Here is a 71,794-nt window from a genome sequence, read left to right as displayed (position 1 = left end):
TCTACAATCCCCCACCAAACAGTAGAAGACCCAGGCAGGAGTATGATGACAACAACAAAGCATGTATAGATGAACTGCAGAAGGCAGCAACACTAGCCCACAGAATGAGAGCGAAGCTGCTGATCATGGGGGACCTAAATCATGGAGAGATAAATTGGGAATCAAAGAATCCCCATGGAGGGGACGAAACGTGGGGAGCAAAATTAGTAGATGTTATAGACAGGAATTTCCTGACACAACATGTGAAGGAAGACACAAGGGAAAGAGGAGGAGATGCACCGAGCCTATTAGACCTGATTTTCACCCAGAACGTAGAAGATATCGAGAATTTAGAGCATGAAATACCTCTAGGGGCCAGTGACCATTGTGTCCTAGTCTTTGACTACATGATGGAATTCAAACTTATGACCATGGGACAAGAGATCTGGGAAAGGAGAGCTGACTACAGGAAAGGGGACTATATGAGGATAAGGGACTATCTGGGTGAAGTGCAGTGGGAGGAAGAAATTAGAGGAAAAACAGTCCAAGATATGATGGACCTAGTCATACAGAAATGCCAGGAGGCCGAAGAGAGATTTATACCAACGGTAAAGGGAAAAAATAAGAAGGAATATAATAACCCATGGTTTAATAGACAGTGTCAGGAAGCAAAAATGGCCAGCAGGCGGGAGTGGAGGAAGTACAGAAGACAAAGAACAGAGGACAACAGAAGCAGATACAACAGAGCTAGGAACGATTACATTAACATAAGACGAACATCGGAAAGGGACTATGAGAACGATATTGCAATCAAAGCGAAAAAACAACCTAAGTTACTACACAGTCATATAAGAAGAAAATGTCGGTGAACGACCAAGTGACAAGACTAAGGAAGACAGAGGGGGCATATACTGAAAGTGACAAGGAAATCTGCGAAGCACTGAATGCCAGTTTCCATGGAGTGTTCACTACCGAGCCTGAGCAGCTCCCATTGTTGGAAGGGGTTACCCTAGATGAAAGACTATCAGATATAGAGGTGACAGCAGAGGAGGTAATGAAACAGTTGACAACTCTAGATGCAACTAAAGCAGTTGGACCAGACAAAGTATCACCGTGGATACTAAAAGAAGCAGCACAGGCCCTCAGCGTGCCTCTGGCAATGATCCTTAATGAGTCACTTATGTCAGGAGAATTGCCCAGTTGCTGGAAGAAGGCAAATGTCGTGCCGATCTTCAAGAAAGGAGATAGGGAGGAGGCACTTAACTACAGACCTGTATCACTGACAAGCATCCCCTGTAAAATACTGGAAAGAATAATTAGGCTACGACTGGTTGCACACCTGGAGAACATTAGGTTTGTGAACAAACATCAACATGGGTTCTGGACAGGGAAATCGTGCCTAACAAACCTTCTGGAATTCTATGATAAAATAACGAGGATAAGACAGGACAGAGATGGTTGGGCAGACTGCATATTTCTGGACTGCCAAAAAGCCTTTGATACAGTACCGCACATGAGACTGCTGTTCAAGCTCGAGAGGCAGGCGGGGGTGGGGGGAAAGGTCCTAGAATGGATAAGGAACTACCTAACAGGAAGGAGCCAAAGAGTTACGGTAAGGGGCGAGAAGTCGGACTGGCGAACAGTAACAAGTGGAGTACCACAAGGATCGGTGCTGGGACCAATTCTATTTCTTGTATATGTTAACGACATGTTTACAGGCGTAGAGTCCTACATGTCGATGTTTGCGGATGATGCAAAGTTGATGAGAAGAGTTGTGACAGATGAGGATTGCAGGATCCTCCAAGAGGACCTGAACAGATTGCAGAGATGGTCAGAGAAATGGCTACTAGAATTCAACACGAGCAAATGTAAAGTTATGGAAATGGGACTAGGAGATAGGAGACCAAAGGGACAGTACACAATGAAGGGGAACAGCCTACCTGTAACGACGCGTGAAAGAGACCTGGGGGTGGACGTAACACCTAATCTATCTCCTGAGGCACATATTAATAGGATAACGACAGCAGCGTACTCTACACTGGCAAAAGTTAGAACATCATTCAGAAACCTAAGTAAGGAGGCATTTAGGGCGCTTTACACTGCCTACGTAAGGCCAGTCTTAGAGTATGCCGCCTCATCATGGAGTCCCCATCTGAAGAAGCATATAATGAAACTGGAAAAGGTTCAGAGGTTTGCAACGAGACTCGTCCCAGAGCTACGAGGGATGGGGTATGAAGAGCGCCTGAGGGAACTGTGCCTTACGACACTAGAAAGAAGAAGGGAGAGGGGGGACATGATAGGAACGTTTAAGATACTCAGAGGAATTGACAGAGTGGACATAGACGAAATGTTCACACGGAATAGTAACAGAACGAGAGGACATGGATGGAAGCTTGAAACTCAGATGAGTCACAGAGATGTTAGGAAGTTTTCTTTTAGCGTGAGAGTAGTGGGGAAATGGAATGCACTTCAGGAACAGGTTGTGGAAGCAAATACTATTCATAATTTTAAAACCAGGTATGATAGGGAAATGGGACAGGAGTCATTGCTGTAAACAACCGATGCTCGAAAGGCGGGATCCAAGAGTCGATGCTCGATCCTGCAGACACAACTAGGTGAGTACAACTAGGTGAGTACACAGGGGGGGCGGGGGGGCCATGGGGGCGCCGGTGGCTGTGTGGATAGCACGCTGGTCACGTAATCCTGTGGCCCGGGTTCGATTCCCAGCGCCGGCGTGATTCAAAAAAAAAAAAAAAAAAAAAAAAAAAGAAGGATGGGCGAACTGCATTTTTTGGACTGTCGGAAAGCCTTTGACACAGTACCCCATAAAAGGTTGATGCATAAGCTGGAGAAACAGGCAGGAGTAACTGGTAGGGCGCTCCAGTGGATATGGGAGTACCTAAGCAATAGGAAGCAGAGAGTTACGGTGAGGGGTGAGACCTCAGATTGGCGTGACGTCACCAGTGGAGTCCCACAGGGCTCTGTACTCGTACCTATCCTGTTTCTGATATACGTAAATGATCTCCCAGAGGGTATAGACTCATTCCTCTCAATGTTTGCTGACGATGCCAAAATTATGAGAAGGATTAAGACAGAGGAGAACAGCTTGAGGCTTCAAGAAGACCTGGACAAGCTGCAGGAATGGTCGAACAAATGGCTGTTAGAGTTTAACCCAAGCAAATGTAATGTAATGAAGACAGGTGTAGGGAGCAGGACACCAGATACAAAGTGTAATTTGGGAGATGAAATACTTCAAGAGTCTGAGAGAGAGAAAGACCTGGGGGTTGATATCACGCCAGATCTGTCCCCTGATGCTCATATCATGAGGATAACATCAGCAGCATATGCCAGGTTGGCTAACATAAGAACGGCATTTAGAAACTTGTGTAAGAAATAATTCAGAGCTTTGTACACCACATATGTCAGACCAATCCTGGAGTATGCGGCTCCAGCATGGAGTCCATACCAAGTCAAGCATAAGACTAAACTGGGAAAGGTTCAAAGGTTTGCCATGAGACTAGTGCCCCAGCTGAGAGGTATGAGCTACGAGGAGAGACTACGGGAATTAAACCTCACGTCGCTGGAAGACAGAAGAATTAGGAGGGGCCTGATCACCACATACAAGCTTCTCAAAGGAACTGCTAGGGTAGATAAAGATAGACTATTGAACAAAAGGGGCACACGCACTAGGGGACACAGGTGGAAACTGAGTGCCCAAATGAGCCATAGAGGCATTATAATATTTTCTTCAGTGTCAGAGTAGACAAATGGAATGCATTAGGCAGTGATGTGGTGGAGGCTGACTCCATACACAGTTTCAAGTGTAGATATGATAGAGCCCAATAGGCTCAGGAACCTGTACACCAGTTGATTGTTGAGAGGCGGGACCAAAGAGCCAGAGCTCAACCACCGCAAGCACAACTAGATGAGTACACAGGGGACAAGCCACATACAGACATCACAGTAAACTTGTAGTGCCAATATTTAACACACAAAAACAAATTAACACAAGTACAATCACTGCTAACCTATCATCTCGTGACTAGTTACTCACCGGCCTATTGAGTTCAGAGTCCCGTCCACCTGAACCTCTAACATCATGAGTACTTACTCACCTGGATATTCAAGGATGAGTCAAGGGTGAGTCAAGGGTGAGTCAAGTTCAGGTTCACCAGGACACAAGAGGTGCAACACTCACCACTCAAGTCCACTACACACTGGGTGTGGGTGATCATCTTCAACCTTGTCTCAATCCTGGAGTGTGGAAATCTGTCCCCCTACCACCCTCCCTCCCCCACCTACCCATACCCATCCCATCTCTCCCCTTACCCATCCCATCTCTTCCCTACCCCTTTCCCTTTGCTGCCACCTCCCCTATCCCTGTTTCGTACCATCCAGTTCACATCCCTACCAACTTTTCTATCCTTTCCCTTCCTAATTCACAATTTTTCCCAGATCCTGCCTCTACTACCTTCTCTTCCATATACTTTCCACCGCTTTTCTTACCTCTTTCCCTTCCTTTCCATCTCCCCAGAAGTCAGAAGACGGTGGAACAGGAGGAACCAATAATTCCACTTGAATCCAGATCATTCAGGATACATTTCGCGGTGGTTGACCGCTTCTCAGTGAACAAGCATGAACACAGTGTACCAATTACTCGACCAAAGTCGTTTCGCAAGAGCAGGACGATTGGTTATTTCACACGAGGTGTCGGAGTGTCCCGTTGTTGGCCCTGATTGGCCGAGTGTCCTTCTGTTGGCCCTGATTGGCCGAGTGTCCTTCTGTTGGCCCTGATTGGCCGAGTGTCCCTCTGCTGGCCCTGATTGGCCGAGTGTCCCGTTGTTGGCCCTAACTGGCCGAGTGTTCCTCTGTTGGCCCTGACTGGCCGAGTGTCCCTCTGCTGGCCCTGACTGGCCGAGTGTCCCGTTGTTGGCCCTGATTGGCCGAGTGTCCCGTTGTTGGCCCTGATTGGCCGAGTGACCCGTTGTTGGCCCTGACTGGCCGAGTGTTCCTCTGCTGGCCCTGACTGGCCGAGTGTCCCTCTGCTGGCCCTGATTGGCCGAGTGTCCCGTTGTTGGCCCTGATTGGCCGAGTGTCCCGTTGTTGGCCCTGATTGGCCGAGTGACCCGTTGTTGGCCCTGACTGGCCGAGTGTTCCTCTGCTGGCCCTGACTGGCCGAGTGTCCCTCTGCTGGCCCTGATTGGCCGAGTGTCCCGTTGTTGGCCCTGATTGGCCGAGTGTCCCGTTGTTGGCCCTGATTGGCCGACTGACCCGTTGTTGGCCCTGATTGACCGAGTGTCCCGTTGTTGGCCCTGACTGGCCGAGTGTCCCTCTGCTGACCCTGACTGGCCGAGTGACCCTCTGCTGGCCCTGACTGGCCGAGTGACCCTCTGCTGGCCCTGACTGGCCGAGTGACCCTCTGCTGGCCCTGACTGGCCGAGTGACCCTCTGCTGGCCCTGACTGCCCCGAGTGACCCTCTGCTGGCCCTGACTGGCCGAGTGACCCTCTGTTGGCCCTGACTGGCCGAGTGACCCTCTGCTGGCCCTGACTGCCCCGAGTGACCCTCTGCTGGCCCTGACTGGCCGAGTGACCCTCTGCTGGCCCTGACTGGCCGAGTGACCCTCTGCTGGCCCTGACTGGCCGAGTGACCCTCTGCTGGCCCTGACTGGCCGAGTGACCCTCTGCTGGCCCTGACTGGCCGAGTGATCCTCTGCTGGCCCTGACTGGCCGAGTGACCCTCTGCTGGCCCTGACTGGCCGAGTGACCCTCTGCTGGCCCTAACTGGCCGAGTGCCCCTCTGCTGGCCCTAACTGGCCGAGTGCCCCTCTGCTGGCCCTGACTGGCCGAGTGCCCCTCTGCTGGCCCTGACTGGCCGAGTGTCCCTCTGCTGGCTCTGACTGGCTAAGTGTCCCTCTGCTGGCCCTAACTGGCCGAGTGCCCCTCTGCTGGCCCTAACTGGCCGAGTGACTCTCTGCTGGCCCTGACTGGCCGAGTGTCCCTCTGCTGGCCCTGACTGGCTAAGTGTCCCTCTGCTGGCCCTAACTGGCCGAGTGTCCCTCTGCTGGCCCTGACTGGCCGAGTGCCCCTCTGCTGGCCCTGATTGGCCGAGTGCCCCTCTGCTGGCCCTGACTGGCTAAGTGTCCCTCTGCTGGCCCTAACTGGCCGAGTGTCCCTCTGCTGGCCCTGACTGGCCGAGTGTCCCTCTGCTGGCCCTAACTGGCCGAGTGACCCTCTGCTGGCCCTGACTGGCTAAGTGTCCCTCTGCTGACCTTAACTGGCCGAGTGCCCCTCTGCTGGCCCTGACTGGCCGAGTGTCCCTCTGCTGGCCCTGACTGGCCGAGTGACCCTCTGCTGGCCCTGACTGCCCCGAGTGACCCTCTGCTGGCCCTGACTGGCCGAGTGACCCTCTGCTGGCCCTGACTGGCCGAGTGACCCTCTGCTGGCCCTGACTGGCCGAGTGTCCCTCTGCTGGCCCTGACTGGCCGAGTGTCCCTCTGCTGGCCCTGACTGGCTAAGTGTCCCTCTGCTGGCCCTAACTGGCCGAGTGCCCCTCTGCTGGCCCTGACTGCCCCGAGTGACCCTCTGCTGGCCCTGACTGGCCGAGTGTCCCTCTGCTGGCCCTGACTGGCCGAGTGTCCCTCTGCTGTCCCTGACTGGCCGAGTGTCCCTCTGCTGGTCCTGACTGGCCGAGTGTCCCTCTGTTGGCCCTGACTGGCCGAGTGACCCTCTGCTGGCCCTGACTGGCCGAGTGGCCCTCTGCTGGCCCTGACTGGCCGAGTGGCCCTCTGCTGGCCCTGACTGGCCGAGTGACCCTCTGCTGGCCCTGACTGGCCCTGACTGGCCGAGTGACCCTCTGCTGGCCCTGACTGGCCGAGTGACCCTCTGCTGGCCCTGACTGGCCGAGTGACCCTCTGCTGGCCCTGTCTGGCCGAGTGACCCTCTGCTGGCCCTGACTGGCCGAGTGGCCCTCTGCTGGCCCTGACTGGCCGAGTGGCCCTCTGCTGGCCCTGACTGGCCGAGTGACCCTCTGCTGGCCCTGACTGGCCCTGACTGGCCGAGTGACCCTCTGCTGGCCCTGACTGGCCGAGTGACCCTCTGCTGGCCCTGACTGGCCGAGTGTCCCTCTGCTGGCCCTGACTGGCCGAGTGTCCCTCTGCTGGCCCTGACTGGCCGAGTGTCCCTCTGCTGGCCCTGACTGGCCGAGTGGCCCTCTGCTGGCCCTGACTGGCCGAGTGGCCCGCTACTGGCCCTAACTACCTGTTCAATGGGAACAGGTTTCCAACGGCCCATAATATGTAAATTAAGATCCTGAGTGACATTATCGACAGAAAGTCGATCCTTTCAAGATAAACTTTTTTATTATCTTTATTTAATAAAATACAATATGCGAACAAGCCTGACTGGTCCCCAGGACTATATGCAACTGAAAACTCACACCCCAGAAGTGACTCGAACCTATACTGCCAGGAGCAACGCAACTGGTATGTACAGGACGCCTTAATCCGCTTGACCATCACGACCGGACATAAGGAAGTGATAGCCGAAGCTATTTGAACCACTTCCCCGCCGGCACTCGGATGGTAATCTTGGGCATAGCATTTTATCAAATCACCTCATTCTTTGGGGCACACGTGAGGAACACAAATGCGAACAAGCATTTACAATACACTAGAAAATACAATATACTAGAAAATACAGCTCGCTGTATAAGGCAAGATACGTGAAAATCGCCCAATTTGCTCGTTTGAATTCAGATGCCAAACAGAACGACAGGAAAGAGAGGAATGTCGTCAATGTCTTCATAGTGAGTGCTCGTTGATGAGTGCTCGTTGATGAGTGCTCGTTGATGAGCGCTCGGTGATGAGTGCTCGTTGGTGAGTGCTCGTTGGTGAGTGCTCGTTGATGAGTGCTCGTTGATGAGTGCTCGTTGATGAGTGCTCGTTGGTGAGTGCTCGTTGATGAGTGCTCGTTGATGAGTGCTCGTTGATGAGTGCTCGTTGATGAGTGCTCGTTGATGAGAGCTCGTTGATGAGTGCTCGTTGATGAGTCCTCGTTGATGAGTGCTCGTTGGTGAGTGCTCGTTGGTGAGTGCTCGTTGATGAGTGCTCGTTGATGAGAGCTCGTTGATGAATACTCGTTGATGAGCGCTCGGTGATGAGTGCTCGTTGATGAGTGCTCGTTGATGAGTCCTTGTTGATGAGTGCTCGTTGATGAGTGCTCGTTGATGAGTCCTTGTTGATGAGTGCTCGTTGATGAGTCCTTGTTGATGAGTGCTCGTTGATGAGTGCTCGTTGGTGAGTGCTCGTTGATGAGTGCTCGTTGATGAGTGCTCGTTGATGAGTGCTCGTTGATGAGTGCTCGTCGGTGAGTCCTCGTTGATGATTGCTCGTTGATGAGTGCTTGTTGATGATTGCTCGTTGATGAGTGCTCGTTGATGAGTGCTCGTTGATGAGTGCTCGTCGGTGAGTCTTCGTTGATGATTGCTCGTTGATGAGTGCTCGTTGATCATTGCTCGTTGATGAGTGCTCGTTGATGATTGGTAGTTGATGAGTGCTCGTTGATGATTGCTCGTTGATGAGTCCTCGTTGATGAGTCCTCGTTGATGAGTGCTCGTTGGTGAGTGCTCGTTGGTGAGTGCTAGTTGATGAGTGCTCGTTGATGAGTGCTTGTTGATGAGTGCTCGTTGATGAGTGCTCGTTGATGAGTGCTAGTTGATGATTGCTCGTTGATGATTGCTCGTTGATGATTGCTCGTTGATGATTGGTAGTTGATGATTGCTCGTCGATGATTGCTCGTTGATGATTGCTCGTTGATGAGTCCTTGTTGATGATCGCTCGTTGATGAGTGATCGTTGATGATTGCTCGTTGATGAGTGCTCGTTGATGAGTGCTCGTTGATGAGTGCTAGTTGATGACTTCTCGTTGATGATTTCTCGTTGATGATTGGTAGTTGATGATTGCTCGTCGATGATTGCTAGTTGATGAGTGCTCGTTGATGAGTGCTCGTTGATGAGTGCTCGTTGATGAGTGCTCGTTGATGAGCGCTCGGTGATGAGTGCTCGTTGGTGAGTGCTCGTTGGTGAGTGCTCGTTGATGAGTGCTCGTTGATGAGAGCTCGTTGATGAGTGCTCGTTGATGAGTGCTCGTTGATGAGTGCTCGTTGATGATTGTTCGTTGATGATTGTTCGTTGATGATTGTTCGTTGATGAGTGACAGTTGATGAGTGCTCGTTGATGAGTATTAGTTGATAATTGCTGGTTGATGAGTGCCAGTTGATGAGTGCTCGTTAATGAGTATTAGTTGACGATATATCGTTGATGATTGCTAGTTGATGATTGCTAGTTGATGAGTGCTCCCTTAAGTAGTTGCACTTGCAGTGACTGATGACAGGTGGTCAACGCCAGACTTCTGGCTGGTCACAGGTGATTCATCAACATTGACGTCGATGATAACCTTCAACAGTCATCGACGACGACAACATCATCTTCCTTCATCAACACCTCTGATGTCAAGAATGTCAACTACATAGGAACACGACTGTCAAGTTAATGTATTGACCGACTTGCCAGCAGGAATATTAGTCGTCATGACTTCGATATTCCCTCCCTAAGTCTTGTAAGCAAACTTGGGGGATTGAACCAGGTCTTGTGTTCTGGTGTGTAAATACAACAATTCTTAGTTGTGATGTTCTGATGTTGAGGTTAGGTGGGCAGGAAATTCTCATAAAGTTTCAAAACTTTATGAAAAACGTTAATTGAAAGTTTCCTCTCCTAACGTGTCCGAGTAGGCCGGACGACTCAAAGAGAAAACGCGACAGTACGTCACTTTTGTGAGTCGATTTCATTTCAAATTACGTCCACTTTTGGCCATAGCGCATACGAGCCAAAAATGACGTTATTTTCAAGAGAACAGGTTGGGCTATATCCTTCCAGGCGAGGGGGGGGGGACTAAGGTGGTGCAGTGACAGGGAAAGATGGATTTACACCATATAAATAAATCCATTTTAACTTTTAACTTGAACCTGGGGATTTAGGTGTAATCCTGCCCGCTTGGGGGGGGGGAGAAACGATGGATTAGATTAGATTAGATTAGATTAGAAACCCAAAGGATTAGACCAAATACAAAGTTCTTATTAGTTATTGTAGCTCTGATAACTAATCGTCTTCCAAGATATCAATATAACATTATTGCCACGATAACTGTTATTGATGTACGTTCATCCGGATTTTGTTCTCCCGTATTATACATGTATAGAATCCCGTATTACACGCGTATAGAATCCCGTATTACACGCGTATAGAATCCCGTATTACACATGTATATACTCCCGTATTATACATGTATACAGTCCCGTATTACACATGTATAGAATCCCGTATTACACATGTATAGAATCCCGTATTACACATGTATATACTCCCGTATTACATGTATTATACGCTGACGTCAAACCTGGCATGAATCAGGGTTGTCCTGTTATACACCTGGACGCGGCAGGAATGATGTAGGTGTTTACAGGTGTGTGGTGCAGGCTTCAGGTGTGTGGTGCAGGCTTCAGGTGTGTGGTGCAGGCTTCAGGTGTGTGGTGCAGGCTTCAGGTGTGTACTGGGCTGCAAAAGGCGGTTATGTACCGAGCTTGGGGGGGGGAGGGGTATTATAATGCCTTACACGTGCCATGGGAGTGGATTTACATGGGGGTTTAACGGTACTCAATTGCAGTACTTAAATGTTGTAATAACTGGCGTCTAGTACTCTAGCATGAGGTACTCTAGCTCGTTGAGCTCTCTCATTGGCTTGGATGTTGTTGTTGTTTAAGATTCAGCTACTGGGAACATCAGTTACAAGTAGCACGGGCTATGGTGATCCCGTAGCAGTACTCCTCCTAGTGTACCGCTAGAATGCAGAACTTTGTCACGAAATGACTCTAAAAATCATTTCTATCCTCTATGTGAGGATATATCAATAGGAAGCCCAATCGCTTTTGCTAGATCTAGGTTTTGGAGGCCTAATATTGAAGCAGGAACGGGGAAGCTTCGAGAAGGTTCTAGAACGACATTTGAAATTTGGCGGAAGCCGTTAAACGGTTGACAGCGTACAAGATCTGCCGGTCAGGCGTGACGTCACAGGCCTGACGTCACGGGTATGACGTCACGGGCGTGACGTCACATGCAGAGATTCTCCTCAGTCATTGGCTGAGCCCACTGTCCTCACCTCGGAAAGGTAGGATGCTTTCCTGTTATTTTCTAGAACTCAAGACTCATTTTGTTAAGACGTTGGAGTTAATGCAGGTTTTGATAACCTTCAGATAAGATGCTTTGTATAATTGTGCATATTTCGGGTGATTAGAGAGTCGATATTGCTCTGAATATCTGTTATCTGGTTGCGATATGTTGCATCGATTGTTTGGTCAGATATTCTTGAGGGGGCAGTATGCAGAGAAGCTATTTTTTATTATCAGGGGAAAGCGTCAAGCCATTTACGACTATATAGCACTGGGAAGGGGTCAGGATAAGGATTTAGGATGGGACGGAGGGAAGGAATGGTGCCCCAACCACTTGTGGACGGTCGGGGATTGAACGCCGACCTGCATGAAGCGAGATCGTCGCTCTACCGTCCCGCCCAAGTGGCTGGGTGCAGAGAAGCTAATAGTGAGAAATTTACTTAACAAATTTTGCAAATTGTACTGAAATCAATCATTTATCGTGTGTTCACCTAGTTGTATTCACCTAGTTGTGCTTGCGGGGGTCGAGCTCTGTTCTTTCGACCCGCCTCTCAACTGTCAATCAATCAACTGTTACTATCTATTTTTTTCCACACACACACACCAGGAAGCAGCCCGTAGCAGCTGTCTAACTCCCAGGTACCTATTTACTGCTAGGTAACAGATGCACCAGGGTGAAAGAAACCCCACCCCTTTTGTTTCTGCCATCACCGGGGATCGAACCCGGACGCTAGGATTACGAGAACAGAGCGCTGTCCACTCAGCTATCAGACCCCTCTCGTGTGTGAGTCACAATATAGTTACATATCACCCTTGAACACGAGAATAAAATGAAACAGACAAATATATATATATATATATATATATATATATATATATATATATATATATATTAGAGATATACACTTTATTATCATTAAGGCATTATTATAATTTTCAGTTTCAATAATAATTGAAGAGACTTTCAACTCATTCAGCCAATCACAGAGTGACGCTGCTCTCGTGTAATCACTTGATTGTAGATATATATCTGACTACATATTCATTTTCGAAGCTTTGTAAAGACAGGATCAAGTTCAAGTATGTTTATTGAGACAAGAAAGAAATACATCACAAAGGGATAGAGTAGCTTAGGCTATTTCTATCTCCCCCGAGCCGGTTCAAGGGACTCGTAAGTGCAGAGGGAGAAGATTTCAAGTTTAATTCGTGTATAAGACGTGACATAACCCAGAGGAAGAGTTCGTTGTCGGTTACTGAGCCGTGATGGACCATAGCAGACTCGTGGTGGATAGTTCTGCCGTCAGCGCTGTCTCCCGCCGTGGTGGATAGTCCTGTCTCCCGTCGTGGTGGATAGTCCTGTCTCCCGCCGTGGTTGATAGTTCTGTCTCCCGCCGTGGTGGATAGTCCTGTCTCCCGCCGTGGTGGATAGTTCTGTCGTCAGCGCTGTCTCCCGCCGTGGTGAATAGTCCTGTCTCCCGCCGTGGTGGATAGTCCTGTCTCCCGCCGTGGTGGATAGTTCTGTCGTCAGCGCTGTCTCCCGCCGTGGTGGATAGCTCTGTCGTCAGCGCTGTCTCCCGCCGTGGTGGATAGTTCTGTCGTCAGCGCTGTCTCCCGCCGTGGTGGATAGTTCTGTCGTCAGCGCTGTCTCCCGCCGTGGTGGATAGTTCTGTCGTCAGCGCTGTCTCCCGCCGTGGTGGATAGTTCTGTCTCCCGCCGTGGTGGATAGTTCTGTCTCCCGCCGTGGTGGATAGTCCTGTCTCCCGCCGTGGTGGATAGTCCTGTCTCCCGTCGTGGTGGATAGTTCTGTCTCCCGCCGTGGTGGATAGTCCTGTCTCCCGCCGTGGTGGATAGTTCTGTCTCCCGCCGTGGTGGATAGTCCTGTCTCCCGCCGTGGTGGATAGTCCTGTCTCCCGCCGTGGTGGATAGTTCTGTCGTCAGCGCTGTCTCCCGCCGTGGTGGATAGTCCTGTCTCCCGTCGTGGTGGATAGTCCTGTCTCCCGTCGTGGTGGATAGTCCTGTCTCCCGTCGTGGTGGATAGTTCTGTCTCCCGTCGTGGTGGATAGTTCTGTCTCCCCTCGTGGTGGATAGTCCTGTCTCCCGTCGTGGTGGATAGTCCTGTCTCCCGTCGTGGTGGATAGTCCTGTCTCCCGTCGTGGTGGATAGTCCTGTCGTCAGCGCTGTCTCCCGCCGTGGTGGATAGTTCTGTCGTCAGCGCTGTCTCCCGCCGTGGTGGATAGTCCTGTCTCCCGCCGTGGTGGATAGTCCTGTCTCCCGCCGTGGTGGATAGTCCTGTCTCCCGTCGTGGTGGATAGTCCTGTCTCCCGTCGTGGTGGATAGTCCTGTCTCCCGCCGTGGTGGATAGTCCTGTCTCCCGTCGTGGTGGATAGTCCTGTCTCCCGTCGTGGTGGATAGTCCTGTCTCCCGTCGTGGTGGATAGTCCTGTCTCCCGTCGTGGTGGATAGTCCTGTCTCCCGTCGTGGTGGATAGTCCTGTCTCCCGTCGTGGTGGATAGTCCTGTCTCCCGTCGTGGTGGATAGTCCTGTCTCCCGTCGTGGTGGATAGTCCTGTCTCCCGTCGTGGTGGATAGTCCTGTCTCCCGCCGTGGTGGATAGTCCTGTCTCCCGTCGTGGTGGATAGTTCTGTCTCCCGTCGTGGTGGATAGTCCTGTCTCCCGCCGTGGTGGATAGTCCTGTCTCCCGTCGTGGTGGATAGTCCTGTCTCCCGTCGTGGTGGATAGTTCTGTCTCCCGTCGTGGTGGATAGTCCTGTCTCCCGTCGTGGTGGATAGTCCTGTCTCCCGTCGTGGTGGATAGTCCTGTCGTCAGCGCTGTCTCCCGCCGTGGTGGATAGTTCTGTCGTCAGCGCTGTCTCCCGCCGTGGTGGATAGCTCTGTCGTCAGCGCTGTCTCCCGCCGTGGTGGATAGCTCTGTCGTCAGCGCTGTCTCCCGTCGTGGTGGATAGCTCTGTCGTCAGCGCTGTCTCCCGCCGTGGTGGATAGTCCTGTCTCCCGCCGTGGTGGATAGCTCTGTCGTCAGCGCTGTCTCCCGCCGTGGTGGATAGTTCTGTCGTCAGCGCTGTCTCCCGCCGTGGTGGATAGCTCTGTCGTCAGCGCTGTCTCCCGCCGTGGTGGATAGTTCTGTCGTCAGCGCTGTCTCCCGCCGTGGTGGATAGTTCTGTCGTCAGCGCTGTCTCCCGCCGTGGTGGATAGCTCTGTCGTCAGCGCTGTCTCCCGCCGTGGTGGATAGCTCTGTCGTCAGCGCTGTCTCCTGTCGTGGTGGATAGTTCTGTCGTCAGCGCTGTCTCCCGCCGTGGTGGATAGTTCTGTCGTCAGCGCTGTCTCCTGCCGTGGTGGATAGCTCTGTCGTCAGCGCTGTCTCCCGCCGTGGTGGATAGTCCTGTCTCCCGCCGTGGTGGATAGCTCTGTCGTCAGCGCTGTCTCCCGCCGTGGTGGATAGTTCTGTCGTCAGCGCTGTCTCCCGCCGTGGTGGATAGCTCTGTCGTCAGCGCTGTCTCCCGCCGTGGTGGATAGCTCTGTCGTCAGCGCTGTCTCCCGCCGTGGTGGATAGCTCTGTCGTCAGCGCTGTCTCCCGCCGTGGTGGATAGCTCTGTCGTCAGCGCTGTCTCCCGCCGTGGTGGATAGCTCTGTCGTCAGCGCTGTCTCCCGCCGTGGTGGATAGCTCTGTCGTCAGCGCTGTCTCCCGCCGTGGTGGATAGCTCTGTCGTCAGCGCTGTCTCCCGCCGTGGTGGATAGCTCTGTCGTCAGCGCTGTCTCCCGCCGTGGTGAACAGTCCTGCCGTCAGCGCTGTCTCCCGCCGTGGTGGATAGCTCTGTCGTCAGCGCTGTCTCCCGCCGTGGTGGACAGTCCTGTCGTCAGCGCTGTCTCCCGTCCTGGTGGACAGCCATCTACAGGCCGCCGTACCAGTAGTTATATAAGTAGAGAAGGTGGTCGAGAGGTTGCATGAAACAAGGGTACTTGTACCGGCAGACCTGCCCGTCCACCTGCCCGTCCACCTGCCCGTCCACCTGCTCGTCCACCTGCCCGTCCACCTGCCCGTCCACCTGCCCGTCCACCTGCCCGTCCACCTGCCCGTCCACCTGCCCGTCCACCTGCCCGTCCACCTGCCCGTCCACCTGCCCGTCCCTCGCCGCCTTCTGGAACTCCGTCAACAGGTCTTCAGGTGTGTCCGGGGAGTACCTGTAGTGAGGGGGGAAACAACATTCTGTAAGACGGTTGTTGGGTAGTTAAGAGTCATACTGATGACTACTCCTTCCCCTTATTCTGTTTCCCATAATGTCAGTATTCAAGTACTTCCTATTGGCTCGATTATCTAGGAATATTCCTAGATAGCTAGGAATATTCCTATATATCTAGGAATATTTCTAGGAATATTCCTAGATATCTAGGAATATTCTAGGAATATTCCTAGATAATCGAGACAATAGGAAGGACTTGCTATAGATCCTATGATATTCTGCTTCGTTCTTATCAGAATAGGTCTGAACTAGGTGATTAGCCTAGTTCCTTCACTTCATATTACATGTTTAAAGTGTTTTATATATAAATATTTGTTTCTGCTGCGTCTACAAGTTTTACTCGCCATGTCTTAGACAATCTCGTATCTTAGACAGTATCTTAGCAACTCCATTGTCTCTTGAGACTGATGGATGCCTACTACACCCCAGAAGTGACTCGAACCCAGACCGCCAGGAGCACAATGCAACTGGGGTATATGCTACCTTAACCACTCGACCATCAGTGACCGTACAAAAGACGATGGTAGCCGAGGCTATTTCCCCACCGCCCCGACGGCACTTTGAGGGTAATGTTGGGCATAATTTCATCAAATCACCTCACTTTGCGAGGTCACGTGAGCAACACAAATGCCAACAGGGATGGAGGCAACCCGTTCTCGCACTTGCTTATAGTCAATATCTTGCTTATGAATAAGTGCATATGTGACATAATAATTTATTGTGAATATTTGAGTTTACCTTGAAAAGCTGAATAGAAAACCACAACCTAACCTAACCTTCTTAGTATGTTAAGATATTACAATTAGTACTGAACCTTTACCTATCTTGATATTACAGTTTTATAAAAATAATGAAACAAAACTAAAATATAGAAATAAATTGTAAAGTAACTCAGGATATTGTCAAATTTTGTATAAAATCTCTATTGTTTAATGAAACTGAGAGAAAAAGTTAGTGCCTTGAAAAAAATATGGCTTGCAGTATATCACATATATACATATTTATAAGCGAAATAGTGACTATAAGTAATAAGTCAAATATGTGCTGTCTTGTGCGAGAGCAGGTTGATGGAGGAGTGAACTGGCCTGTCCTTAACCTTCCCGGCGCTGAGACGAGGCCAGAGCTTCTTCACACGCCCCTCGACCCTCTTCAGGTACGTGAAGAGGTACCCAGGTACGGCCGAGCACAACCTGTACCCCACTGCACCGTACAGGCACGTACGGTGAGAGGGCGTACCGTCCCCTTTTACAGCTATGTTGTGGTGGTGACCTTGAGATCCCACGTGCGCACGTACAGGGGGGGGGGGGGGGTTCCAGTAGGCATTAACGTGTACGTGATTGGGTTAACGTACTCAGCACGTCGTCGGCAGCACGTGAGGGTATGCACGTTTGAAGGGTTCATCTCTACGGTACTTTTAAGCTGAGATTAACGGTGCATTGTTCACGCGTTATCTTGAGATCATTTCGGGGCTTTAGTGTCCCCGCGGCCCGGTCCTCGACCAGGCCTCCACCCCCAGGAAGCAGCCCGTGACAGCTAACACTCAGGTACCTATTTTACTGCTAGGTAACAGGGGCATAGGGTGAAAGAAACTCTGCCCATTGTTTCTCGCCGGCGCCTGGGATCGAACCCAGGACCACAGGATCACAAGTCCAGTGTGCTGTCCGCTCGGCCGACCGGCTCCCGTGCGACGTGTAGGCTGTTCCATCATCATGGGAGCCGGTCGGCCGAGCGGACAGCACGCTGGACTTGTGATCCTGTGGTCCTGGGTTCGATCCCAGGCGCCGGCGAGAAACAATGGCCAGAGTTTCTTTCACCCTATGCCCCTGTTACCTAGCAGTAAAATAGGTACCTGGGTGTTAGTCAGCTGTCACGGGCTGCTTCCTGGGGATGGAGGCCTGGTCGAGGACCGGGCCGCGGGGACACTAAAGCCCCGAAATCATCTCAAGATAACCTCAAGATAACCTATCATGCACGTGTTCGTAAGGATTGTTCAGGCCACCACAATAGTTTACTGACCGACCAAAAAGTATACTTTTGTCCTGAACATAGTCCAGGACAAAAGTAAACTCTCAGTGTATAGTATACATGACTCAGAAGCTGGGGTATACCTCTCCATGTATATCCATGTATATTCGTTCCCATGAGACATTCCTCACAGCTCAAATTGCAGAGTGTATATCCCAATGAGGCGACAGGCTTGTGAACAGCACACAGTATTGTGGAGACTAACTGCATCTCCTAATTTGCCCAACCACTTTGACGGTTGAAGTGACGGTCTCGCTTCATGCAGGTCGGTGTTCAATCCCCGACCGTCCACAAGTGGTTGGGCACCATTCCTTCCTTCCCCGTCCCATCCCAAATCCTTTTATCGTGACCCCTTCCCAGTGCTGTATAGCTGGCTTGGTGCTTTCCCCCCTGATAATTTCCTCCCTTCGGCCAGAAAGATGACCATAGTTCGAGCCCCGGGCATAGTGGGGCATCTGGGCATCCATCCTTCACCGACTGAACCTCTACATCATTTGGAGTCGAACTGGATTGGAAAAAAACTAGCGAATCCTGTTCCCTCTAGTGTAAACAAACATATTTTATTTCCCCCTCTAACAATTTGTGTTCAATTGATTGGTCTGCTGAACCACAGGGACGACGTTCAGTATCAGGGTAGTTATCGGGAGAAAACACTAGGCCACTATGACTATAGAGCGCTTGGAAGGAATATGAGATAGACTAAGTGCTAGTGAAGGTTAGGTGATTATGAGGAGAAAGTGCTAAAGCAGGTTGACTGCTCATCACTTGAAAAGGAGAGGCGGAGTTGAGGACAAGGAGCTGGGATATGAGGACAAGGAGCTGGGATATAAGGACAAGGAGCTGGGGTATGAGGACAAGGAGCTGGGATTTGAGGACAAGGAGCTAGGATATGAGGACAAAGAGCTGGGATATGAGGACAAGGAGCTGGGATATGAGGACAAGGAGCTGGGATATGAGGACAAGGAGCTGGGATATGAGGACAAGGAGTTGGAATATGAGGACAAGGAGCTGGGATATGAGGACAAGGAGCTGGAATATGAGGACAAGGAGCTGGGATAGGAGGACAAAGATGTGGAATACAAGAACGAGGTGAAGAAACGTTGCCCAATCCCTTGCACTACCGTGGACCGAACGCCGACCCTGTCAAATGCACGCCCTTACCTGTACCAACTAGTCTAAGCGTCAAAGAACTTATAGCAACACCTACTGGACGAGGAATCTGATGGGCCAGGCAATCATTCCGTATCTGTCTCGCTCGGCATAGGCACCGCAAACGCCCAGATTGGCACAGGCCCTTGTATCCACCACGCCAGGCAGATCCGAGAACGACTCCAGAACCATCCTCGTCAGAAGGAAGTCGTCTGAATCTGAAAATTCTCTGGCGAAGGGGTGCTTCCGGTAAGCGTTGTAGGCAGCCACACTCAGGAGTCCCAGAAGGAGGAGGGATAAGAAGGTCATGACCCCGAAGGACTGGCTACTGAGGCCAATGGTCGTAAAGTCCCCCGCTCCAGGCATTGTGAAGGTGAAGAGCGGGATTGTGAAAGCCACGAGCTGTTGAAGTCCGGTTTATCGTTGTACTGAAGGAAGGACCTGACTTCGTCGACGGCGTCCGGTGGGTCGAAGTATGGGTTGCTGGCGGCTTGTACCGCCCAGCGCCCCGCCACCGCCACCGCCCCTGCCACCGCCCCTGCCACCACCGCCATCTCCACTGTAACATAACACATAGGTTAGTATATATATATATATATATATATATATATATATATATATATATATATATATATATATATATATATATATATATATGTATATATGTCGTACCTAGTAGCCAGAACGCACTTCTCAGCCTACTATGCAAGGCCCGATTTGCCTAATAAGCCAAGTTTTCCTGAAATAATATATTTTCTCTAATTTTTTTCTTATGAAATGATAAAGCTGCCCATTTCATTATGTATGAGGTCAATTTTTTTTATTGGAGTTAAAATTAACGTAGATATATGACCGAACCTAACCAACCCTACCTAACCTAACCAACCCTACCTAACCTAACCTAACCTATCTTTATATTTTAGGTTAGGTTAGGTAGCCGAAAAAGTTAGGTTAGGGTAGGTTAGGTAGGTTAGGTAGTCGAAAAACAATTAATTCATGAAAACTTGACTTATTAGGCAAATCGAGCCTTGCATAGTAGGCTGAGAAGTGAGTTCTGGCTACTAGGTACGACATATATATATATATATATATATATGTCGTACCTAGTAGCCAGAACTCACTTCTCAGCCTACTATTCAAGGCCCGATTTGCCTAATAAGCCAAGTTTTCCTGAATTAATATATTTACTATAATTTTTTCCTTATGAAATGATAAAGCTACCCATTTCATCTATGTATGAGGTCAATTTTTTTTTATTGGAGTTAAAATTAACGTATATATATGTACCGAACCTAACCAACCCTACCTAACCTAACCTAACCTATATTTATAGGTAAGATTAGGTTAGGTAGCCGAAAAAAGCTAGGTTAGGTTAGGTTAGGTAGGTTAGATAGTACGAAAAAACAATTAATTCATGAAAACTTGGCTTATTAGGCAAATCGAGTCCTTGCATAGTAGGCTGAGAAGTGCGTTCTGGCTACTTAGGTACGACATATATATATATATATATATATATATATATATATATATATATATATATATATATATATATATATATATATAAATCTTACCATTACTTCGATTTACACGATAAAATATTCTTGCAGACAATCTAATGTTAATCCTTTCACGCAGAATGTTATTTCGTCTATGAAATATTTAAGCTTTCTGGTGGAAAAAAAAATTTGATTTTGAATTATATGGAATTTGCACTCATGGATTCGCCAATACCTGGAAATTTTGTCCATCACGAATGCCACCTAAACATAAAAATAGTTGAAAATAGTTTTTGAGCATAATGTTATGAGAGATTACTCACCAGAGGTGAGTATGGTCTAGCTGGATCTATAAGGCTATGAGACGAGGGGTTACTCACCTGTATATATTCAGCGGTGAGTCTCGGCCGGCACAAGACAACACTCAAGCCTACTGCACACTGAGGCTGGGTGAGCCTCCTTACTCATGACTTCCTCATGGGGAGGGGGGTGAGAGAGGGGGAGTGAGGGAGGTGAAGTGACTAAGAGAACCTATAATTCCCCTACCTTTCTTCCCTCTCTCCTTCCCTCTGTTATATCTTCCTTGTTTCCTCCTTCATCGATTCTCTCATTTCTTTCGTGTTAACTAAATTTGTCGTTTAGAAATAAAGTTTATAGAAAATTAATAGAATTATATAATAAAAATAATCGTTTAGAAATAATAGTTATAGAAAGTTAATAAAATTATATAATAGAAATAATCGTTTAGAAATAATAGAGTTATAGAAAATTAATAAAGTTATATAATAAAAATAATCGTTTAAAAATAATAGAGTTATAGAAAGTTAATAGAGTTATATAATAGAAATAATCGTTTAGAAATAAGAGAGTTTTCTAATGCTTTTATCAATTCACCGTTTTCTAATTCAGCTCGGAAATTCATGGGTAAATATGGGCTTGGGAATATGGTAGTTGATTGTGAATCTATGGAGCGATTGTTTCAAGCGTAGGTAAGACATGTATGAATGAGTTTGGGTGGATTTAAATAGGAGCTGCCTCGTATGGACCAATACAGGTCTTCTGCAGTGTGTTTTATGGGTGTGAATCCTATACCACTTGTTGTATAATGTTCCGCAACACCCCTATTGTATAATGACTCATACAGGTGTATAATAATGACTGGTATTAACATTATAATAGACTTAAGTGCAGCATAATATCTCATTAAAAATAATCTCATATATGAAATTTGCACTCAAGTATTCCTGAAAATTTTGATTGACATCAAATTTAAACAACAAATCGAATTAAAATAATCAATTCTTGCTGTATACAAATGATTTTATAATAGTTACCGAGAGACTGTTCATCAATTACTTAATAATTGATTCTTCCCCTGTTCTTCTTCAGAGGCAATGTACAAGTTACTGGCTAGTCTCCAAGTCATCTGTAGACTACTGGCCAGTTTCTTGCCAGTTTGTAAGATGTCTTCAGAGACTGTTCACCAGTTACCCGTCTGTGTGTGGTCACACACCCGCACCACCTGACCATTGTTGTGGGCTCGACCCCCTCTCTTAGTAAACACTGTCGTTCTCATTAGTCATGGCTGGGATCTCATTCTGATTCAGAGTGCTACGCCTACCTCCTCCTCCTGCTGCTGTAGGTGCTGCTGCTGCTGCTGCTGCTGCTGCTGCTGTTGCTGCTGCTGCTGTCGCTGCTACTGCTGCTGCTGCTGCTGCTGTTGTTGCTGCTGCTGCTGTTGCTGCTGCTGCTGCTGCTCCTGCTGCTGCTGCTGCTGCTGCTGCTGCTGTTGCTGCTGCTGCTGCTGTTGCTGCTGCTGCTGCTGCTCCTGCTGCTGCTGCTGCTGCTGTTGCTGCTGCTGCTGTTGCTGCTGCTGCTGCTGCTCCTGCTGCTGCTGCTGCTGCTGCTGTCGCTGCTGCTGCTGCCGCTGGAAGTACATCCTACTGCAGATACCAACTGATGTTTTAATAATACTTAGTAAAACACATTAAAACAGTGTACAATATGAATTTGCGGTACTTTAAAAGTTAACATAGTTGCAGTTAGTGTCATAAAAAATACTTAAAGCCATTGATTGAGATAAACACTGAACATTTCCAATGATTTGAAAAATTAATAGAAGAGAAGTTGTCATTAAATTATATCATAAAAACTAGTAACGCTTTGCGTAATAGTGGCTTTAGGCATTGTAGGTACTAGCTTTATTTATAAATCCATCAAGGTTTGTATCTCACCTTGTATGTATGGACTTTACCTGAATAAACATTTGATTTGATTTGATTTGAGTAGTTAGAGTTAAGATGTAGGCAAGCTAGGCTAGGTGTTCCTGATACCTGATCAACCAGGCTGTGACTCATACGTCAGGCTGCGAACAGCCGCGTCCAACAGCCTGGTTGATCAGTCCAGCAACCAGAAGGCCTGGTCGACGACCGGGCCGCGGGGACGCTAAGCCCCGGAAGCACCTCAAGGTTAGGTTAGGTTAGATCCGGTTTACCTGAATTTATCTGAGGGGTACTGTCTCTCTCTAGTGGCCTCGATGAGGACAGGAAGCCGGCAGCTTGTCACTGGCCTTCCTATCCCCACCTATTGGCACTGTTGGGTGGCTTATTGAGCTTGATCTTGAGTTTCAACAATGTTTTGGCGTTTACGGCTTCGGCGGGTAGGCGGTTCTATGGGTTTATAACCCTATGGATAAATGGCATCTCGTGTTCTATCTTGCATTGTACTTTGTTGAGCGTGAGACCGCTGTTCCTTGGAATCTGACCATTGCAAGACGTCTGAATCAATGTACCATCAAATTTATCTGTCTTTTAAAAGCTCTAAAAGTTAAGTCAATGAGGCGGTCGGGTCTTCCCTGGCTTTCTCAACTGGGGCTCAAGACAATTACTAACTTCTGATTCCCTACAGTTAGCCTTCCTCACATTACTTCTCTTGACCCTTGCTTCTCCTCCTTCTCCCCCCCCCCCTCCCCACGGTCACCTGCAGGTGTTACTCACTCCTTCATTATTAAGTTGGGGACCTCTAGTTGCCCAACCATTTATGTCCCACCTGGGATTCGCCCCGGAATTCTCGATTGTGATTTGAGTACGAATCTAACTGTCCTACAGGAAGAATACTAAAGTTAGGCATATAAACCATTTTCTTTAGCAGCGAATTTTCTAGTTTTCTTATACTTTTATAGCGGTAACTTCTATATTTTGTATTTGGTATTTACACAAGAATACATTATTAGTTGCTCTATTCGAACCCCAGTTGGAAACAAACCCAACTATAGGATGGGTTAACCCAAGTATCGCGCTTCCAAAAGGGTCGCCCAAGTTGGAAAAGACGAACGCTGAAAGAATATTGTTGAAAACATCTTGATAACTGATTAAACCAAAATTATTTATTAGTCAGAAGAAAGACAGAAACGCGATCTATATGTAAAACCTCTACCAGACAAATATTTTAAGTAAAACCGAAGATATTTGTAGTTGTATAAAAGTGGCAGTTTTCATCGCTCGTCGAGCTCGAAAACCGCAGCATTCATCTCAGAACCATGCCTATTTCACGCAGATTCCTTAATAAACGTAAGAGTTTTATATGTCACAAGAAAGACAGATATATAAGCTTCGTTCTAAACACCTTACCATGGGCATATTTAAATTTAAAGCGAAGATACGTGTACTTTTATAATAGCCGAGCTCCGACTCCGGACAGATCGATCGACGGAGCAACTCTCTCTCAGAACAATGCTTATTTCACGTAAATTTGTAAATAATCGTAAATTTTTTATATGCCTCAAGAAAGATAGGATTATAAGGCTCATTTTAAACACTTTATCATAGACATAATTAAAGTTCTAATGAAGATTCATGTATTTTAATAATCGCCGAGCTCCGACCCCCGCATAGACTGAGCGACAGAGCAACTCTCTCAGAAGAATGTTTATTTTACGTAAATTCGTTAATAAACACAAATGTTTTACACATCTTAAGAAAGATAGAAATATAAGCTTTATTTTAAATACATTACATTAGACATATTTAAAGCTCAAGTGAAGATATATATGTTTTTATAGTGGCGTTCAGTAGCTTTTCGGTCATGGAGTGCAGACGCCTACGCACTTGCCAATATGTTGTGTAATTAACAAAGATACGCTAATAAAGCCTAAAATATTACATGCCTCCAGAAAGACAGAGCTATAATCGTAATTGTGAGTGCATCAAAAGAAATATATCATGTTGGAGACCAATGATATAGCAATTTTAATTTAAGTTTCGAGTCCCGCCCGGTGGAGAGAGATGGGGCGACTCTCGCCCCATCTATTGGAGATTCTGTCCACTAAAGACCCAAAGCTACTCAAACCTTCCTAGCATTACGTAAGCAATGAAGTAATATGTTATATTTACTCACTATAATGTGGATGCTGGATGCAGAAAATGAGAAAACATAATTTTACTCTGAAAAAATATCATTTCATAACAAAATAAGATGTAAATATGTAATATCAAAGGAAGTCGATGGTCCAAGCAACAATATCGTGGAGCGACTTATCCAAGATATATTGTTCTCTGGTAAGTGTTTGCTGGCATATCAACCTTCTGTACACAGTGATCCAGTCGTCGAACTTCTCTGCTCAAATTATCGCAAATTTAATTTATGATGTTAACAAGTAGAATGCGTATTTTTAATCAAATCTAACGATATTAACAAGTAGAATGCGTATTTTTAATCAAATCTAACGATATTAAATAAATAAATAAATAAATATGTTTATTCAGGTAAGGTACATACATACAAGTGATGTTACATTAATGGATTGATATAAAGATAGAGCTAGTACATACAATGCCTAAAGCCACTATTACGCAATGCGTTTCGGGCAAAAACAAGTAGAATGCGTATTTTTAATCAAATCTAACGATATTAACAAGTAGAATGCGTATTTTTAATCAAATCTAACGATATTAACAAGTAGAATGCGTATTTTTAATCAAATCTAACGATATTAACAAGTAGAATGCGTATTTTTAATCAAATCTAACGATATTAACAAGTAGAATGCGTATTTTTAATCAAATCTAACGATATTAACAAGTAGAATGCGTATTTTTAATCAAATCTAACGATATTAACAAGTAGAATGCGTATTTTTAATCAAATCTAACGATATTAACAAGTAGAATGCGTATTTTTAATCAAATCTAACATAACTAGCCAGAAAACGTTAAAGATTATTTAAAAATACATGGTTGGAAGTTAAATCAACTCCATAGAACAATATTTTTGTTATAAATACTAATCGTTATTTGTTGGTATGCGTTCGCTACTTAAACTATCATGTACTGTATTTATGTAAAATCTCCCTGTTTCTTCGGACATGGAACACGGAACCTTACACGCTCTCTGATTTACTGTTTAATAGAGATTCACAAATAAGCTTATGATTGTATACGTTATCAAAAAGGCAGTGACAAAGTCAATTTTGCATTTTAATCACAGAGATTAGATCTTAGTAAGATAGGAAAGATATTCATATTTTAAAGAAGGATTTTTGAACCATCGCTCTCCCTATCGATAGAAACTAACTTTTTTTTGTTATTATTAACAAGCTTAGGTATACACAGTAATGTGCTGCTACCCTATTCTATATGAAAGATTACACAGTGTATATCAAAAACTAGCTACAAGTTCATTAAATATTCCCATCTCACAGGATGGTTAGTTATACATGGAATCAGGGGATAAAATACCAGCCTCAATAAAAAAAAAATCAACTGTGACTAACAAGAACACCACTTACGGGCTATTCATGCCCGTGCTACCTTTTGGGTGGCTTAATCCTCATCAATCAATCACAAGAAACAAGGGATACATCTCCCGTCACGCAGGGTCCAGTCGCACCTCCACAGATCTCCAGTATCATCTATTGATACTGTTAATGGTTCAAGAGGACTACCACTTACGGGCCTACCTCAAGGTAACAATCAGGTGAGAACATAAAATATAAGGCTGATCTATTAGCCTCCGTTAGCAAAATCCGGGTACAGCATAAGAATATCTTCCAATATTCCTAAGTGTATGAAGTAATTACAGAGTTCAAAGTACCTTATACCATTTGGTCTGAAGTCACATATAACAGGGCAATCACAGATATAGTGTTGGTGAGTATGTCCCAGCTCTTGTTCACATAGTTTACAATTGGAATATTCACCATTGGGGGCTATTCATTACCTGCAGCCACCTGCGATACATATCGATATCCTAGCCTAATTCTGGCAATTACAATGTCACACTGTCATTGTGACACTAGTGGAAGTTTTATGCTGTCCGTTCATATAATTCTCGATTCTAAACATGTTTATTTAGTTTAGTTCATTAATTATGCACCCCATATATCATCTTGTGGGCGGTAGTGGAAAAGGTTACAGAGGCACATAAACATGTCATAGCTCTTTATACTCTTGCTTTCTGGCTTTTGTGTCAGTGACTGCTCTTCTGTCTTCCCTAATTTCCTAAAATATTGCGGCTTTGACAGAAGAGATTGGAATGCCCATATCCCACTCAACTTCAGGCTTATCACATTCAGTTTTAGCTGCCTTGTTTGTGTCATCATGCTGGACAACACCTATATGAGAAGGTATCCATACAAATGAGACTTTGAAACTCCTACTTTTTGCAATAATAATGTTGTTTATAATGGATGTTACAACTACAACCTTGTGAAGATCAATGCTAATTTTATCTAGATAATGTAATAAACGAAAGTTTTCTATGTCAACAGAAAGGCAGAAATATAAGCTACACTTTAAATACTTGTCATAAATATGCCTGAAGTGAAAGCGAAGATATATGCATTTGATACTGTACAGTTTCTTGATGGCTTGCTCTAAGAGTGTGAAGCCCTTCACACCAGCCTATAAATTGTGTAATTTATTTCCATATATGCTAATTAACCTTAAAATCTATATGTCAGAAGGAAGGAAGATGTAGACGTTAATGTGACAACATTTCAAGAAATATCTCTCTCTTTAAAGTTAAATAATACAATCCTATCGCCGGTGTCCGGACACATGAAAGCTACTTAGGTATCAGTGGCCAGCCAGGTGGAGATCACAGGCTGTACAATACTGATAAATTATGTGATTCACAGAGATACGTTGATAAATATTAATGTTTTATATTTTATTAAAAATACAGATATATACTTTGTTTCATACGTTAAATGTAACAATATTTCAGTATATATTATATAAGCATAGTATATATAATTCAGTGTATACAATATATAATAAGAGTGTCAGACCACGGATGAAGAATTGAAACAGGAATTTCCTTTAGTACTTTCTTATATTAATACATCTTCAGAGCGAACCATTCCTTCTGAAGATGTATTAATATACGAAAGTACTTAGAGCATTCTATTGTGGTTTTAATATTGAACAATTATACATATACGAAACAGACAAATCTGGTGTCCGAAATAGTAAAAATATTAGTGTGCGATGTGATCAATGTAAGGGGGATATTGGGTGTGCCTCGTATCCCCTACAACAACAAGAAGTTCGAGAGCGATGAGGCCGCCTCCTACTAGCTTCAGGATGTCGTCGAATCTAAATCAACAATATACTACCGCCGCTACTTTCTCGGAAACGTAAGTACCTGCCGCTTTACTTCTCTCACCCTGCCTAGCCTGGCCTGGCCTGATCTGGCCTAGCCAGACCTGACCAGACCTGACCTGGCCTAGCCTTACCTAGCCTAGTCTGACCTGGCCTAGTCTGACCTGACCTGGCCTAGCCTTACCCAACATTAATCACCACACGTGACAGCCCAAACGAATCGCAAATAAGTACACGTAACAAGTCATATGCCCGGACACTCTTTCACCTTGTCCAAAATTGTAGGTACTTGTTTCAACGGACACTCTCTCTCTACGAGAGAGGAGGTCAAGAGACACCTGCTGGATCTGGATGTTAGAAAGGCTGTTGGTCCAGATGGGATCTCACCATGGGTACTGAAAGAGTGTGCAGAGGCACTTTGCCTGCCACTCTCCATAGTGTATAGTAAGTCACTAGAGACGGGAGACCTACCAGAAATATGGAAGACGGCGAATGTGGTCCCAATATACAAAAAGGGCGACAGACAAGAGGCACTGAACTACAGGCCAGTGTCCTTGACTTGTATACCATGCAAGGTGATGGAGAAGATCGTGAGAAAAAACCTGGTAACACATCTGGAGAGAAGGGACTTCGTGACAAATCGCCAACATGGATTCAGGGAGGGTAAATCTTGCCTTACAGGCTTGATAGAATTCTACGATCAGGTGACACAGATTAAGCAAGAAAGAGAGGGCTGGGCGGACTGCATTTTCTTGGATTGTCGGAAAGCCTTTGACACAGTACCGCATAAGAGGCTGGTACATAAGCTGGAGAGACAGGCAGGTGTAGCTGGTAAGGTGCTCCAGTGGATAAGGGAGTATCTAAGCAATAGGAAGCAGAGAGTTACGGTGAGGGGTGAGACCTCCGATTGGCGTGAAGTCACCAGTGGAGTCCCACAGGGCTCTGTACTCGGTCCTATCTTGTTTCTGATATATGTAAATGATCTCCCGGAGGGTATCGATTCATTTCTCTCAATGTTTGCGGACGATGCTAAAATTATGAGAAGGATTAAAACAGAAGAGGACTGTTTGAGGCTTCAAGAAGACCTAGACAAGCTGAAGGAATGGTCGAACAAATGGTTGTTAGAGTTTAACCCAACCAAATGTAATGTAATGAAGATAGGTGTAGGGAGCAGGAGGCCAGATACAAGGTATCATCTGGGAGAGGAAATTCTTCAGGAGTCAGAGAAGGAAAAAGACTTGGGGGTTGATATCACGCCAGACCTGTCTCCTGCAGCACATATCAAGCGGATAACATCAGCGGCATATGCCAGGCTGGCCAACATACGAACGGCATTCAGAAACTTGTGTAAAGAATCATTCAGAACTTTGTATACCACATATGTCAGGCCAATCCTGGAGTATGCAGCCCCAGCATGGAGTCCATATCTAGTCAAGGATAAGACTAAACTGGAAAAGGTTCAAAGGTTTGCCACCAGACTAGTACCCGAGCTGAGAGGTATGAGCTACGAGGAGAGACTACGGGAATTAAACCTCACTTCGCTGGAAGACAGAAGAGTTAGGGGGGACATGATCACCACATTCAAGATTCTGAAGGGGATTGATAGGGTAGATAAAGACAGTCTATTTAACACAAGGGGTACACGTACTAGGGGACACAGGTGGAAACTGAGTGCCCAAATGAGCCACAGAGATATTAGAAAGAACTTTTTTAGTGTCAGAGTGGTTGACAAATGGAATGCATTAGGAAGTGATGTGGTGGAGGCTGACTCCATACACAGTTTCAAGTGTAGATATGACAGAGCCCGATAGGCTCAGGAATCTGTACACCTGTTGATTGACGGTTGAGAGGCGGGACCAAAGAGCCAGAGCTCAACCCCCGCAAACACAACTAGGTGAGTACAACTAGGTGAGTACCTTGGGGACTGAGTGGTAACTATTGTATAGACGAGCCGGCTCCCTGAGAGTGGTAAGAGGGCGTGATAAGAGGCTAACGTGTGGTCTTGAAGGAAGTCGATAAAGCAGACAATTTTCAAAAGGAAGGGCAGCATAACGAGCAGACAGGAATGGACAGACAGTCGGTTATCCCATAATGTGTAATACGCCCCACACAGCATGGGTGGAGTGGGGGGGGGGTTGTAGCAGGGCACAGTATTTTTATTTTTTATTTTATTTTATTTATGCATATACAAGAATGTACATAAGGAATGTGAGGATACAAATATGGTAATTACAGTCTTGTAAAGCCACTAGCACGCGCAGCATTTCGGGCAGGTCCTTAATCTAAGAAAATTTTAAGGAGGTAAATACTTGCAAAATTTATAGACAAAAAAATGATAACAGATTACATGAAATGGAAAAAAAAAAGATGAGAGAAAATTGTAGGTACAGTATATTAAAGCACATAGGTAGCTAAGATTGATTGCAATGGCAGCTTGAATGGTAGTTGACAACAAATTGGTAGGCACAATACAGCAGAAACAATATAAGATTGATTGCAATGACAGCTTGAATGGTAGTGGACAAAAATTGGTAGTCACAATACAGCATATGGCTAGCACATAAAAGAAGACAGCAATGAACACAATGATAAGGTTGTTTGATATTACATAAAAATTAGGAGATTGGGTAACACTAGGTACAGAGCAAATTTAAAGCTCAGTGTAGGAAACTAAGAAGATGAAGTTAGGTACTTTTTGGTTTTGCTTTTAAATAAGGCAAAAGTTTTACAGTTTTTCAATTCACTAGGGAGTGAGTTCCATAGACTAGGTCCCTTAATTTGCATAGAGTGTTTACACAGATTAAGTTTGACCCTGGGGATATCAAAGAGATATTTATTTCTGGTGTGGTGATAATGGGTCCTATTACATCTGTCCAGGGAGAGTTTCAGAGCATGGTTTGCATTTAAGAACAGGGTTTTGTAAATGTAGTTGACACAAGAGAATGTGTGGAGGGAGTTAATATTTAGCAAGTTTAGGGATTTAAACAAGGGAGCTGAGTGTTGTCTGAAAGCAGAGTTAGTTATTATTCTGATAGCAGATTTTTGCTGTGTGATGATGGGCTTAAGGTGGTTTGCAGTGGTAGACCCCCATGCACAGATACCATAATTAAGATAAGGGTAGATTAGTGCATAATATAGTGAGAGGAGAGCAGAGATAGGAACATAATATCTGATTTTGGAGAGTATACCAACTGTCTTAGAGACTTTCTTAGTTATGTGTTGAATGTGGGTGCTGAAGTTGAGTCTCTTGTCTAGGAATAGGCCAAGAAACTTGCCATTATTTTTATTACTGATGTTAATGTTGTCTATCTGTAGCTGAATTGCATTTGATGATTTGCTACCAAATAAGATGTAGTAAGTCTTTTCGATGTTTAATGTTAGTTTGTTCGTTGACATCCATAAGTGGACTTTTTTTAATTCATTATTCACAACATTATTTAGTGTATGTGGGTTGAGGTCTGAATAGATAAGGGTAGTATTGTCAGCAAACAATATAGGTTTGATAATATTAGAAACATTAGGCAGATCGTTTATATATATAAGAAATAGAAGAGGTCCTAAGATGCTGCCCTGTGGCACTCCAACGGTAATTGGTAGAGTGGAAGAAGTTGTATCATTGATGGTTACATATTGGTGTCTGTCACTAAGATAGGATCGGATGTAGTCAAGGGCAAGGCCTCGGATTCCATAATGCTGGAGTTTAAGTAAGAGGTAGTTGTGATTAACAGTATCAAAGGCTTTTCTTAGGTCAATGAAGAGTCCAATCGGAAACTCATTTTTGTCAAGGGCTGAGTAGATAATGTCAAGGAGACTAATGATTGCATTGTTGGTGCTCTTTTGGGACCGGAAGCCAAACTGGCAGGGGCTGAGTATGTCGAATTTTACGAGGTAGGAATAGAGCTGTTTGTAAATAATTTTTTCAAATATTTTTGATAGAATGGGTAGATTTGATATTGGTCTATAATTGTTTATGTCCGCCGGATTGCCTCCTTTATGGACTGGCGTTACTCTTGCTTTTTTGAGGATATCAGGGAAGGTGTGACACTCTATAGATTTGTTTAACAGTAGTGTTATGGGTGGGGCAAGGGCATGGGAGGCTCTCTTGTACACAATGGACGGAATTTCACTGGTGTTCCCTGCCTTGGTTTTTAGAGAATGTATGATGGACACAACATCTGCTGGGCTGATTGGTGAAAGGAGAAGAGAGTTTGGATAGCTGCCTGAGAGATATGTGTTAATATGTGTCTGAGTCTGTGGGATTTTACTGGCAAGATTAGCACCAACCGATGAAAAGAAACTATTAAATTCATTTGCCATTTCTAAATCAGTTGACGGTATATCCCCATCCTTGTAGAGTTTTATTTGGTTATGTGAGTGTTGTTTAGTTCCTAGGATACTAGAGATAGTTTTCCAAGTGCTTTTCATGTTGCCTTTTGCTTCATTGAATCTATTCACATAATATGCAAGTTTTGCCTTTCTTATGATACTGGTAAGCATTGATGAGTACCTTTTAGCTACTTCCTTTGAAACTAGGCCAATCCTAACTTTCTTTTCATATTCATGTTTCTTGTTGATTAAGTTGAGAATGCCACTTGTGAGCCATGGATTGTTTAATCTTTTGTCAGTTACTTGCTTGGTAAGAAGGGGACAATGAAGGTTGTAGAGGCTTAGAGTTTTGGAGAGGAAGAGGTTAGCTAATGAATTTATATCATGGGTATTATTGAATTCAGAATCCCAGTTAATATTGTAAAGTGCCCCTGTAAGATTGTCTAAAGCTGATTCACTGTGTAGCCTAAATGAAAGTTTCTTGCTTTTTGGTGGTGTTATGTCCATGTTCGCTATGAGAAAGGTAGGATAGTGGTCAGTTGTTCTGTCGTAGATTATACCAGATACAAGGGAAGCTGTTATGTTTGTCCATATGTGATCCAAGGTAGTGGCTGATGTTTGAGTGACTCGGGTAGGTTTGGTGATAGTGGGGATTAGCATACAGGAGTTCATGCTGTTAAGGAAATAGTCAACTTGAGAGCAATTTTGTTGACCCAGGTCAATATTAAAGTCTCCTCCCAGAATGATGTGGTTTTTGTTGAGATTGTTGTTTATAATAAGATTCCTTAGGTTGTCTGAGAAAGAAGCTATGTTAGTATTGGGAAATCTATAGATGGATCCAATAGTCAAAGAGGATTTAAGGGATTTAATTGTAAACTGAGCAAAAGTATATTCACAGTAGTCATCTCTGTCACTAATAACACTGTTGCAGATAAATGTATCTCGGTAATATATAGCTGTGCCACCACCTTTTTTATTAGGCCTACAGTTATGAATGGCTTTATAACCAGCTAAGTTGTAGAGTTGGGTATAGTCTTTATTTAGCCAAGTTTCTGTTAAAATAATGAACGATAGGTTAGTACCTATTGCTGTGAGTAATGCATTTAAATCGTCAAAATGTTTACCAAGTGATCTAATATTTTGGTTATAAACTGATAGACAGGTGCTATTTTGAAGTTTGTTTTTAGCCTGGTGTGCTGTGAAATACTTGCAATAATGATGATCAATGTGCTGGTTGGTGTAGATATGAGACAGAAGATTTTGATCAAGATCAATATCAGTGTGCATAGAGATGCAGAGGGATCACGATACAAGATACACGATAAAGCAAAACACAAGAATAAAAGCAAATACAATAAAATAGTAACAATTTAGAAGTAAAATAAAGATCCAATAGATAGCCAGGGAGGACACAGAAGTTACACAAAATAAAAAACAAAAAATCAGTAGAGACTGACAATATAAATGTAAAATAAAAAATAATAAGAAAAATAATAATCATAAAAAAAATGATCTTGAAGATAATTAGCTTAGTAATGGTTAATTAACAGGGTAATAAAAAGCCCTAGGTTTAGTGACAAGGGGATTAACTAAGAACAAATAATTAAGAGTATAAAACAGGCAAAGATGACAAACAAACAAAAAAAATAAAATAAAAAAATAAAATAAAAATAAAAATAAACACCTTTGGAAAGGAAAGGCAGAGCTTAAGTACACTTTGGTTGTATGTGAGACTGAGTATGGTGATGGTGCGGGTGAAGTACACACCCACTGAATTCCTGCCATCAATAATTGTTTTCATAACCATTAGAACAATGGCATCCCTCCAGCCACCATCCTTCCACTGACCCCCTCCTCTGGTCCTCCACCTCAGACAATAACCCCCCACACCCCCTCTCCCTTCCAGACATCAGCATGTCAAAATCAGTACCATAATGTGTTTAAACTATTTAAACTAAGTCATTGTGTATCTCAAGGTATCTTAATTCATTTGAAAGTGTACATGTGCATTCGTTCATATACTCGCCTAATTGTGCTTGCTGGGGTTGAGCTCTGGCTCTTTAGTTCCACCTCTCAACCGTCAATCAACAGGTGTACAGGTTTCTGAGCCTATTGGGCTCTATAATATCTACACTTGAACCTGTGTATGGAGTCAGCCTCCACCACATCACTTACTAATGCATTCCATTAGATATAATCATATATGATTACACATAATCATAATCATTCCATACACATAATCATATATGTGTACGTCAACGTATACATACATGCGTATATATACCTCATATTAAAATACTGATAAACGAATGACCATGAACAAATTAATTTATAATTGTAGCATTATATATAATTTTAATAGACTAATTACGTGTTTATACATTTGAATGGTCCAGACAGGTGGCCAGCCTTGAACATATGCACTTCTGGTAGGCACAATGACCTCATGTTAGACCCTTGATAGATTATGTGAGAGAGAGAGAGAGAGCTGGGGCAGGGAGGTGCGTGCCCCAGGGAGATAATCCATGCCCATGCCCCGCCTCGAGGTCAGTTCTCGAGTCACACCAAGAATAACAATCGAGCAAGTTGTCCTGACCAGGATGTGGCATATTAGGGAGGGTTGAGGAATAGGAAGCCTGTCTGATAGGGCTCTTGGCAAGCAGCTCTCCCTCAGTCTACCTATCTATATGGAAGAAATGTATCTAGGCCCTCCTCCCCCCTGCCTATTCTCTCTTCCCCACCTTTCTTCCTTCATTTCCTCCCTCCTTCCCTCCCCCTCACTGGTGAGAGAGTAGGAGTGTGAGAGTGGTTAGAGAACTCGTAGTTCTCACGCTCGTGAAATTGTCTGCGACCCTGGAGGAGTAGAGCGGAGGGGGGGGGTGAAAGTAGGTGACGATGGAGGAGGAGAAGGGAGGGGGTGTGAAGGTAGGTGATGATGGAGGAGTAGAGGGGAGGAGGGGGGCAAAGGTAGGTGTCTATGGAAGAGTACATCATAGAGGGGGGTGAAGGTAGGTGGCGATGGAGTAGAGCAAAACGGGTGGGGGTTGAAAGTAATCCTGAGTTTAATTTTTTAGTTATATATAGTGACACCTCGGCTTACGAATGAATATTTATGAACTTTTCGGGTTACGAGCCTAATTTCTTCGAAAAATTTGAATCGGGTTACAAACTTTGCCTCAGGAAAGGAGTTTGTTGATATACGTATGGGCTGACCTATCGCGTGGTGGCATGGTGATCGCGCCTCAGTTTACCAGTGTCTCCTGCCTAGTAAGTATCGCGCCTGAATTCTTTGTAAAGCATTACATTTGTTTTGGGATTTTTGGCTATTTGAACATAAAATTTGTTATGATATATCTTGCCATGAGTCCCAAGAAAGCCAGTGGTAAGGTTCAAGCCAAGAAAACACATGTGAGAATGACCATAGAGGAAAAAGAAGAGAGCATTCATAAACACCAAAATGGTGCACAGGTTGTTGAACTAGCTAGGCAGTACAACAAATCTATGTCAACAATATGCACTATACTTGCTAAGAAAAAGGACATTATGAGCATTAAAGTGGCAAAAGGCATATCAACAATCCCGAAACAAAGAACACAAACACTTGAGGATGTTAAAAAGTTTTTATTAATTTGGATACACAACAAGGAGTTAGCAGGTGATAGCATTTCAGAGGCCATCATTTGTGAGAAACCAAGGCATTTGCATGAAGACCTTTTAAAGAAAACCCCTGGAACGAGGGGGAAAAAGATGAATCAAGTTTGAAAATGTGAAAAGTTTGTGTGACAATAGAGCCTCGTAGAAAACTTTTGCTGTGGTCATTACCTGGTGGAATGCACCCAGGATGGAGTATCAGGGCTATACATCTTTTAAATCATAAAAGTAATAAACATTTCCCATCAACCTTACAAACCATATTAACCTATTTTCATGTATTTCCCCCATGTGCATTTTAACAAAGTTACTAAATTGCCTTTATCATTCTGTAAAATTTCAATTACAGTATACTGTATATAATTTTGTTAGTATAAATGGACTGAATATTCTGAAATCACTATTAATTTTACAATTTCAGATTCAAAGGTGGTCTGGACACCCAATTTGGTCAGACAGGTGAAGAGAGCATTTAGGATAGTTCGAAGAGATGAAGATGGTCACAATTGTATTTGAAGAGGCAAACGCCCCCCTTTGCTCCTGACATTATGTTCAGCCTATTGACCCCTGCACACCTAACACAAGGTAGGTTGAAAACTCCTCCTTCATGTCATTGGTTCATTAGCCAGAAACTTACGGCCCATGCAGGAATATCCCTAAAAAAAAAAAGTGGCCCCAACAATGCACCCTCCAAGTCTGGAGGATGAGCAGGAGCATTGTCGAGAAGCAGGCCCTTTAGTGTCAAACTTTTCTCTTGCAGATATTTTTTGATGGCAGGGCAAACCACTCTACATCACAGTTTTTCTGCACGTTATAGATTTTTTAAAACTCTTGGATTTTCGGAATGATACACGAGCAAGGGTTTAATTTTCAAATCGCCACACAGCACAAGAGTTAGCCTATCCTGACACAAGTTAGCCCAAGTTAGCTTGTGTCCGGGCAGTGACGTCTCCTCTTGGGTAATGTATGTCCTCTTCTGCAATTTTTTCCAGAATAGCCATGTCTCCTCACAATTAAACACTTGTTGTGGAATATATCCATCAATACAGTATCTACAAAATCTTTAAAATCACGAACAAATCTTTCAGCCCCTACTTTGTCTGAGCTGGCACCCTCACCATGCCTCACAACACTATGAATACCACGTCTTTCTGGGGGGAGCCCCGTCGGCTCCCCGGAGCTTTACCGGCTGATATGCTAATGTCAGACTTTGGCATCAGTCATGTGTATGGAGTGCTAGGGCCTACCGGGGACCACGAGCCAGAACCTGGCCCCCTCAGAGAGGCAAGGGGAGCAATGGCCTATAGAAACCCCCGTGTGGTTGGAAGCATTCTATGTCTGCCATCGACCGGGTCAAGCATCCAGAAAGGTAAGCATTCCAAAACAAACCCCTATTCTGGTGAAAATTGCTACCTAAAGCCGAACTAGTGGATAGAACTCTTCAACAGAAAACAAGGAAACTAGCATGACGTCATACGTCACCGCGCCGCTGTCTGCGCAGCTCTCCCCTCCCCGGGAGGGGGAAGGGGGAGCCCCAGGCCTCCCACGCCGGCTATCCACCCATCAGTTCTTCGGCTGATGCTATAGGCACCGGTTATGTGCTCCGGCTCCAGTGGTTGTTTCAGCACTGTAACCTAGAGTGTGGTGTCTGTTTTCTAGGTGGTGTGTGAGCCGGGAGTGTTTCTCCAGTACTCGGGCTGCATGCGCCTAGAGTTCCCTTCCCTAGGTGCCCTGTAAGTACTGCCCTTGGGGCTTGGGGCCTCCTTCCACAAGTTCCTTGGGTCCTGCCCCTGCTTGGCCGTTTACTGCTTGGTTTTCGGCCGCTCTTTGTGTGCTCGGGTGTTCTGTCTCCCTTGTTCGCCTTAGAGTAAGGGGCAGTTTTTGCACTGGTGGGGCACGGGGTACTGTGCAGCTTGTCTTTACCAATCATAGCGGCCGGCTCTGTTCCGCTTGGGTACGCTGTCCTCTTGCGGGGTTTTCTTTTTCTTTTTGTTTATCTACCTGGTGGGGGGGGGGGGTCTGCCTTCGTTCTTGCCCCTTGTGTCCCTTGTGTTCTGTGTATTTTCGGGTGGTACCCCCTCCTAGGTCCCCGTGAGTGTACACGTCCCGGGGGTTCAGCTCTTAGAAAGTTGTTTGGTAGCTTTGGGTGCCGGTTAGCAGTACCCTGCCTGGGATTACCTGAGCGCGAGTCCTCTTATAGTAAACGCTCGGGACCCTGGGAAACCCCTGGGGGCGCGCGGGTCCGATGGATGTGACCCCAGAGTCCCCCCCTCGCTTCCAGCGAGTTTGAGGGTTGCTCTCACCCTTTGTCTCTGGGTGACTCTCTGTTTTGATCCTCCGTCTGCTGCCTGTGGGGTCGGTGACACCTTCGACCCGGAGTCCTGCGAGTTTGGTTGCTCGTTGGGGCTCGGTTACCCGGTTGTGCTGACAAAGCGGGTGCGGGCAGCAGGGGCGTTGCACTTGAGCCTTGGTGGTGGCAACGTTCTCGTGGTTCCTCCCCGGGAGCCCTGGGGCTGCCCCGTTGTAGTTCGTTTTGGGACTTGGGGGGGTGTTGGTTGCTTCGGTTCTATCCACGCCCCCTTGTCTTTCCCCTGGTTCACCCTTCCTGCCTGCATCCGGCTCCTTACCGTCTGTAGGTTCGGGGCAGGGTTTTTGATGGTGTTGAGACTCGGGCAGTCTCGGGGAATTCCCCTTCCGGGGTAGTGATGGGGGCATTTGAGCCTGTTCCTCCAGCCATGTTGTATGAGTCTGCCAGTGGGCTCCCTTCCTTAGTGTTTTTCACGGCTGCCCCGGTTTTCTGGTACGACCGGGGCTTTGGGGGAACGGCTCGGCCCCGGGGCCTGTCGTGTAGGTTCCCGGGGCTGGGGAGGGGCTGACTTGGGGGGCCTTGGCCCCGTTGGGCCCCGTGGGGGTTTTTATCCCCCTCTAGGCAGGGCTTGTGGTTACGCGGAGTGGGGTCTTTCCTCCCCACTCGCCGTACGTGCTGTTGGGCGTCGGCCCCTCCCCGGGCTCAGTTCCTTGGCCTTTGAGTCGGTTGGTTCCGTCCTGTGGGTGGATGTTTCCTCCCACCCCTTTTTGGGACGGTGTTTTCGTCATGTTTCCCCGTTCGATGGGGTTCTGCGTGACTTCTGATCTCGGGTGCGCCTTCGTGTGCCTTCGGGACTAGTGTTGGCTTCTGTGTTCTCGAGGGTACGGGAAGGTTTTTCGCTACTTCCCGCATTATTGGAACGTCTGTCGGCTCCTCGTCCTTGTTGCCCTGTTGGGCTTCTTGTCGCTCAGTTGGGCTACTTGTCGCTCTGTTGGGCTACTTGTCGCTCTGTTGGGCTACTTGTCGCTCTGTTGGGCTACTTGTCGCTCTGTTGGGCTGCTTGTCGCCCTGTTGGGCTGCTTGTCGCCCTGTTGGGCTGCTTGTCGCCCTGTTGGGCTGCTTGTCGCCCTGTTGGGCTGCTTGTCGCCCTGTTGGGCTGCTTCTCGCCCTGTTGGGCTGCTTGTCGCCCTATTGGGCTGCTTGTCGCTCTGTTGGGCTGCTTGTCGCCCGGTTGGGCTGCTTGTCGCCCGGTTGGGCTGCTTGTCGCCCGGTTGGGCTGCTTATCGCCCGGTTGGGCTGCTTGTCGCCCGGTTGGGCTGCTTGTCGCCCGGTTGGGCTGCTTGTCGCCCGGTTGGGCTGCTTGTCGTCCGGTTGGGTTCCTTTTTGGGCTCTTTGCTTCTTTGGCCGGTTTTATTGTTCCTGCTTCCTCTTTTGGCTACTTTTCTCGTGCAGTAGTCCTGGCTGGCGCCTTCCCACAGAGAGGGTGTGCGGTTCGGCCAGCGTGTTATGCGCATGCGCCGTGGAGTTTGTTTTGGTCTGGGCGGTGTTTCAGTGCTGGTGTTTTGCGCCCTTTTTGCTACAGTGCTTCGTCTCTCGTTCTTCTCCCTGGTTGCGGTATGTGTCCCTTCGCGCCGGGGGTTTCCTGGTTCCCAGTTGTGGGGAGGCCACCGCGGTTTTCCATGTGTCATGGGTGTAGACCGCCTCCTTCGCCTCTCCCTGCTCTCCTGCGGGTCCGGCAGGGTCCGGCTCTGGCGTCTTCACCTGGCGGTGCTCCCAGGTTCTTCTGGGCGCGGTTGCGTCGTGTCAAGTTCGTGCCACCATTCGCCAGGTGAGTTTCTGCGGTCTGGCGTCTTTTGGCCGGGCACTGGATGCAGTGTTGTTTATATACCTGTCTTTATTTAGGTATATTTTTGTACGACTGAGACCGTTCGCACACCAGTGACTGTCCCTTTTTCAACCCTTCCTGTCTCCCTCATGTGCATGTCCAACCCATGCTGGAGTCATTCAGGGGACCCTCCTTTTTTACTGTTGTGAGTTGTGGGGGTTGTAGGGTTGGTTCTGTACTCACCTGGTAGGCTCCTGGCTGTGCTTGCAAGTTTTTGAGCTCTGGCTCTTGGGTCCCGCCTATCTGGTAGAACTTGCGGGATAGTACCAGTGGAGTGCAGTGGTGCTGTTGGCACATTTGGGGAACACTGTATTACCATCAGAGGTCTGCTTGTTACACGACCTACTTGCGAGCATAAGCTTTCTTGCTGGTTCGTCTGTGGACTTCCAGGGCGCACTAGCCTGTTTTCGTATGGCTGTTCTGGCCCGCCCTGGTTGTGGGGGTATGTGGGCCGGTGGACTGCTCCTAGCAGCTGCCTGGTGGGCCACCCTCTGGCCGGTCTCGCCTGGCCTTGGGCCGGGCTTCAAGTGTGAAAGAGCTCCCAGTACCTCATCCAGCAGGTATCGAGCGGGGTTTCTCCGCCGTCGGTCGCCTGGTGCAGGTTTCTGGGCCTGCAGGGTTTTGTCGTGTCTCCGTTGGCCCTGTCTGGGGTCTGCCTGCTCCGTTCTCTGCCTTTGCAGAAGGGTGTTGCTATTTTCATGTTGCTTGTTGCAGTGGTGCCTGTTGCTGCTGCTGCACGTGTGCATTGGTACCGTGTTTCACGATGGCGTGTCCTTGTTCCTGTGTCCGGTTGTGGAGTGGCACTTTGCTGCCGTTTTGTGCCTGGGGATTGCGTGGGGGTTTTTCTGTCCCTGCCTGATTGTCCACCCCTGGTTGTTCTCCTGGGGTTTTGGTGCTTCTGCTCTTTCTTCCTGCCTCCTCTGCAGCAGGGATGTTCTGCGTGTGTTCTTAGGCGTTGGTCAGCCTGTGTCCTGTGAAGTGCTTCTTTGTCTCGGTCTATTGCAGTTGTTCGTACCCCTTGGTTCGGGTACTGTTCTGGCGGCGACCCTTCTGCCTTCTTTGGTTTCCTAGCTTGCCCTGCCGGTTGTTTTTTTTTGGGGGGGTCTTGCGATGTCTCGCGTCGGACCTGTCGTTTCTGAACTCCTGGTGGGCTTGCATGCTTTGGGGAGTTTTTCTGTTCGGCAGACGTTCCATCTCCTTGTACCTGGGTTTCGGTGGTCGCACCCGAGATCTTCCCGCGGCTCCGCCTTTTTCCTGGGCTCGGAGGGGCCTTGTCGGGGCTGCTTATATTCTGCCTCGCGGTCTCGCCTCCGGTTGGTGGTCGGGTGGCTTCGTGGTAGGTGTCCCACCTGCGTGCTTCTCTTGGCGGCAGTATGGGGTATTTTGGCGGTCCTTCCTTTTCCTGTCCCTTCTTAGGTGGTTACTCTTGTTGGCTTGGTTTACTCTCGGCTTGGTTTTCTGGTGGGGGTTGGGGGCCGTCATCTTGCCACATACTGTCGCCTCTTTTCGTGCGGCGCAGGCGGAGCCGCTTCAGCTTGCTTTCGGTCTTGGTGTTGTTTCTGCACCGTTAGTCAGCTGTCTTGTGCGTCGTTTCACCTCCGGCCTGTTCGTGCGCCGCTTGCACCATCCTGGTCTCTGGTCAGCGTGCTCTGTCTTCTCCTCGGTTGGTAGTGCCCCTTCGGTTCCGGTGTGTTTTTTCGTCGGCTCTTTCCTTTGTACCTTTGCCTCTGGGGGTCGGGTCGCTGAGTTTTCTTGCTCCTTTGGTTTTCGCGTTTTGGTCGTTTGGTGGCAGCAGTCTCCATCTTTTCTGGCACGGGGTGGGGCTGCTGCATTCTGGAGGGGTCCAGGGTTTGTTGGTGCTTCGTTGGTCAGGCCGGGGGTGTGTCGTTTTTGTGTTCAGTGGCGGCCCTCCGCTGTTATTTGCATGCCACAGCGTTTGGGTCCGGAGCGCGTTTTGCGTTGATCCAGGTTCTGTTCTTCCCGGTTCGCGGGTGATAGTGTCCCGGGTGGTCAGCCGTGTTCTTGCGGCTAAGCTGCCTGGGTTCTTCCCTCATGCCTGTGGCGTTCGTGGCTTCGCTGCTCTCGCTGCCGTCTGGGCGACGTGGCCTTGCGGTCTTTCGAGCATGGATTTTTGGTGTTCGTGCAGGGGCCTTGCTGCTCGTGGTTCTCTTGTTGTTCTCGGGAATTTTGGGGCTGTGGCGCCTTGGGTTGGCATTTGCTGTCGGCTGTCTCGCCTCCTTGAGGGGTGCGTGGTGTCCGCCTCCCGGTTCTGTCCCTTTGACCTTCCTCTGTGGGTAGTTAGCTCAGGGGAGCCGACGGGGCTCCCCCCAGAAAACCAGCGTTGAATGTAATGAAACACCATTTTCTGGGTGAGACCCGGAGGCTCCCCGGCAACCCTCCCTCCCTCCGGTCGGCGTTTTTCGCGTGTTTTGACATCCAGCCTCAGAACTGATGGGTGGATAGCCGGCGTGGGAGGTCTGGGGCTCCCCCTTCCCCCTCCCGGGGAGGGGGGAGCTGCGCAGACAGCAGCGCGGTGACGTATGACATCATGCTAGTTTCCTTGTTTTCTGTTGAAGAGTTCTATCCACTAGTTCGGGTTTAGGTAGCAATTTTCACCAGAATAGGGGTTTATTTTGGAATGCTTACCTTTCTGGATGCTTGACCCGGTCGATGGCAGACATAGAATGCTTCCACACGGGGGTTTCTATAGGCCATTGCTCCCCTTGCCTCTCTGAGGGGGCCAGGTTCTGGCTCGTGGTCCCCGGTAGGCCCTAGAACTCCATACACATGACTGATGCCAAAGTCTGACATGAGCATATCAGCCGGTAAAGCTCCGGGGAGCCTCCGGGTCTCACCCAGAAAATGGTGTTTCATTACATTCAACGCTGGTTTTTTTCAAAATTTCTCAAACCATCCCCTACTCACGTTAAACTCTTTTGTATCTGCAAAATTCGTTCTAGGGGTTTTCTTTATAAGATCTTGCATGATTGCATGAAGATTTCATTGTTGACCAAACCACACACTGGAAATTGAATAGACGACGACATTTCTATCCGTCCTGGACCATTATAAAGTCGATTGTGATGAGATGAGGGAAGCAAGAGCATTAAGTAGGCAAGAGAGAGAGGTGAGGAGATGGCAAGTATGTACGTATGTACATGAATAAAACATGTACATACTTATACATAACGTGTGTAAATAGTGTAATAAACACAATAACAGTATTTTGAGAGGAGGAATGTTGGCGAGTAATGTGTTGGAGGAGGGAGGGAGGACTGGCAGGGTGTGGCAGTTCACTCATGTTTTTTGGGCTCACCATACCAACATAGTGGATCGTTATGGTGAATACATACGTAGATGGGTATATACAATGTGTGTATATAGTGTAATAACAGCAAAAGCACTGTTTGACTGTAGAATATGTCGCATATATGAGGCCCATAATTTTGAGCATAGCGATGTTCTATACTTTGAATTATATAAATTCCACAAATTACACACTTTTAAATAATAATACAGCAAAAAAAATGAAGAAATGAATGAGAAACTTCAAAATAATTGCGCAACATTTTATTCGCAGCAACTGCCATCGCACGGGGTGGCGGGGCCGACAGACCCCCATCGCTCCAACGCTCAGCGCCCATAATTTGCTCAACTTCCCAGCTCCATCGCAGCTAAAGTAAGTCACATACAATATTTTTTGTTTAGTTTCCCCGTGATCAGACTCTGCATTTTAACAATATAAGAAGAGAAAAAAAAATTTTGGAAAGAATTTATTTCTTGTGCACCAGGGTGTTATTTGGAGACAGAGCAGTTCAGTGGTTAACTACTAAATTTTTTTTTCTCCCACACACGCACCCCCCTAGGAAGCAGCCTGTAACAGCTAACTTCCAGATACCTATTTACTGTTAGGTAACAGGGGTCATCCCCTTTTGTACAAAGAATCTGCTAAAGCTTTTAGGGCTAATCTTTGACACTCGTTTGTCTTTGTCGCCCCATATTTTTTACGTCCGAGTTGAATGCTCTAAGGCCCTTAACTAACTTTAGGTCATGTCCCATACTTCTTGGGGAGCTAATCGACACTGCTCCTCTCTTTACATTCCTCTCTCGTTCTGTCTAAACTCGATTATGGCCCTGTTTACTCGTCTGCTTCTCCTTCTACCCTTCACCATCTGGACACACTGCATCATACTGGGTTACGGCTCAGCTCTGGTACCTTTCCTTCGACACCTACCCTAAGCCTGTATGTTGAAACTGGCGTCCTGTTTCTACAGGATCGCCATGATCGCTACTGTCTTCTCCACCTTGCACGGTCCTTACAGCACCCTCACTCTTGCTTATGTCATGCCTTGACCTTTACCCATCCTGTGGTTCCTGTTCCCCTTCACCACCTATCTCTTTCTGTACGGTTGTCTCTCTTACAAAATGCTCTTTCAGTTTGTGTTACCAATATTTCCCCTCGTGTCATTCCGTCTTTGCCCCTATGGAGGGGTCCCCGTTCCTAAATTCTGTAAGCCTTGACCCACATGACTAAAACTTTTACCCCTCCTACAGTTCTAAATCACCTTTTCCTTGAACACTTTTCTTCACACTTCCACTCTATTTCCGTCTTCACCAATTTGTCTTAAGTCTGCAGACGGTGTAGGCTACTCTGTTGTTTTTCCTGATTGCACCTTTGTGTCTCCTGCCTCCGGAGACTAGCATCTTCATGGCAGAACTTTATGCTATTCTCTATGCTCTTCATCAACTCTTTTCTCGCTGTCAATCCTCCTCTGTGTTTGTAGTTGACACTTGCAGTGCCCTCATGGCTCTAGAATCCTTTAATCCAGTCCATCCTTTGGTAGTTGAAATTCAACATTGGCTGTTTCTTATCTCCAGTAGAGATAAGAAACAGAGAGCCAGAATTTGGCTCCAAAATATGGCTCAGGCCTCGAAATTGTGATGTTTGGGATATTTTGAAAACTGCTGGGGGGTTTGGGCAAAATTTGACCCACCGCCGCTTTCAGTACTTGGCATATGTTCGGTATAAAAAAGTCGTAATTTCAAACTGCGAATACGTGCAGAGAGCTAGAATTTGGCTCCAAAATATGGCTCAGGCCTCAAAATTTGGATGTTTGAGATATTTTGAAAACTGCAGGGGGGTTTGGGCAAAATATGACCCACCGCCGCTTTTAGTAATTGGCATGTGTTCGGTAAAAAATTTCGTAATTTCAAACTGCGAATACGTGCAGAGAGCCAGAATTTGGCTCCAAAATATGGCTCAGGCCTCGAAATTGGGATGTTTGGGATATTTTGAAAACTGCTGGGGGTTTGGGCAAAATATGACCCACCGCCACATTCAGTACTTGGCATATGTTCGGTAAAAAAAATCGTAATTTCAAACTTCGAATATGTGCAGAGAGCCAGAATTTGGCTCCAAAATATGGCTCAGGCCTCGAAATTGGGATGTTTGAGATATTTTGAAAACTGCAGGGGGGTTTGGGCAAAATATGACCCACCGGCGCTTTCAGTAATTGGCATGTGTTCGGTAAAAAATTTCGTAATTTCAAACTGCAAATACGTGCAGAGAGCCAGAATTTGGCTCAAAAATATGGCTCAGGCCTCGAAATTGGGATGTTTGAGATATTTTGAAATCTGCAGGGGGGGTTTGGGCAAAATATGTCCCACTGCCGCTTTCAGTACTTGGCATATGTTCGGTAAAAAAGGTCGTATTTTCAAACTGCGAATACGTGCAGAGAGCCAGAATTTGGCTCCAAAATATGGCTCAGGCCTCGAAATTGGGATGTTTGAGATATTTTGAAAACTGCAGGGGGGTCTCCTTCCCAGCCTGCAAGCCTGCCTGCCTCCTTCCCAGCCTGCAAGCCTGCCTGCCTCCTTCCCAGCCTGCAAGCCTGCCTGCCTGCCATCATGCTAACGGGTAGTGTGTGTTAGGCTTATCTTCGGGAATGAGCCGGTCTCACCCCCACCACCAACAAACCACCCGCCCCCCTACATCCCATCTCTCAAGGTCACGCGGTTCAACCGCGTGACTACCACTCACTCCCTGCCTGCCAGCCTGCCTGCAAGCTAGCCTGCCTGCCTGCCTGCCTTTCCCTCCCTAATTCTCACTACTTCTGTCCCTTCCTGCCTACCTCCTAGCATCTCTCCCTACCTTCCCCTCCCTCTTAGCATCTCTCCCTCCCTCCTAGCATCTCTCTCTCCCTCCCACTCCCTCCTAGCATCTCTCTCTCCCTCCCACTCCCTCCTAGCATCTCTCTCTCCCGCCCACTCCCTCCTAGCATCTCTCTCTCCCTCCCTCCCTTTCTGACTAATTCTCCCCCCCTCTCTCATACTGCCTCCCACCTAAGCTCCCTCATCCATCCACCCACTGGTCAGCCATCACTGACGCAATGCGTGCATTTGGAGCCGACATGGTGCACAGATGTTTCTTGATTGTGCAGATATGTAAAACAAAAGCACAGAATGAACATTCCAGCCTTATGGCAATTCAAAATAATAGGAAGAATAGGCCGTGAATCTGTGAAGTCACAGTGGGCAAACTGGACCATCTCCCACCCACCACAACAAGCCGGCGTGACGCTTGGCGGACCCCTTCCTACCCGAACTTTGTTCGGGTAGCATGACTCCCCAACCCCAATCGGGAAACTGGAAGTTTCGGATAACTAAAGTTCGGAAACCAAGTGGTGCTCTGTACTTTCATAGCTCGGTAATTTGTATTCTGGTAAGCAGAATCTCCAAATAAATGGACGTTTAAAGCGCATTCCTATTTGGTTTTAAAAGTTTGTACCGATTGAGAAACTCGGATTAAATAGTCTAACACCAGAAATGTTGTTATTCAGTTTAGTCGCCTAAAGGACATACAAGGACTAGACATTACCAGGCATTCCTGTATACCTTACCTTATGCTGTATAACATTGCCACAACCCTGGGTTTTATTGATTTAAATGGCCACTGGGAGTCGTACAAAATTGCGGGTTATAATGTTATTTATCCACTGTGGTGACAAGTGGGCTGACTGATGTCTGTTGACACCTGTATCGTGCTTCAGTTTACTCGCCAAGTCGTCCTGTCACGGGACTCGTCTGTAGGAAGTATATAAAAAATTTTTGGATCATTAATAGCATAAGACTTGGGGGTAGGAGAGGGCTGCAGTGTTTGTCGTGGCCCTCAGTTGTTTCTGGTATTAGTCGACTTAGTTTTAGAAATATTTTTGTTGGCCAGTGTTGAAGTTGTTTGAAAGTAGATGTGTTTTTTTAAAGAGAGTGGGGGGGGGTGTCCATGCTTGGATACAATTATCTAAGTGATAATAGATATCTGGTGTATAAGTGTTTTGACAGTAGAATAACTACCTTCTTTTCCTTAAAGTCAAAATGTCGCTAAATTATTTCAAAAGTTTTGTTAGTAATTGTGATATTAGTGCAGCAACTTTTGGTTAATGATGGATTCTTGCTCAAGGTCCTTTATTTCATCGTTCTGCTTCATTTTAATGTTAATGTGGTAGTTGTGATATAAAATAAATAAAATAAAATAAAATAAATATGTTTATTCAGGTAAGGTACATACATACATACAAGTGATGTTACATTAATGGATTGATATATAGATAGAGCTAGTACATACAATGCCTAAAGCCACTATTATGCAATGCGTTTCGGGCAAGAAAAACATTAATATCTAGAACTTAATACTAATTGAGCATAAAGAATAAAAAGTGTTGAGAACAAATACAAATAAAGATAAAAAAAAAAAAAGGGGGGAACATGACTGAAAAAGCAGCACAAATACAATAGGTTGACAAACAGTGTTGATTAAACAAAAAGAAACAAAAAAAATTACAGACATGGTTTGACAATAGAGGAGTGAGGTAGGTTACAGGGAATTTATTAGGTAGTGTTTAGTTTTTATCTTAAACTGGTTGAGAGAGGTACAGTCTTTAACATGGCTGGGAAGGTCATTCCACATTCTGGGTCCCTTGATTTGTAGAGCATTTCTAGTTTGATTAAGTCGTACTCTAGGAATATCAAAACTGTATTTATTTCTGGTGTGGTGCTCATGGGTTCTGTTACAACCTTCAATGAAGCTTTTGAGGTCAGGATTGGCATTACAGTTCAGCGTTTTATATATGTATAATACACAAGAGAGAATGTGCAGTGATTTAATATCTAACATATTCAGAGATTTGAGTAAGGGTACCGAGTGATGTCTGGGGCCAGAGTTGGATATTGTCCTAATAGCAGCTTTGTGTTGGGTAATAAGAGGACGTAAATGATTTTGGGTAGTAGAACCCCAAGCACAAATACCATAGTTGAGGTATGGATAGATGAGGGAGTAATAGAGAGTAACCAGGGCAGGGCGGGGTACATAATATCTGATCTTAGAAAGAATGCCAACAGTTTTTTAAACTTTTTTTGATATATTTAGAATGTGACCCTGGAAATTCAGCTTGTGGTCGATGAGAACGCCAAGGAATTTGCCATCTAATTTGTTACAAATTTGGGTATTGTTTATTTTGAGATTTATCTGATTAGAGGACTTATTGCCAAACAGAATATAAAACGTTTTGTCAATGTTAAGGGTGAGTTTGTTGGCGGTTAGCCAAAGATGGACTTTCTCTAGCTCAGTATTTACTGTGGCATTTAGAGCAAGGGGGTCAGGACTGGAGTAAATGAAGGTTGTGTCGTCAGCAAATAGAATTGGTTTGAGGTGTTGGGAGGCATTTGGAAGGTCATTAATGTAGATGAGAAAGAGGAGAGGGCCAAGTATGCTGCCCTGAGGAACACCAATGTTGATGGGTAGGGTGGGAGAAATTGTATTATTCACAGAAACATACTGGAGCCTGTCAGTAAGATAAGATTTGAGGTATTGCAGGGAGTGTCCTCTGACTCCATAATGATGTAATTTAAGAAGAAGGTTTTGATGGTTGACAGTGTCAAAAGCCTTACGCAGGTCCACAAATAACCCAACAGGAAACTCCTTTTTATCAAGAGCTGCGTGAATTAAGTTAATCATACTAATAAGTGCATCGTTAGTGCTTTTTTTGGGTCTGAAGCCATATTGACAAGAGCTAAGTATATTGTGTTTGGCTAGAAAAGAGTAAAGCTGCTTGTAGATTAGTTTTTCGAATATTTTTGACAAGTTAGGCAGGATTGATATCCTGTTGTTGTCTGTAGTTGTTAACATCTGTGAGATCACCACATTTGTGGACAGGGGTTACTCTTGCTTTTTTTAGAATGTCAGGAAAGGTTTGGAGTTCAAGTGACTTGTTGAAGAGCAATGCAATAGCAGGGGCTAGAGATCTGGAGGCTTTTTTGTAAATTAAAGTTGGTATCTCCTCGAGGGCACTAGACTTGGTTTTAAGGGAAAGGATTATTTCATTGACATCAGTGGAACTAGTAGGCTTTAGGTACAGAGACTGTGGATAGTTACCTGTAAGATAGTCCTTAACATCAGTACAGGAAGATGGAATATCATTTGCAAGGGATGACCCAATGGAAGAGAAGAACCTATTGAACTCAATAGCAGAATCAGAGGCTGAAAGCTGACCAGCGTTATTGGAAAGCAGTGTTGGTTTGTTATTTAAAATCTTCTTTGATCCCAATATTTGTGAAATTGTGCTCCAAGTTTTTTTAATGTTGCTCTTTATTTGGGTAAATTTATCTTCATAGTATTTAGTTTTTGCTCGTCTAATTATTTTAAATAGCAATAACGAGTAATTCTTTGAGAATTCTTTGGAGACTGTTCCTAGCCTATACTTCTTCTCAAGGTCGTGTTTTTTGTTAATGGATTTAAGTATTCCCTTTGTAAGCCAAGGATTGTTAAGTCTTTTGCTTGTGACTTGTTTTGTAAGCATAGGACAGTGGGTGTTATAAAGGCTAAGAGTTGTTTGAAGAAAAGATTGCACTGCTAGGTTGATGTCCCCTATGTTACCTAACTCGGACTCCCAGTTGACATTATCAGCAGCAGGTATAAAATTGTTTATAGCAGTTTCATTGTGCAGCCTAAAGCTTAACTCCCTTGTCTCTAGAGGTGGTTTGCTAATGTTAGTTAAGAGAAATGTGGGGTAATGGTCTGTAGTGCTATCGGTGATTATACCTGAAGTAAGCGGAGAGGTTATGTTGGTCCAGATGTGATCTAGAGTCGTAGCAGTACTATCAGTGATTCTAGTTGGTCTAGTGATTAAGGGTATGAGGAAGCAGGAATTCATACAGTTGAGGAAGCTAACAGCAGTAGGGTGTTCAGGCTCGCAGAGGTCAATATTAAAGTCCCCTGCGATAATTAGATGGTTTTTGTTCAATCTGTTATCTAGTATTAGATTTCTAAGGTTTGAGTTGAATTCAGACACATCAGTGTTAGGAATTCTATAGACTGCACCCACAGACAGGACAGACTCGGCACCCTTGACTCTGAAACTGTCGAAGATATACTCCCCACAGCAGTCTCTAGTTCAAATTATTTTTAAGCATGTTAGTTCTTGGTGGTAGTAAAGAGCAGTACCACCAACTCTCTGCATTTGACGACAGTTGTGAATTGCCGAGTAGTTAGGCATGTTAAAGAGTTGAGTATTATCCTCTTTCAACCACGTTTCAGTAAGTATAATAAAAGAGAATTTGTTGTCAATAGTTTCAATCAAGGCACTAACATCATCGAAGTGTTTACCTAGGGATCTAACGTTCAAGTTGATTACAGAGATATTGTGATTATCTGTTAATACATTGTTTACATCATGTGCTGTAAAATATCTGCAATTTTGATCATTGAAGTGATGATTGTCATAGATAGTGGATAAGAGGTTTAGTTCTGGGTCTATACTTGTCTGCATAAAAAGGCTGTTTGCAGGAAAACAAGGCAAGAATGGCAAATTACAAAATAGAAAACAAAGAAAAAAGTAGATTAAAAATTCTAAAGTAAAATAATCTTAATGGTAATTTTAAGTAAAAAGAAAAAAAAACTTAATGGGAACTAGGAATGTAAACAATTAACTAGAATAATTAATAACAATAGATGACCAAAAAAGTAAAAAAAAAAAAACAATTATGAAATCTATAAGATGAAAAGCTTGCTTACTATACTATTATAAGTACATTATAGTTGAATACTAAAGTTACACTAAAACAAACTGAGGTAGTTTAAATAGAGATACACTCAGGAACACTAGATAATGAAGTTAATACTAGAGGACACAGGCAAAGCCAGTGTACTATTGGAACATGGGAGTAAAAAGAAAAAAAGACAATAATATAGATGACAATATTATTCTTTTTTTTTTTAACTAAAGTTAAAACCCTTTGAAGGGAAAGGCAGAGCTAGAGTACACAAAGGTAGTTAAATGAGATTATAATTTGAATTCAGGCTATACAGCAGATATCCCACAGTCACTGAGGAAAGAATTAAGGTGAGCTTCTGTGGTTATTGAATAGGTTTTTCCAGTGTCAGTCCTCCTAGCTATAATTTTACCATCTCGCACAAAACAGTGTTTTATTGTAGGGGAATTTTTGCAGAAGCCACGCAGTTTAAAAAAAGAGATTTTGCCTGCACCATATGGATTGTTCTGGCTCACCTCTAAGGTTTTGCAATGTTAAACGTATATTAAGAAGAATTTGCCAGTCTTTGAACCATTTTTTGAGTTCATGTAGATCTTTGTAAGGACTCGATATAATAGTTTCATGTTCTTTATACCATAAATCTTGGCGTCATCTGCAAATTTGATGTGGTTTTTAATATTTTGATTTGTTATTGATGTATATAAGGTATAGACCCTTGTGGTATGCCTCCAGTCAAATCTTTTTTGGAGGAACCTTTAATTTCTTTGGTTTAATTAAGCCTTCTTTTTATCCTTTCTACCACCCCTTCCCGCTCAGCTCGTTGTCGCCGTGTGGGGGCTTAGTGGGCGGCTGCCGGAGTGTGATGCTCCTTGGGACAGTCCTCTGTCCTTTTCTTGCCTTGTGCTCCTGCTGCCGTCCTCTCCAATTCTGCTGGGCATCTTTTCCTTTTCCTTCTGTTTCGTTTTTCTCCCCCCTCTTCTCCTATCTGCTTGCCGTTTCCTGCCGACCTTTTGCTCGTTCTGGTTCTTCCCTTGGACTTCTTCTATTTTGACGCCCGTGTGCTTGAGGAGGCATACTCTTGCACCCGTAGAACTGTAGCACCCGACGTCGAGAGCGAGGAGAACCTTTTATTGTCAATCCCCCTTTCGTCACTGAACTCGATCTCGACGGACTGTCGGTTTCTTAAGGTGGCGTTTGTGGGGCGTATACTCACGACGCACCCCTAGGAGGCCCCGGCAAGATCGGCGATAGCTTCTTGTTGGGTGTCCTGCCTCTAATTGTGGCTCCATGGTGGGTGTGGGGGCACATTCGTGAATGAATTCTTCTTTTCGTAATGATGATAACCCCTGTTTCAGCTGCTTCTGGTTTACCTTCTCAGGCTCGTGGGGTGGGGCGACCAAGCCCCCGAGTCGGTCCGTATTGGAAGACCGGGCTCTGTAGCCTCCACTGTATTGGGCCCCGACCTTGCTCCTCCTTTGGCCTCTGTGGTTGGGTCGAGCCCCAAGCCCCCAGTGGTGACTACCTCGTTCCCTGGCGCGGCTCCTTCTCTAGTTGTAACTACTGCGCCTTTTAACCCCTCTCTGGGGGTTCTCACCGCCGTCCTCGTCACGGCCGCCCCCGCTCGATTCCTTCCAGTTCTGCTACCTATCAAGCCTTGTTTGGTCCCGCTTCGTGGGCAAATATTTTGATCTCCTGACGATTTCTCCCTCCATCGACATCTCGTTGATTTCGTGGATGCCTCCATTACTTTCAACCCCACTCGTCTCGGTACACGTGTCGTTGCTGCTCCTTCTCAGGATGCTGCTTCCCGCTTGGCTGCCTTATCCTGCCTTGGCGAGACCCCTGTTCGGGTCTCGAAGAACGCTCAGTTGAATGCCAGTGTTGGCACTATTTTGCTCCCGCCCCATGTTGCGACCGGTGTTCGGGACCTGCGCGACTGCCACGACGATATTCGGCATATCCTTGCTGCCCAGGGCCATTCTATTCTCCAGGTGGACACGTTTACTCGTCCCCCTCGTGGTAGTCGCCGTCAACCCCTCCGGGTTGTGAAGATTACCTTTGATGGTAGGACCCTTCCACCCTCTGTCATTCTTGCTGGTGCCAGGTGCTCTGTCCAGGAATACATTCCTTCTCCTCGGCTCTGCAACAAGTGCTGGAGGTTTGGGCATGGTGCCCTCCGCTGTTCTGGGACTGTCTCTCTCTGTCCTTTGTGTGGTGGCGAAGGTCACTCTAAGTCGGAGTGCACTTCTCCCCAGGCTCGTTGCCTCAACTGCGGTGAGGCCCATCCTGCCTTCTCCCGTGCGTGTGTCCATTACAGGCTTGAGGCAGCCGTCCTCAACTTGAAGCACCGGGAGCGTTTATCTTTTCCTGAGGCAAGACGCCAGGTTCGCCGGCTCCCGCCTTATGCTAATATCTCTTATGCTCGCATATTGCACTCTTCCTCTCCTCGTCCTTCCCGCCTTCCTCAGACTCACAACCGTTTCCGGGCCTTGGACCCTGATGCGCCCACTGCCCCCTCCTCTGTTCCTTTGGGTTCTCTCCCGAAGGATCCTCCTCCTGGTCCTCTGTCTGGGATTCCCCTTCCTTCTACCCGGTCTGTCGTGTCTCCTGTGTCTTCTTCCTCGTCTCCCTCCGTTCCTCCTTCCCATCCTTCCCCTCCGTCTCTTGACTCTCCCCGCCGCCTGTCGGTGCGGGCTGATATCCATCGCTCTCCAAACGGCCGTCATGTGTGCTCTCGTTCAGCTTCTCCTGTTGAGATGCTAGAATCCGTTGCCCAGTACGTGGTTGCTGGAACACCTGTCTCTTTACGTCAGAAGCGTAAACCTGGCTCCTCTCCTTCCTCCTCCCCGGCGGGTAAGAAGGTTTCGCTTTCTTCCTCGGCCCCTACTTCTGCCTCTCTCGCTCCTTCCCCTCCCATTTCGGTGGTTGCGCCCCCTGTTCCTGCTATGGAGGTTTCTTTAGCCCCCGCTTCCCTCTCAGTTACTGCCCTTGCTGTGGTACGCTCCCCTCTTTCTACCCCTCCTCTTCCTGCTGCTGTCCTTGCCTGCTCCTCTCCGTTGTCTCCTCCTCTTCCTCCTCCTCCTCCTCCGGACCCCGCCCGCCCACCTCTGATCTGTTCTCCCGTTTCCTTCCCTCCGTCTTTGCTCAGTTTACCCATGCCCCCTAACCCTGACTTTGCTGACCCTGATATTCTTTAACGTGCTCTGTTGCTCTTTCGCCTTTGTTTCTTCCTTGTTCTCTGTTGTTGTCCTTTCTCTTCTCATCGTTGTCCATTCTTCAATGGAACGTTCGAGGTTATTACGCTAATTTCCTCGAACTCCAACTTCTGATTTCGCGGTTTTCGCCCCTTTGTGTCTGTCTCCAGGAGCCGATGCTTGGTGCTCGTCCTGGTCGTTTTCGTGGCTATTCCTTTCTCTCCCCCCCTCCCCCAGCCATTGCTGGGGCTTCTAATTCTTCTGCTCTTTTGATTCGTGCTGATGTTCCCTTTGTTCCTTTACTTTTTCCTTCACCTCTCCATTGTTCTGCTGCTCGTGTCTTTGTGGGGAAATGGTACACTGTTTGTTCCGTTTATCTCCCCCCGAGTGTCCCGCTTTCTCTTCCTGATTTGAAACACCTCCTAGACTCCTTGCCGGAGCCTGTGCTCCTGCTGGGTGACTTCAATTGTCGTCATTCTCTTTGGGGTGACGTTCTGACGAATACCCGGGGTCGCCTTCTTGAGCCGTTTCTCCTCTCTTCTTCCCTGTCTCTTCTGAATTGTGGTGAGCCCACTCATTTGGACTTTCGGACTCGCACCCATTCTTGTCTTGATCTTTCTCTCTGCTCTTCTTCTCTTTACTTAGATTTCACGTGGCAGGTTCTTGATGACCTCCATGGAAGTGATCATTTCCCCATCCTTGTTTCCTTTTTCTCTTTTCGCCCTTCCCTCTCTTTCCCTAGGTGGCAGTTTGCTAAGGCGGACTGGACCCTATTTTCCCTCAGTGCTACTCTCTCTGACCTCTCCCTTCTGCCTCTCTCTCGCGCTCTCCTCCTTTTTCATGACACTGTCTTCAACGCTGCCCTTCGCTCTATCCCTCGCTCTTCCTCCCGGGGTCCACGGAAGTGCGTTCCCTGGTGGAATGCGGACTGTGCTCGGGCTGTCCGCTGTAAACGTGCAGCCTGGAAGAGGCACCGCCGTAGGCAGACGACCGATTCTTTTCTTTTCTTTCGGAAAGCGAGTGCGGTGCCCCGTAGGGCCATCCGTACGGCTAAACGTGAATGTTGGGCATCTTATGTCTCAACAATTACGTCCGAAATCCCTCTGGCCCAGATCTGGAAGCGTATCCGCAAGATAGCGGGTAAGTTCGTTCCCGATGTTTCACCGGTCCTTCACCTCCATGATACTCTTGTGGCGGACCCGTTGCAGGTCGCTTCCGAACTGGGTTCCCACTTTTCTTCTGTTAGCTCTGGTCTCCATCTTCCCCAATCTTTCCTTCTTCGTAAACCTGTCCTTGAGTCTCGTCCTTTAGATTTCAGCACTCATCTTCAGCTTCCCTATAATGATCCCTTCTCTCTCTCTGAACTTCGTTCTGCCCTGGCCCTCTGCGGTTCTACGGCGGCGGGCTCCGATGGTATTCATTATGAGATGCTTCGCCATCTCCCTCCGAGCACGTCTCAGTATTTACTGAGTCTGTATAATCGGATCTGGGAGTCGTCGTCAGTCCCTGAGGACTGGCTCGATGCCGTTGTCCTCCCTGTTCGCAAACCGGGGTCTCTGGGTACTTCCCCTAAGGACTTTCGCCCTATTGCTCTCACAAGTTGTGTCTGCAAACTCTTTGAACGTATGGTTAACGTTCGTCTGATGTGGTTCCTGGAACACCATCACCTCCTCTCCCCTTCTCAATTTGGTTTCCGCAAGTGCCGCAGCACGACAGATGTCCCGGTGAACTTGGAGGTCTATATTCGTACTGCTTTTGCTGCGAAGACCTCCGTTGTTGCCGTCCTTTTTGACCTGGAAAAGGCTTACGACACCACTTGGCGTTATCATATCCTATCTCAACTTCATTCTTTTGGCCTTCGTGGTCATCTCCCTCTCTTTCTCCGCAGCTTCCTCTCTCGTCGTTCCTTTCGGGTGCGCCTTGGTACCACTCTCTCTCCCTCTTTTCAGCAATACGAAGGTGTGCCCCAGGGTAGTGTTCTGAGCACTACTCTTTTTGTGGTTGCCCTCAATGGTCTTCTTTCCTCTCTTCCTTCTGGTGTCTTTTCCGCTCTCTATGTCGATGATCTTACCCTTTGTTGTCAGGGTGATGATTCGCCTCTCCTTCAACGCCGGCTTCAACTTGCAATTGATGCCGTGTCGTCTTGGGCCACAGATCATGGCTTCAAGTTCTCTACTTGTGCCATGACTTTTACGCGGAAACGGGTTGTTCTTCGTCCCTCTTTGTCCCTTTATGGTCATCCCCTTGAATACAAAGATTCCGCAAAGCTTTTGGGGTTATTCCTTGACACTCGTTTGTCTTGGTCTCCCCATATCTCTTACCTCCGTGTTGAGTGCTCTAAGGCCCTTACCCTCCTTCGGGTCTTGTCCCATACTTCTTGGGGGGCAGATAGGCGCGCACTCCTTGCTTTACATTCCTCTCTCGTCCTGTCTAAGCTCGATTATGGTTGCCCTGCTTCTCCTTCTACTCTTCGCCGTCTTGATGCTTTGCACCATACTGGGTTGCGCCTCAGTTCTGGTGCCTTTCGTTCGACTCCCATCCTTTGCATGTATGTTGACACTGGCTTCCTGTCTCTCCAGGACCGTCGTGCTCGCTACTGTCTTCGCTATCTTGCGCGGTCCTTGCAACATCCTTCCTCTCGCCTCTGTCGTGCTTTAACTTTTACCCCTCCTGCGGTTCCTGTTCCTCTTCACCACCTCCCTCTTTCTGTCCGGTTATCTCGCCTACAGGATTCTCTTTCCGTTCGTATTTCTGATGTTTCTCCTCGTGTTGTTCCTTCTTTGCCCCCGTGGAGGGTCCCTCTTCCGCGGTTTTGTACATCCTTGACCTGTATCACTAAAGCTTTTACCCCTCCTACGGTTCTAAAACGCCTTTTCCTCGAGCACTTTTCTTCTCACTCCCGCTCCGTTTCTGTCTTCACCGATGGGTCTAAGTCAGCGGACGGTGTTGGCTGCTCTGTTGTTTTTCCTGATCGCACTTATATGTGTCGCTTGCCTCCGGAGACTAGCATCTTTACAGCGGAACTTTATGCTGTTCTCTATGCTCTTCGTCTCCTGCTTTCTCGTTGTCAGTCTTCCTTTGTAGTTGTTGTTGACTCGTAGTGCCCTCATGGCTCTCGGGTCCTTTAATCCGGTTCATCCAGTAGTTGTCGAGATCCAGCATTGGCTGTTTCTCGTTCACAGTAAATTTAAGTGGGATGAGTTTTGTTGGGTTCCCAGCCATATTGGTGTGTCTTTAAATGAGTGTGCGGATGCTGCCGCCAAGGAAGCTGTCTGCTCTTGTCCCATCTCTCGTAACGGCATTCCGACTTTTACCCGGTTATCCATTCCTCAGTCCTTACCCGTTGGCAGGCTTCTTGGTTGTCCGTTACTGGTAACAAGCTACGTACTCTTAAATGTTGTGTTTCCTCGTGGCCGTCCTTCCACCGTAACCGGCGGTGGGAAAGCGCTCTGGCGAGGTTGCATATTGGCCATACTTGCTTAACCCATGGTCACTTGATGGAACGCCGCCCTGCTCCTTATTGTCCTGGTTGCATTGTCCCTCTTACGGTCGTGCATGTCCTTCTTGAATGTCCTGACTTCCAGGACGAGCGTGTCTTGCTTTCCGACTGCCCCTCGATAGAATTCTTGGTGACTCGGATACTTTTAATATCGTTCGCCTTATGCGTTTTTGTTATCGTATTGGCATCCTTGGTGATATTTAGCGCCCTCTGATTATTTTGCGCATTTGATGGTGCTACATAGCCTTCCCGGTTTGGTGCCTTCTTTTGATAGTTACTTACTTATCCTTTCTACCATTTATTCTATGTGCCTGGTATTTCATTCCTAGTGTTTCATATGGTGCTTTAGCAAACAAAGTACTTGTGTACCAATAGTCTTGTGCGAATAGCTGGTTATCTTTAAAAAAAAAAAAAAAAAAAGAGTTCATTTTTTAACAAACCATTTTGTTGATTTTACAAGACTATGAATGAATCTCCCCTTCAGGACCTTGCAGATGTGAGGTTAAAGTAATCAGAATTTTTCTGCTTGGCAGTTTAACAAATTTAAGTGACATTTGTAATCCAGATAAAGTTGAGAATAGCTTTGAACCTATATAGTGAGTTTAAGTGGCAATAAGTTTGAATGGAAAGTTCATTTAAGAGCTTAGATTGAATTCCAGGTATCTGAAGTTTTTATAATTTTAGTTTGAAAAGCTCTTCCCATTTATGGTGCTTGTTACAGGCAGTGTATGTATACACTATCTTTAAATAGTTATAATCAGCAGCTTGAAACATTTGTGGTAATGGATTGTCTGGCATGTGAATTTAGTGTTGATTCCAAATATTTGGTAGACATTTCATAGTGCAGCAAATATTAACACAGATTGGACATTTCTAAAGATATTTTATTTTCTTAGACTAGTAGAAAATTGTAGTGTTTGGTCTCATTTGATATTGTCCAGCATTAGACAATATTGTTAGCAAGTATGAAAGTTGTATAGTTTCCTGTAGTTTTAATACATAATGTGATTACTATAATGGGCTAAGGTGTGACATTAATGTGCCTTACTAAAACTAAATTTAGTTTTTTTTCAATCTTGCCATTGACAAATTTTTACATAAGCTATGCAACATCATTGATAAGTGGAAGTTTAGCCCATACATTTGTTTTAGAAGTGAAATTTGGTAGTTAAATAAAATTAAAAATAATTTATTTATAATATAACACCTACCAATTAGCCAATAATTTTCACTTTAGTAAGTTATTTATAAATGTCAGAAGTTCTTTAGATGTTAGACTTTGCATCAGGAATAATCAGTAATTTCCAGCATGATAGAATCATTGTTAATTTCAGGATAAAGTACAGTATAAAGTAGTTTCATTAGAATATTTATTGCATAGTATACAGTGTAACATCTAATTTTGACTATTGTCCATTTCAGGTTGTGGGAAGCTGCTCCTCCTAGATGCAATCCACTGAAGACTCCAAAAGGACAGGGAAAACACCAGAGTAACAAGGACAACATCCACCTGTAAAAGAAAAATAAAGTATATCAAACAGGGACACTCATTTTATTAACACTAACACCTATCTATAAGCACCAAAACCCCTAAGTCCCAATCTTTTAAGATTGGCTCAGCAAGGCCTACCCCTTACTTGTATTGTGAGGCAGGACTTGTTGGCTGAAGGAGTGCATCACATCTTTTGGTTTAGCACCCTCAACATGATGTACATAGGCTTGTTGTGAAGCCTATGTACATCATGCTCCAGGCACTAAACCTCTGGATGTATCCACTCTTTCAGTGAACAAGCCCTGTAGTTATTAACAATGTTTGCACATTGTTAAGGGTCCCTACACCTATGCAATTCTAGTCCATCTATTGGATGGGTAGTAGAGCAGGGCTCTGAAAAAGCCAAGCCAGGAAAATCTGCAGGACTGCCTGGTCCCCTTCTATGAAATGGGGTAGGATCAGTACAAACTGCATCAATCCCTGCAGGTGGTAACAGTAGGACTTTGGTACACATCTATAAATGGACTAGATGAAAAAGTAAATTAATTATTTGATATAGCTAAAACATGTAATTCAACATACCAGTTTATTGGATGTGTGGAGTAGAATAGCCTCACTGCTTTGGTACCATTGTAATCTTCATTATCACCTGAAACACATTTAACCAAATTACCTTATAAATTCTGTATTGGGCTAATTTTACTTTAGTCACTTTGAAAATTCACAATGGATAATGTTCATTTAATCTTACAATATTAACATTTTAGTAGATTTTGTCACTAATGCTTATCAAGCAAAAAACATTGACATTAAACTTAGTTTGAGTAGCCACAAGTACATCAAAGTGGAGAACAATACTTCAGACTTTAATGGCAATTTTTAATTTACATTATCTACATGCAACCATCATTTCAAATTATCTTTACCTATAATGCTAGATTGTTTAAAACAATGCTTACCACACACCTTATTCTGAATGTCATGCATTCAACATTGTCAAACTCCAGGATGTAATTCTGCACTTCCCAATCCATATTCTGAAAGAAAAAGTCTATTTAAACTTCAATTACATTAAAAACATGACAGTTACCAGTTAATAATTTTTTACTTGCAGTTATGAACATATCCTTTTAAGTTAAACATTTTTATGAACAAATCCATGAGGGTTCAAACCTATATCCAACTGCAGGAGCCATGAGTAAGTAATTATCAAAAGGCACCAAACCAGGAATGCTAGAGCCATGAGGTCAGTAAGCCTCCCAGTCAATTCGTTTACCTTGTCATGGCACAGTCAACTATGGTACATGTGCAATCTTCACACATTTGAACCATCACAGCCCTTGTGGATTTGTTCATTTGAGATCACTCAAATTTATAGATCGCAAACCTTTAGCCAAGTAATTAAAAACCAAACTAACCAATTACATTAAATATTTATATACCTTTCAGATTTTATTCCATTTAGGAATTAACACTTTACATTTGAAATTTTCTTTATGCTATTCAAAGAAATTCCTGCAAGGACTAAACTGATATTGTACCCCACTTGTCAAGGCCTAGAACTAGTTTATTTTCCCATTTCAAGGCCCCTTCACAATTACACAATTTTTTACCTAAATATTTAAAAACTAATTAAACTAATTATATCAGTAAACTTACTTTTACCAACTAATTCTCACAACTGCTATTTTCTGTAGCATAACTTTCACCAATTGTTCTGTACACCATCCCTGAAATTATGTTGGAAGGACCCTCCACAACCTGTCAATGAAACATTAAATTGGTTAAAAAATTGCTGTGCAATGAAAATAATTTTTAAACTTCAATATTTGCCTTTTTAAAACTACACTAATAAATTAGCTACTTCCCCGACCATCTTTCATTTATAAATTATAAAATAAAACCCTTTCAAGTAAAAATTAAAGGCAGGCTACTGAAATTTTATTTTCAAAACAAATTTATAGTTAAGATTTCCCCCCCCCCCCACCATCCCCCATATTGGTACAGCAACTGATACAGCTAAAACTAATTCAACATTCCAGCTTCATAGATGTGCAGAGTAGAACAGCCACACTTCAAGTCAGTCAATGCTTGGATACCATTGTAATCTAGAAAAGCACCAGACACATTTAACCAAATTAGCTTCTAAATTCCATATTGGGGTTATTTTACTTTTGCAAATTTACACAAATTCACAATAAATAACGTTCCTTTAAAATCTACAAAAATGTTAATATTGTCAGCTTCTCACTAATGCTAATCAAGCAAAAAAAATTAGTTTGAGTAGCCATTAAACTGGAGAAACACACTTCAGACTTTCATGGCAATTTTTACTTTACATTATCTATATGCAATCATTCAGATTATCTTTAGCCATAATGATAGATTTTAACTTTACTATTTAATATAATGCAAATCTGTTTAAAATACTACCACACCTGATTCTGAATGTCAATTGACACCTTCAACTCCAGGAATGTAGTTTAGGACTTCCCAATCCATGTTCTGAAAGAAAAAGCCTATTTAAACTTCAGTTATATTATGAAAAGATCAAGTACAGTTACCAGTAAATTTGTATTCTGTAACTTTTTACTTTCAACTTTGAAATTATCTTTAACTTAAAAACATTTAGATGAACAAATCCATGAGGGTTGAAACCTGGAGCCATGAGGTCAGTAGACCTCCCAGTTGCAATTCTTTTACCATGTCATGGCACAGTCAATTAAGGTTCATCTGCAATCCTCTGACATTTGAACACAGCCCATTCAGATCGTTCATTTGATGCATCACGCTTGTTAAATTTATATATGATACAAACTTCTAGCCAAACAATTAACTGAACTGAAAATTAAGCAGACAAATTTACATTTAAATATAAAATTATAAATAAACTACTTCAGATTTTATTCAATTTAAGAGTTAACACCCAACTTCACAAGTGAAAATTCTTTGCGCTATTCAAAGCAATTCCTCCAACGAGTCTAAACTGATATTGTACCCCGCTTGTCAAGGCCTAGAACTAGTTTATTTTCCCATTTCAAGGCCCCTTCACAATTACATATTTCACCTAAATATTTAAAAACTAGCTATTAAACTAATTATATCAGTAAACTTATTTACCAACTAATTCTCTCAACTATTTTCTGTAGCATAACTTACCAATTTTTCTGTACACCATCCCTGAAATTATGTTGGAAGGACCCTCCACAACCTGTCAATGAAACATTAAATATGGTTAAAAAATTGCTGTGCAAAGAAAATTATCTTTAAACTTCAATATTTGCCTTTTTAAAACTACAATAAATTAGCTACTTCCCCGACCATCTTTCATTTTTAAATTCTAGAATAAAGCCCTTTTAAGTAAAAATTAAAGGCATGCTACTGAAATTTTATTTTCAAACAAATTTTTAGTTAGGATCCCCCACATCCCCCATATTGGTACGGCAATTTATATAGCTAAAACTAATTCAACATACCAGCTTCATAGATGTGCAGAGTAGAACAGCCACACTTCAAGTCAGTCAATGCTTGGATACCATTGTAATCTATAAAAGCATTAGAAACATTTAACCAAATTAGCTTATAAATTCTGTATTGGGCTTATTTTACTTTTGCAAGTTTACACAAATTCACAATAGATAATGTTCCTTTCAAATTACCAAAATGTTAATATTGTCAGCTTCTCACTAATGCTAATCGAGCAACAAAAATTAGTTTGAGTAGCCATTATCCAAGTTAGAGTACATTAAACTTGAGAAAGATACTTCAGACTCGTGGCAATTTTTTCTTTACATTATATGCAATCATTCAGATTATCTTTAGCCATAATGAGAGATTTTAACTTTACTATTTAATATAATGCAAATCTGTTTAAAATACTACCACACACCTGATTCTGAATGTCAATTGACACCTTCAAACTCCAGGAATGTAGTTTAGGACTTCCCAATCCATGTTCTGAAAGAAAAAGCCTATTTAAACTTCAGTTATATTATGAAAAGATCAAGTACAGGTACCAGTTAATTTGTATTCTGTAACTACTTTCAATTATGAAATTATCTTTTTAACTTTAAAAAATTTAGATTAACAAATCCATGAGGGTTGAAACTTGGAGCCATGAGGTCAGTAGACCTCCCAGTTGCAATTCTTTTACCATGTCATGGCACAGTCAATTAAGGTGCATCTGCAATCGTCTGACATTTGAACACAGCCCATTTAGATTGTTCATTTGATGCATCACGCTTGTTAAATTTATATACGATACAAACTTCTAGCCAAACAATTAACTGAACATTTAAAATTAAGCAGACAAAATTTAAATATAATTTTAATTATAAATAAACTACTTCAGATTTTATTCAATTTAAGAGTTAACACCACTTCACAAGTGAAAATTCTTTGCGCTATTCAAAGCAATTCCTCCAACGAGACTAAACTGATATTGTACGCCACCTTAAGAACCGTCAGTATAAAGTGTGTTCAGCGACGAAAGGACGAGTGATAAAAGGGGTCCCCCCTCACTCTAGACAGGCGATTATACCTCCCAAAACACCCATGCATCAAAAGAGAAGTCAAAGAATAATCAAGACTGGCAAAAGGTCAGCAGGAAATGATTAGTTGGAAATGAGAAGAGGGGTTAGAAAATTGAAACTAAAAGTTAAAGTGTCTAGCAAAATTGGCGAAGACAGCAACAGGAGCACAAGGCCTCTAAATGACAGGACTGACCCCATGGAGCATCATTCCAGCAGCTGCACACCAAGCCCCCTCCCTCATGACAAGCAAGAAAGGGTTGGGGTTAGGGGGGGGGGGGACCTCATTTAGTAGACAACTTGCCATGACTAATATCTACAGGATGGGCAGTGACAATCTATACAACATTAATGTTCTATTCACATTTTCAACTTTTAGCTTACATACACCTACATTAAGTACCCCAATATACCTTTACTTTGGATAAGACTTCCTACAATGCCTTCAATACTTCAAAATTGATGTTGCCGACTATTAGAAATGGGTAATTTCTAAGAATTACATTTCAACTACCTTCAAACGAACATTTGCTATAACAAAATACTTCTAAAATTAATATAACCACCCTTTCACCAAGCTATAATCATTATTCTCAACAATATAAACTGGTATTTATCAATAAAAAAATTAACAGTATTAAGTATACAGCGTTTATAATAAGTATTACAAGTGTATAGTATTATAACTACAATATTTGCCAAAACATTTATTCAACTTGCAGGCTTCAATGCAACAGGAATCCATCTTATCACAATGTGGAGCGGTGATTATTTCTTCAATCCCACGCACCACACTATGGCTTAAACAACTACATCAAAGTGTGGGGAAAAATTACCTTGCATCACCTTGTTGCACATAAGGAAGGTCAACTGCCCACGACACCCATAAATTTATTATCTAGTAATGCAAGTCTATTAGTCTCAAGACAGATGGTGCCAAGAATATTAAGTATTCTAAAATGGCCAAAAAGCTTGTTTTAATAAACGTAGAGAACAGCTCTCGTACCATGATTCTTCACTATTTACAATAAGCGACAACATCAACCAACATAAGAGGCCATACCCAAAGTTATATGCTACTACCAACAAATACATTACAGGGGTCATTGCAGATAATGCATCTCCACCCATCAAGAGAAAATCCAAATAAATTTATGTATACATACTATTAATTTATATTAAACTAATATTCATAAACTGCTTAAGTGCATAATTTTAAAGTAAAAGTATAACATTAGAAAATTTTAGAAACGTACAATAAGCTTAAATACAATAGGCAAGTATACAATTCTAAAATAATTACCATATATTCTTAAATTACTGACCATGTAAGGAAAAGTTCCAAGAATCTAGTAACAATGCACTGATCAATATCATTTAACAGCTGGTGCCATTGTGTGCAATGAACATTTTACCACAAATTATTTCTATTATGCAACATACTAGCTAAAAAATATACAACTATCATCAAGGACAAGTTATACATTCCCATTTTCCTCATCCAATGCATAACCTAAGACCCACCTATGTACTTGATAATAGCACATGGACTTCATAGTAGAGACTATTTAGCCTGTATATCGAGTAGAGAATTACAGTGGCCAGTCTCCCATAACAAGCAATATAAGTTTACCTGCTAACAAATTAATACAGCATCCCAGAGCTTGGGTGTCACCTCATGACTTTCAAATTGCCCTTTTTATCTATTCCAATAGGTATGGCCACTGTTCAACTTTCTGGAAATATTCACTCACTCAAATTCTAACATCCAACAAGATTCTGGACCATAATTATTAAACTGCAGTACCACACATTTTACACAACTAGTGTTAATTATTGATAATTAACTTACTAAAATTAATACTAAATTTTATAAACATGTTTGCTATCTATGCCAAGATACTAGATTATAAACCTAACTGTCATGGCCTTTAAGACTGGACAATATGTTAATGCTAAATTACAATAAGCACAACCTACAGCCTTTAAAATATTCCAACAAAGAAATACATTTATACATACAAATATACATTTCATTATCTATTTACAACTTTTCCTGAAGCTGGAATATGCACCTAATGATGCCAATCTTAGGAAACAAGTGCAAAGACTTCCAATATAAAAAGCTTTTTAGCATAATTAATAAAACTAGATTACACAACATGGTATCTGATTGACTAAAATTATCTACCTAAAACTACCAAAGCAATTCTAATTTTATCCAAATTTAAAGAAACTAATAATTACCTACTTTTGTAATTACTTTCAGGGAAATGTTATAGAATATATTCACCATGTAGAAAGTCTGGACAATTTCTCACTACCCTCAGACAAGGAACAATAACGGCAAGTTTGAAGCACCTTTGTGATTAAATAGATAATATTTAAGTATTATGGGAATAATAGCTTTCCCAAGTATCATTCGCACCTATAATGAACTACATTGTGGATTGTACAGGTAATTCAACCTAGTAACGAAGCAAAGCCTCCTGGAACCTGTCCAGCATATAAAAATCTGAACCTACTGAAGATTCAAATTCTGCAACTCAAAAATATCCCAAATTACACTTTAGAACCTTAATAGCAATACAAGGGCATCCAACATGGCAGAAGACTATCGTGACCAAATACATTTTGACCTAACCACATACTAGATGACGATAACCAGTATCATCACTGGCTCCACCTTAACGTATCTTCTAATCAATGCATCAAACATTAAATTCACTATTAAATCAGTATTCAACTTTATACACAATTTATATTTTAAGCAGGTGTAGGAAATGAATTTAGAGACCATAGTAAGAGATATAAGGGGAAAAACCCGAAAGATTCTAAAGCCACAGGTGTGGACATTTAAAAGTAAAGTTAGGGACACTTTCCATGAAGTGCCTCTAGACCAACTAATACTTCCCTAGATTGGAATTTTGCAGATGTTCCTCCCATTTATGCAGGCCACAAGTAGCACAGCAGAAAAGCTGCATCCAATCTAGTCTGCTTTTGGAATCTTTTCAGATTCAGTCACCATTTTGATTAAATATTTAAAGAAATGTAGTTTGTGGGGGGGGGGTTGAACCAAAAAAAATTATGAACAAGGCTGTCATGCAAACTTTGCAAATTAACCACCTAATAAAGTACTTCCAGCAACTGCATACATGGATTTTTTAAGGGACCATTATATTAGTTTATTGTAAAAGTTCAATGTCGACCAATATTTTTTTGGACTTGTATGAAAAGAGATGCAACAGTTCAAAGTTTCAGTACTGCAGCCTAAATAGAAAGATTTAATTTCTCTTTTTAACGAATATTACATTTTCAAGTGTGTATATACAACCACACGTTTCAGATAATCATTCTATGACTTTTCTAACATGACCATATGAATGATTATGAAGTTGGGTTTTTCCAACACTTTCAGTTCTCCTAATACAAATAATCAAAGTGCCCCCCAAAAATATGCAAATTTAACACATTAAATCAATAAATGAACTTTGTGAAAAAGATGCCAACTACAGATTTTAGACACTAAGGTGAAAGTTTCATGTAAATTTATTCAAAAATGAAAGTTATGAACATTGTTATTTAAACAAAATAAAGTAAGGTGCTGCCATCTGTGGCAGAGGTTGACAACCAATTTCCTGGACCCCTTGGCACCCTTACAGACAGGCTTACATGCCATCAGGTGTACAAGTTTCATACAAATTCTAAAATAAACGAATTTAAAAAATCTTTACTACAACTAATTTTTTTTAATATAGGCTGTTGTGATAGCCAGTCAGACATTTCAGTCAACACCATTTCTGATTTTTTTTTTTTTTTTTTTACACCCAATTCAATATTTCTCTATTCTATGATGCCGAGATTGACCAGATTAAACCCTTCCCATATACAAAGGGTCAAAAAAGTGAAATTAACCATTTTGAAAAACATACCTAATGGACCCATTAAAGCTTTTCACAACCTACCACAACTGGCAAGGAAACTAAGCACAACTTGCATTAATCTCGTTCACCCAACTAATACCACAGCATGGACACCGATTTTATCTACTTTAGACGATATTTAACACCAGCCGATAATTCATTCTTTATGAAACTGACATTAGTAAAAATGGTACAACACAAGCTAGATAGGATGCTATCCATGTCTTCACAGAAAATTGATCAATTTGCAAAACAATGTCAAGATAAAGTTGAATGCAACATTGAATCAATGGTTTAAAGAGAAATGCTAATGCAGAACAAAAGATGCTTTTCCCACCCACTATTATACAATGGAAGTCCCACTAAAGCCATAAATGCCAAGTTAAGCTGCTGTTTAAGATAAAGCTTTACAAGCTAATGAAGTGGAAAAGGGGGGACCTGTGAAACTCAATGGGGGGAGAGGGTCAGATTATCTACCTTTTACATGTTAGTGTAGACCTTCCTCCCACGGGATCTGGGCCTTGTCCACTCCGACGTTGTCCAGAGCTGGTGCCGGCTGCTGGTTATAAAGTGCCATTCATTACCTGAGGAAACTACTTCCTCAATCTTCGCCATAGGGTACATCAGCTCAGGACCTCGCTACCATGTTGGGAGGCAGTTGAAGACTAGGCAGTCGACACCCTGGGCTGGAGCGCTGTAGCAGCCGAAATAGTATTTACCACCTGCAAATACAATTAAAGGGTTAATATAGGACAAAAAATGCAGTAAATTTTAGGAATATTTGCAGATTTAATGCAGGACAAAATTTATGAGAATTTCTTAAATACCTTTAAAAGAGGATTTTAAAGTATTTAACAAGTTTTCAACTGGGCAGCAGAAAGCAATGTTTTTAATAGTTAAATTACCAGTACTGTACTTTGGTATGGTAATAAAGTCAATTACAGTACAAAATTTATCTACAGTAGGAAAGCAACAATTATGGAAATTATGTTTAGACCTAATTTTTAATGCATATACAATTTAACTATAATTACATAATAGTATACCATGAATGATAATTTAACATTAATCAAATCTAGGGATACCACCACTATTCTTATAATATTGGAGCACTGTCTCCCATCTATATTTCTAAGATTTTAAAAAAGGAAGCGGAAACCTATTCCCACTTCCTTCCCCTTTTCAAGGGGAACAAGGCTTTAAAATTACAGGCTGTATGCCTGTAATTCAAGAATACTGCACACGATAGCATAAGCAGCCTCATAGCTAAGTGGGTAGAGCACAGATCCAAACAAGGGGCCAGCCTACAAAATGTAGACTGCTAACAATAAGTAGCCCATGCAGCACCACTTATTTATGAAGATTAAGCCACCCAAGAGTTGGCATGGACATTAATAGCCAAGAATAGAATACTATTTAATCAGTAGCCTATAAACTGCATGCCAGTCCTGCTCAAAGTTAAATACTCACAGGCAGTGGTGCCAGCCAACATTGGCAGAAGCCATACCCAATACTAACATTTCACTGCAAATTGTCTTTCACCCTTTGCTCTACACCCATATTTTTCACAGGATTTGACAAGTAGAGGCAAGACATTTTATAAAACAATGTAGATTTTAGTTCTTAACATGGCAAGGGAGCATGTTATCTGCAGACAATTACCCTACTTATAGTCATTTAGAGTAATAAACTTGGAGGACAAGAGGAACAGGAAATTAAATTTTTGAAAGGGCTGCTGTAAGCTAGATTACCAAGATTAAAGTTTTGGTATGGTGAGGCAACACCTATTTAACTCTTCAGTCAACAGCATAGTTACATTATCAACCTCGGCTTTCAATGAATTGCATTATATAAATTTTCTGGTTAATAGCCATATTGGCTTGTGATTAAAACTTTAGGTCTAAGCAGGTTAGAACAAGAATAAAGCTAACTGCAGAAGGGCTGTTCGCCCATACAAGGCAGCTCCTTATATCCTTCCAATCTTGTATTGAAGATTTAACCTACAGTTTAAAATCTAGGCATCCCACTTGCACAACGACGTGACGCAGTAACTGGTTCCACCAAACAAACCTATTACCAAACAATGTTCACCCAGGTCTTTCCTAAAGCTGAAGCATCATTTATACCCTTTGTTTTGGGTTATATCTTGTGTATACCCTCAATACCCCATTGATATTCCCTTTGTTAGGACCATTTGTCCACTTTCACACTTATCGTGTCACCAATTCTTTACCTTTTTAGAGGCAGGCATTTAAGCCTTTTCAATCTTCAAATAGGTTTCCAATTTGCGGGATTAACTTTTGTCATCCTATGTTGGAGGCGTTCCATTTTATAGCCATGATCCCATTTGCCTAATGAACATTTATGCATTTTTATCACCATAACTGATCCATTTTGTAATAAACACCATCTAGCTCATATGTACCATTATTACCTAGCCTCAAAACCTAACATTTGTCTGCATTAAACTGCATCTGGCAATCTTTACCATTTCAAAACTCTTTTAGATACTCGAGTGATGGCAAGCATTTATTTCTTCTCTCATTTTTATTTTGCAATTCTGCAATTATTCCTGCTCAAATCTTCAACCGAGGTCCCAGGAGAGCCTTGATGCACTACTTTCAACAGTCCCTTTACCATTTATACTAACCATTATACTAACCATTTATACTAGCCATGCCCTAAACTTTATACAACACTCCCAATATTGAGTGCTCCTTTTATTCAATTTTTCCATGTGGCACTATCAAAAAACCTTTGCTAAAGTCAAGGTACACATCACAAACGTTATCACTATGTTGCCTCAACTATGCAAGTGTTAAATCAAAGTGATTTGTAAAACTAAGCAATTCATGTATCAAGTTAAGTTTTACCCAAGCTAAATCTATATTTACAAATATTTGTATTAAAGTAACTTTACCACAATAGATTTAAGCCAATTGCCATAACTTGACAAGGTAATTTACTTGTAATTACACAATTTATCCCCCCTCCACCTTTATATCACTATCGATACCCATCAAATCTCAAAACACCCTTAAATTGGTTATTAGCACAAATGACTTACAAAACCGCGCTTAAATACACATTAGACTCTCGTAACTTACCGGCTGGTCAGCCACACCCGGACACATCCTCCCCCAACACAATTCAAACAGTTACTACTGACCTCCGCTCGCAACAAGCCACACATCACTTACGGTGTCCAGAAACATATATAGACTAGCAACTGACCCTAACACATATTGATCATAGCGTAACGCGGGGTTAATGTGTAGTGCTGCTGTCAAAACATAGATGGCGCTCACCCTAATGGTCATGCTAATGGATATGCCTCTGTAACCCTTATTTGTGTAAAGGAGGAAATGTATATGTTTATCTCTCAGAATGTTCGGTAATACGTTTATTGCTTGTGATGTGTGTCTATGTATGTATTAACACGATGTACTGAACGGGGTGAGAATAGCTTGAGCTACCTAAAGCCTATTTCGGGTCCATAGAATTACCCCAATCGCCCAAATCAGGCCAAAACTACCCAAATCGTATTAGCATTACGTAAGTAATGAAGAAATATGGTATATTTACTTACTATAATGTTGGTGCTACACGTAGAACATGATCAAACCTATTTTTACTCTGAAATAATCTAATTTCATAACGAAATGAGACGTAAATATGTGAGAGGTGACGCCATAGGAAGTCGACGGTCCAAGCGACAATTGTGTGGAGCGACTTATCCAAGATATATGGTCGCTTGGAGAGTGTTTGCTGCCATAACAGCCTCCTGTACACAGTGATCCAGTCGTCGTATTTCATGGCTCAAATTGTCGCAAATTTAATTGGTAATATTAACAAGTAGAATGTGTATTTATAATAATATTTTTCATAAACAGCCACAAAATATTTAATATTTATTAAAAAAAAGTGTTTGGAAGTTAAATCAATTCCACATGACAATAAATTTGTTATATAGATACTAGCGTTATTCGTTGGTATGCGTTCGCTATTTAAACTACTCCAGTCCTTTTCGTTCATAGAACATCGAACCCTACACGCTCTCTGATATATTGCTTAATTAACAAATATTCACAAATAAAGATTATATTTATATATGTTATCAGAAAGGCAGATATAAAATAGTTTGTGTTAATGCATCACAGAGATTATACCTTATTAGAGAGGAAAAATATTCATATTTTAAACAAGGCTTCTTGGCCGAC

At 44.1% G+C, this 71,794-nt stretch overlaps 2 protein-coding genes and 3 long non-coding RNA genes across 8 annotated transcripts in view; 1 reads left to right on the top strand and 4 right to left on the bottom strand.

The window, feature by feature from the left end:
* LOC123751002 (uncharacterized) overlaps positions 1-4,185 on the bottom strand; it is a 23,135-nt gene extending 18,950 nt beyond the window's left edge. The window contains exon 1 of the mRNA XM_045733099.2: positions 4,095-4,185. The gene's annotated coding sequence lies outside the window, so the exon portion shown is untranslated. The remainder of the gene's footprint in view (positions 1-4,094) is intronic.
* A 3,545-nt stretch (positions 4,186-7,730) lies between these two features.
* On the bottom strand, positions 7,731-8,489 carry LOC138358594 (Kruppel-like factor 18). The gene has a single exon (XM_069316662.1). The coding sequence runs from the start codon at positions 8,487-8,489 to the stop codon at positions 7,731-7,733; it is 759 nt and encodes a 252-aa protein (XP_069172763.1).
* A 6,198-nt stretch (positions 8,490-14,687) lies between these two features.
* Positions 14,688-19,106, bottom strand: LOC138358511 (uncharacterized). Its single transcript, XR_011225436.1, has 3 exons — positions 18,686-19,106; positions 15,331-15,394; positions 14,688-15,246 (listed from the first exon to the last, which is right to left on the bottom strand). It is a non-coding gene; the product is annotated as an uncharacterized lncRNA (long non-coding RNA).
* Positions 19,107-25,806: 6,700 nt separating this feature from the next.
* LOC123750994 (uncharacterized) lies at positions 25,807-59,172 on the top strand. Of its 2 annotated transcripts, XR_011225447.1 has the most exons (5): positions 25,807-26,096; positions 27,571-27,759; positions 36,123-36,286; positions 43,475-43,573; positions 59,053-59,172. It is a non-coding gene; the product is annotated as an uncharacterized lncRNA (long non-coding RNA). The 2 variants fall into 2 exon arrangements; XR_006772060.2 differs by lacking the exon at positions 25,807-26,096 and having other exon boundaries at positions 27,420-27,759.
* LOC123750993 (uncharacterized) lies at positions 58,984-70,806 on the bottom strand. Of its 3 annotated transcripts, none has more exons than XR_011225448.1 (10): positions 70,682-70,806; positions 68,052-68,296; positions 63,012-63,079; positions 62,599-62,667; positions 62,282-62,333; positions 61,561-61,627; positions 60,782-60,883; positions 60,082-60,159; positions 59,705-59,771; positions 58,984-59,140 (listed from the first exon to the last, which is right to left on the bottom strand). It is a non-coding gene; the product is annotated as an uncharacterized lncRNA (long non-coding RNA). The 3 variants fall into 3 exon arrangements; XR_006772059.2 differs by having other exon boundaries at positions 60,089-60,159; XR_011225449.1 differs by lacking the exon at positions 70,682-70,806 and adding an exon at positions 69,808-69,908 and having other exon boundaries at positions 60,089-60,159.
* Between the last annotated feature and the right edge of the window lie 988 nt (positions 70,807-71,794).

The sequence above is a fragment of the Procambarus clarkii genome, chromosome 84, assembly GCF_040958095.1.
Source record: "Procambarus clarkii isolate CNS0578487 chromosome 84, FALCON_Pclarkii_2.0, whole genome shotgun sequence".
NCBI lineage: Eukaryota > Metazoa > Arthropoda > Malacostraca > Decapoda > Cambaridae > Procambarus > Procambarus clarkii.
This window is presented reverse-complemented; position numbering and strand designations above follow the sequence as displayed.

Bases quoted from the DNA above. Each gene is read 5' to 3' on its own strand.
- LOC138358594 (XM_069316662.1), bottom strand. From the start codon at position 8,489: ATGATCAACGAGCACTCATCAACGAGCAATCATCAACGAAGACTCACC.